Source organism: Mytilus galloprovincialis, chromosome 13 (assembly GCF_965363235.1).
Source record: "Mytilus galloprovincialis chromosome 13, xbMytGall1.hap1.1, whole genome shotgun sequence".
NCBI classification, from domain to species: domain Eukaryota; kingdom Metazoa; phylum Mollusca; class Bivalvia; order Mytilida; family Mytilidae; genus Mytilus; species Mytilus galloprovincialis.
This window is the reverse complement of record NC_134850.1, coordinates 17,812,923-17,885,011: the sequence shown is the minus strand read 5'-3', so window position 1 is coordinate 17,885,011 and position 72,089 is coordinate 17,812,923. Positions and strand designations below refer to the sequence as shown.

The 72,089-nt window shown below is 32.3% G+C and overlaps 2 protein-coding genes and 1 long non-coding RNA gene across 3 annotated transcripts in view; all 3 read left to right on the top strand.

Moving 5' to 3' along the window:
- LOC143056301 (hepatic lectin-like) overlaps positions 1–900 on the top strand; it is a 7,764-nt gene extending 6,864 nt beyond the window's left edge. The window contains exons 4-5 of the mRNA XM_076229387.1: positions 1–124; positions 478–900. The exon at positions 1–124 is cut by the window's left edge and continues 59 nt beyond it. Coding sequence (XP_076085502.1) covers positions 1–124; positions 478–488 — 135 coding nt within the window. The 3' untranslated portion in view covers positions 489–900. The remainder of the gene's footprint in view (positions 125–477) is intronic.
- Positions 901–19,045: 18,145 nt separating this feature from the next.
- Positions 19,046–27,676, top strand: LOC143056299 (C-type lectin domain family 10 member A-like). Its single transcript, XM_076229386.1, has 4 exons — positions 19,046–19,515; positions 22,233–22,330; positions 23,875–23,965; positions 27,384–27,676. Exons 1-4 carry the CDS (start codon positions 19,077–19,079, stop codon positions 27,608–27,610), a joined length of 855 nt encoding a protein of 284 aa, XP_076085501.1. The 5' UTR covers positions 19,046–19,076; the 3' UTR covers positions 27,611–27,676.
- Positions 27,677–50,372: 22,696 nt separating this feature from the next.
- Positions 50,373–65,401, top strand: LOC143057251 (uncharacterized). The gene is made up of 3 exons (XR_012972685.1): positions 50,373–51,123; positions 54,491–54,597; positions 65,277–65,401. It is a non-coding gene; the product is annotated as an uncharacterized LOC143057251 (long non-coding RNA).
- The last annotated feature ends 6,688 nt before the right edge of the window (positions 65,402–72,089 follow it).

The following is a 72,089-nucleotide window of genomic DNA, read 5'->3' as shown; positions in this document are numbered from 1 at the left end:
CTGCAGTTAGCAAAGGGGTATATTGAAGACTGTGCTCAAATCCGTGTTGTTGATTCCTACAAATGGCATGATAAACCATGCAGTTTTGGACCTGCTTATCAATATTCCAGTATTTGTGAATATAGTGAGTAATACTTAGATATCAATAAGATAATAAATGCCTATATGCAAGTGTTGATATACTGAAACCAACCTTTGATGAAGGACAACTGTGTGTTTTGACACGTCATAAAGTCTTCAATACATGTACCTTTGAAGTTTTGAGAACTTTTTTAAACGAATAAATGCTTATATATGCATGATATGTTTGCAAGAGAGAATGAATACCATAAATGCAAGATTGTTTGAATCATATTTTGACACCTTGCAATTAATATTAATGTAAAAACATAATAAATGTGTTTCAATACAGTGTTTATAGACAACTTTCATTAGGTGCATAATATATAATTGTGTAAACCAACGTATTTATTTCAGACATGCTTTAAATTTTGACATCTTCTACTACTATTACGAATGTTGAAACGCCTGTGCCAACAACTATGCCTAAGATAGAAATATCAACTGTAACCACATTAGCAAATATTGAAACACCAGCTCCGACAGTTTTGCCAAACGTTGAAACACCGGCCCCTACTTTACCAAATGTTGAAACAACCGCGCTTAATAAAGATACACCAACATTGACAACCAGGATGAAATCAAACCTTCGAGGTGCTGGTATAGTAAATAAAGAAACCTTCGTTCTTTTCTAAGGAAAAGGATATGAGTTTAGTGGTTTAAGATTCAATAACTGTTTGGATAAACTATGCATAATATATATAAAGTGAATAATAGTTACGCCTATTCTATATGGTTATTTGTTATATTGTTATTATTTGTAAATAAAAGTTTGTTTTATCAATATTATTTGTTTGCCTTACACATGTCTTTGTGCTACTCTTTTCTCTTTATACGACCCACTCACAATTATATAATATATTTTGCCTAGTAGATTAAGTTAGCTTAAGTATTTCATTTGAATTGCAGGCGTGTCTACATGGCCTTCTCTTGAGATGTGTCATATTTTGGCACATTTGTTATATGGGATGATCGATATGAATAAATGAGATCTGAAGTGGACCTATGTCTTTCATTCGTCCAATAACAAAAAAATGATAATAAAAAAAGACGTGTATAGGTCAGTCAGCACAGAGACACAACTTTCTATAACGATATAGTCCATATCTAGCTGTAGTCTAGACAATTTTGTTTTTACATCAAACAGAGTCCAAGAATTATGATGCATTTTTTTTTATGTAATAATCTTTTTCATTGGCTAAAAGTTACCGTCAAATCACAAGTTGACCAGTCTTAGGAGGGAATCGCCATTTTGAATTCATTGGATCAATAAATGCCAAATACTACTGTAACAATATTATCGAAAATAAAACGACATCTACCTAATAACCGCCGTTTTAATGTGATTTTATCCACATTTGATCGTAAAAACAACTCTTCAACTACAGTAGTGCTTTTCTTTAATTTTACTTCGTCAAAACCAGAGATCAGCACGATTATCAGTGGAACAAAGAACACAACAAAAAGGGCTTGACGCACAAGTGTTCTCTTTTAAAAATGAATATAACTTAAAAGATATAATCGGGCATGTACTCGCACTACTTGGGTCAACAGTTTAGAAAAAAGAAAATTACAAACACAATATATTCGAACTTAACACCCTGCACATGGTTACAACTGATTAAATGGAAAACAATTACGATTTATCTAAGAGGAACACAAAACAATTAACAGTAATGAACACTTATGTCGACGCATATATTTCGAAAATTATAATAAAAACTATAGCGGGTATTTAATCACTGAAAATCAATTGATAGAGTATCGTTTATATTACAGACAACTTCAAGTTAATACACTTTATTTCATTTTATATACAATCAATCCTGCTTAAGAGAACATCTGTATAAAGCAAAAACATGTAAGTTAAGACCATTAATTTTTGATCCCTCTGTAGAACATTTCACTTGGCACAACCTTTTGGAATTTTGGATCCTCAATGCTCTTCAACTTTGTACTTGTTTAGGTTTATAAATATTTTTGATTTGAGCGTCACTGATGAGTCTTATGTAGACGAAACGCGCGTCTGGCGTACTAAATTATAACCCTGGTACCTTTGATAACTAATCATACAGATTCAACCTGTGTTAAAAGACCACCTGTCTTCAGAGACAACTTTTTTTGCTCTCACTTAACTGGTCTCTTAATACAGGTTTGACTGTATTTCTTATTTAGCAAGAAAATCTTGTACATAATAACGCAAACAACATTACACTTATATCAAAATGACAATGTCATAAATTTCATCGCTAAAATTACATTTCGAGTATGTGTGTCACGTACTATCTACTATGTAAAACAATTGCATTATAAGTTTTATCTTTCACTGTTCAATTATTAAAACGAAGACTGTATTGTAATGCTCAAATATATATAAGGTATCTAAGGGAGCAATCATTAAACTTCAAGGGGATGGGGGTATTGATTTTTTTTACTGAGTCAGAAAATGTATTTAGTTTTTCGACGCAGCGCTATCAATCGTATTAATTTATTTTTTCAACAAAATTTAACACTATAAGGTATGTGGGAGATCTGCAATTAGTACATTTTTTTGGAGGGGGATCAGAATATTTGTTTAAGGAAAAAAAACAATTACCCCCCCCCCTAATTGAAGTTAATTAGTAGTTCCTTAATAGGTTCAATGATTCAATTGTCTATTAATTAGTTGATACATATCAGAAATCTTCTACAAATATAATCACTGAGCTCTCGATTATCCTATCTACTCGGATGAATTTAAAACAGTTTTCCAATTCGGAAGTGCCACCGGGGAAGAGCTACATTATTTTGAACAATGTTTATTTAGAAATCGAAGTCATTTATCGAAAAAAGAGGGGCGAAAGATACCAGAGGGACAGTCAAACTCATAGATCAAAAAGGAACTGACAACGACAAGGCTAAAAAAAAATGAGAAACAGAAAAATTATAGTACACAAGACACAACATAGAAAACTAAAGACAACACGAACCCCACCAACAACTGGGGGTGATCTCAGGTGCACCGGAAGGATTAGAAGATCCTGCTCCAGATGTGGCACCTGTCGGGTTGTTCGTGTTATTACAAGTGCCACCGGGGAAAGCTACATAAACTCAAACAATGTATATTAAGAAATCGAAGTCTTTTGTCGAAGCATTTACACATCTGTTGAGAAACAATGATCTCTGTCAAGTTAAAGATAATTCTAGCTGCGATTCATATTTTCTGATAAGCCATTGGACCTAGTGTGTCTCATACATGTAAGAGAATAATAATCCCTTTCTTCATGATTAAAGTAAGGGTTTATCATTCTCTTACAAACTTAGAATATTGTGCTTAAGGCTCATGTGATCTAATGATTGAATATATTCAAGCATAAGTTTCATTGGTTTGTAGTAGATGATTTCCAATGCTTGGAATAACAACTAAGGAGAGATAAGGGTTCTGATGTTTTATTAGACCAGTAGATAAACAAGTCTGAAATAGCAATACAACATCTATAAATAACAAGCTATTTCTTATAACATAAATATATATACTTTTACGAAATATCACAGAATATACTATTCAAAAATATAATGACAAATATTACATTTAACAGTAATAAACTTTAGTAGAGTGTTACCTGTATTGCGGTTAAACAACGTTCAAGGTTTTTATTTACGAATTGAATGCTTCTTTTTGTAACTTCATTGGGGTGTAAAAGCGTTGACCGAAGTACATTTTGTATGAAGCGCGGAACTTCCTTCTAAAAATTTGCGCGCGGTCAACGCTTTTACAACCCTATGAATTTACAAAAAGAAGCATTCAAACTTATAACTACATTTTTTGCTATGATCATGCAAACCCGATTTTTTATCAAGAGGTTATTTAATTTACCTGTGTACTTTATTGTGGGACCTCGTGTTCTCATGAATGATAAATTTTATTGTGTAATGAAGTTAAGTAAGGAATAACGCGAGATGTACAGTTAGCCAATCAGAATAACACATTATAATGAAACATACAGTCATCTAATGTTATTATTCATAGTAATTGTGTGTCACGTATACTAATTACATTTCATTGGAACGTAAAGTATGATAGTTTTGTGTATCTGTGTATATGTATTCACCACTGGTTTACCTTACAAACGTTATATACTGAATGTTACACCTACATTTATTAATAATAACTTCATTAAAATATATAATACGTACAATAATTTCCTACATAATATCATAAAACAATCATAAAGTAATTAGTTGCAAAGACTTATGATGCCAATATTATTGATTTGTTAAAAGCTCCAATAATATTTTAGCGAGGAATTATCCTTTTCAATTACAGTTTCAATCAATAAATACATTTCATTTACAGATTTCATTCCTCAGTCAATATTTCGGTCCAGTTTTTCAATATTATTTTATTATGTCGAGGAAATGTTATAATAAAATACGGAAGCGTACGTATTAGCGCCACACTCCTTTTTTTAATATTTCTTACTATATTTGGGTTACAACGCAAACATTTGCGATATAACGCAAACCTTTTGCGTAATAAAGCAATTTTTTGCGATATAACGCAGACATTTCCATTACAACGCAAACATTTGCGAAATAACGCAAAGGTTTTAAAGAATAGAATTAACAAAAAATAGATATGTTTAGGCATATTTAAATTGAAAGGCTATCATTTAGTAAATTTTGATGTAGTAGATAAGAGCAAAAATATGTCATACAATTGTGAAACTGTAGAGTCAAATAGTCAAAAGGATCTTTCTGCTGTACAATAAAATATAAAGAAAGAAACAGTTTTTTTTTTTAATTTTGATGTAAGCAATTGTTTTGTTTAAATCTCAGAATAGGATAAAGATTCATGATAAAAAATCATGAAATTTTCATTTCAATCTAGTTAGACTAATTTAAGATGCTTGGGTAGTAATTAGAATAGAGATAATACAATTGTATTGATAAAATATCTTCATTCTGTACATTTATTACCAAATGATAGCTTGTTTTAATCTAGCAGCCTTACACAGTCCTCAAACGAGAGCTTTCTTTGGAAGTACATTTATATTCGGCTATAGCTATATTACCCGGTTGGATTTCTTTTTTAAATTTCCTTCGATATAACATAAATTTCTTTTCGTTATAAGGCTTAACGAATACCGTTATGCGTAGTAATTTGCACGGGTGGATTCACCCGTGCATTTCTTAGCGGGAATTAAATCATTCGACGGTTTGCATTCAATCAGTCTACACGTTTATTTCAATTGCTGTTAAGGTCTGTTTGACTTTTCTCCTTCATGTCTGACGAGGAAATCCTAAGTTCTCCTGAATGTACATCTTCAAGAGTCATCATAGGTGTGAAGTTGAGAATCCCACAAGCAACTCTACAGCTGATGCTTCCTCATTGTTTTCCACAGGACATTGGTCGTCTAACTGTTCAGAAAAAGCCAACAAGTCTAATAACATCAGCAGTCAATAAATGAGGTATTGTCTTTGATTGACTTTAATTTATGTTTAGACACATATGAGAATGAGAATGAGATAGTACAAGTTTAAAATGTAAAAGGTCTATTATACAATAACTTACAAATTTGGAAAGAAAAACTTTTATTGGCCGATTTAAATTAAAATAGTTTAACCTATACTTAATCTGGCTAATTTTTGAAAATTACCGATGCACCTACTTCTGTATTTTTAAATAACAATACATCTGCTTTCGAACATAAAGATTTTGTTAAACATGCAATTGCAGATTTTGTATGCACGGGAGTAAGCGCTCCCCCTTTTGTTGTTAATCATTTATCGGTGTAGGTCAACTCGATTGGCAAGGAATGGTTGATTGTTGACCTGAGACACGTACATCAATACGAAATGATATTTAAATTTAAATACAAGGTTGTAAAAGAGGCCAAAATGTATGCAGCAAATAAACATTTTGCATTTAACTTTGATTTAAGACATCATTGGGGTGTTATCATATGCATGTTGAATCACAAAAGTTTCTTGAGTTTTGATAGAAAAGTGACACTTAAGCTAAATATAACACATCAGTTTTATCTTTTGTGCTGAGCTCAGCTTCCAATTTTTTCACTAAAATGGTATGCCCTCTAGTAAAATGTTGGCATAGTAAAAGATGCAAAATAATGGTTTATCTAGATTATGGACTTGGATTTGAACATACTGAAAAAATTATGTTTAACAGTGTCAAAAGAAGTATTGTCTGATTTATTGTCAGCTGGGTTTTTGCCAAATTAAGGGAAAAGTGTGTAGAAGCCATACAAACGTTAAGACTGGCTTGGTTTGTATGGGATTTACATAGGGGTACTTTAAGTTTACCCGAACAGAAAATGTTTGAATATTTTGATTTGATTTTTTTTTTTTTTTGCTTTAGCACTTATATATCCTTGTAATACGACTGCAAGGAAAGTTGCAGCGGATATTGGTAAAATAATTGCATTATCACCCGCATTAGGTAATACATGTAGAATTATGACAGGACACTTACATCACTTGGTAAACGAGCGATCCCCTTGTGACTCTAGAGTTGAGTTAGATACTTTGTCTATTTAAGAGTTAGATTTTTTGTTTTATCCTTTAACAAAAGGTATATCATTTGATGCATTTGACTGGTCAAACGATAATAATTGGCTCTTTTCACATGTATTTTTAATAGCTTACACTGTAAAATATATTCAATTATGTAAAGCTAACGGTACATTGGTTGTCCCTAACTTGAAATCAGCAGTTTTCTGGCCGATGCTGGAGTCTGTTGACACCGGCAAGTTTGTTGGTTTAATGCAAGACTTTGTTGAGTATGAAACCCCTTCCATTTTTTTTTTCAACAGGGGATTTGCTGAAAATTCGGTTTACAATGAATGCAGGTTTATTTCAAATGTGCTTGTATTGAAACTTGATGCTAAAATGAATAAATGAATTTGAGTAAAAGATTCTGTATGCAGACCTTGTCGCTTTTTGTTTTTTGATATTGTATGTAGATTGTACAGTGTACATGTGTTTAATATGCGGACCTGGCCGCTTGTATCACGGACCTGGCCGTGATTATCTGTCCTTGAAGGATAGGATATTGCATATCTTTCCATGTCTTGTATTGAAACTTGATGCTAAAATTAATGAATGAATTTGAGTAAAAATTTCTTTATGCAGACCTTGCCGCCTTTTGTTTTCTGATATTGTATGTAGATTGTTCAGTGTACATGTGTTTAATATGCGGACCGGGCCGTGATTTTCTATCCTTGAAGGATATGATATTGCATATCTTTCCATGTCTTGTATTGAAACTTGATGCTAAAATGAATAAATGAATTTGAGTAAAAGATTCTGTATGCGGACCTTGTCGCTTTTTGTTTTTTGATATTGTATGTAGATTGTACAGTGTACATGTGTTTAATATGCGGACCTGGCCGCTTGGATCACGGACCTGGCCGTGATTTTCTATCCTTGAAGGATAGGATATTGCATATCTTTCCATGTCTTGTATTGAAACTTGATGCTATAATTAATGAATGAATTTGAGTAAAAATTTCTTTATGCGGACCTTGCCGCCTTTTGTTTTCTGATATTGTATGTAGATTGTTCAGTGTACATGTGTTTAATATGCGGACCTGGCCGCTTATATCACGGACCTGGCCGTGATTTTCTATCCTTGAAGGATATGATATTGAATATCTTTCCATGTCTTGTGTTGAAACTTGATGCTAAAAAATGTCTTTTGTAGATCTCTGTTAGAAAGGAATGGAAGGATATCTACAAACTCTTGCTCAAACTTGGGTTACTTAATACAGCTTTTGCAGTTATGGACGTAGCTAAAAAGAGTAAATCATATTCCACAAACAAGATATACGATTTATATTTTAATAAATTCAATATTTGGTGCAGGAAGTACAATTTTAAGTTTTTGACAGTGAATATATCTACGGTTTCCTTGTATCTCACAGAATTAATACAGTCAGCTTGTTCAGTGTCCATACTTAATTCTAACTTTTACGCAATTAAGTGGTATCGCGAACTGTTTTTATATCCAAACCGTGGTTGCACTTCACTGTCAAACATTGTCTCAGAAAGAGAAAAATAATTTTGGCCACAGCGGATATGATTGTTTAAACTATTTAACCTGTATTATGATATTTCCCACCTGTCCAACTGTACGTCACTTTGTATGTGGTAATTGGCTTATGCTTGATTTTTTTTTAAGATACAAAGAACTCTCGCTTATAAGAATGAGTGATATCAGTTTTCATAAAACATGCACGTTGAAATTATAGACCGAAATTTAGAGACAAGGTAGTATAGTTATGATAGCAAGTACGGATATACCGACTTATCCTGTTAATTTTTTAAAACATTATTATGACTTATCAAGTCTTAAGATTGATTCTTCGGAGTACAATTTTGTTCTTTGCAGTCCAAAAAAGATACCTTAGTATTGAGTAATATAAATAAGCCTTTATCTTATACTAGAGCCAGAGAAGCTTTCAGCGCAATAGGGTTAGACTAATAACAATTTGGTTTGCATAGTTTACGAAACGGAGGCGCTACTTAAGCCGCAAGCACCGGTGTTTCAGATACGATTTTCAAAGTTCATTATATACAGTCTTTCGCCTTTTGTCTCGACTGGATGCTGCAAACCTACATCCCATAGTATATTTGTGTTTTGTGTTATTAAGCCTTGTATAGAAAAGAAATGCTTTATGTTCGGTTGAACCCGTGAAAAAGAACATAAATAAATTTCTTTTCGTTATAAGGCTTAACGAATACCGTTATGCGTAGTAATTTGCACGGGTGGATTCACCCGTGCATATCTTAGCGGGAATTAAATCATTCGACGGTTTGCATTCAATCAGTCTACACGTTTATTTCAATTGCTGTTAAGGTCTGTTTGACTTTTATTTTTTGTTTTTGTTTCAAAAAACAATTTTTGTTCTATAAGTACTGTCTTTCACACGTATAAGATTTTTCTTATAAAATTGTTCAATTCAATAGCTGTCCAAAGTTACAGTATTCATTCATTTACATGTAGTTGTGAATTGTTTCTAATTTTTGTAATTATATTTTGTAGATTGTTCAGGCTGTTGATCATACTTCTAGTGAAGAGAATGTGATAAGGACTGCCATTCTAATTTTTTGTTCACATGTTGTTATTATGTTCCGAATGTATTATTAAAAGACTGGATGCTGCAAACCTACATCCCATAGTATATTTGTGTTTTGTGTTATTAAGCCTTGTATAGAAAAGAAATGCTTTATGTTCGGTTGAACCCGTGAAAAAGAACATAATTCAATTTACGTAATTTTCTTTGTAATATATATAACATACATGTATTATTATGGATATTATTTTGAGTAGCCTTTATAGTTTGCTTTTCGGTTTGAACATATGCTCCGTGTTGAAGACCGTACTTTGACCTATAATGGTTTACTTTTACGAATTGTAATTTAGATGGAGAGTTTTCGCATTTGCACTCATACCACATCGTCTTATATCTATTACACAGCTCATGATTAGTCAATGATAGTATGTTCTAAATATTCAAGCATTTTTCTTTGCAATGAGTAGAATGTTGTTTATTTTTAATATAAGCGGCCTCCTTTAATAATTACTGCTGATTCCTTTTAATCTGAAATAATAAATTAAATAAAACAAAACAAATGTTTGCGTTATTTCGCAATGGTTTGCGTTGTAACGCAAACATAGTAAGAAATTTAAAAAATAAATAGTGTGGCGCTATTACGCCCTAACTTAAATTTAATTCCTGTTTTGTTTATTTTATCGGCATATTGGAAATAATTATTCTCTATTGTTTATTTTTTTTTTATTAGATTGAAGTTATTTATTTTCATAATAACATTAGAAGTACACATTTTACTGCAATTTACAGTAAACTTCAACTTATTTAGATTTTTTTTTAGTTTCACAATTCAACTTTGAGTCAGTTCCAATCACTGTGATAAATCCTTTCAATCTGGTAATTGTGCTTCGGGGCAGTGGTAACTAATTTATAGAAACTTTTTGTTTTGAACTGTAAATAGAACAACATGGTAGGATTATCCTTTACTAAGAATATGATTACATTCATTCGTCACAATTAAGAGACACCAAATCCTACAATTGCATCGGTCGAGATCACTTTGCAATATTCTAAATATCAATATGTCTGATAGTTTGACCATGGATAAACATTTTGATCTCTTAAAAAAGTGAACTGTCTATTGAACAACACGTCAATCAAACCAAAAAACACATTAGTACATGTAGTATGTCACTTAAACGATCAGGTATCTTTATTTTAAAATATATAAAAATAAAAAGACTTGGTATTATTGTCAATGAGACAACTCTTTATCAGAGATTAAATGACAAAGAGGTTAATAACGGAAAGTCACCGCACGGCCTTTCATAATGAAATAACAATCCGTACTTCATAGTCCGTTTAAAAGACCCCAAAATGAAAAAAAAAGAAAAAGAAACGAGAAAACTTTAGGCCTGATTAACCATTGTCACAGTAGAGCAATTATCCAATTAAGATAATCATTTCTAATTAAGCTAAATACTGTACACCAAAAAACACACAAAAGAAGAACAATGTTTTCGTCTAAAACCAAATAGTATAACGGATTAAACCGATTAGAATCAATCGTATCCATTATGATTATCTTGAAGCAATTGGTTATAACGTTTATCCATGGATACTGGTTTGCCTTAACATAATATTTATAATTTTGACCAAATATTGCACTCATAACCAGCGGCTATTGTAACCGAATGGTCTACGTAGTCGAACTATACTGTTCAAAAGCCTGTCAGCACGCAGGTTACAAGTGGCAGGTGCGCTCTTCTGCAAACTTAATTTACTTCATACTGAAACTCGTTGTTTCTCTCTGGGCACACTCGCTTCCTCCACACAAAAAAAAACCCACAAAACTGAACACACAATAAAGCACAAAAGTGAAGAAAGTGGCGTTAAAACACAACATCAATCAATCCATCATGTTTTACCAACAATAATAAGTAAATGTTCTATCAATGAGTTTGAATGTCCTTCCCGTATCTTTCGCCACTCTTCAATGAGACACCAACGAAACGACTAAAAAAATGCATTTCGAGCTTTTAAACATCCCGACCCTATATAAACTGGTGAATGTTGCAAGAAGATGTGAACTTTTGGGTCATCTGTTTACGTTCATATTGCTACTTTGGGATGAAAAAGGGGCGAAAGATATCAAAGGAACCGTCAAACTCATAAATCGAAAATAAACTGACAACGCAATGGCTAAAAATGAAAAAAGACAAACAGACAAATAATAGTACACAAGAAACAACATAGAAAACTAAAGACTGAGCAACACGAACCCCATCAAAAACTGGGGTGATCTCAGGTGCTCTGGAAGGGTAAGCAGATGGGTTAAGATCGGCGATATGCCAGCTCTAGTCTTAAAAGCAAAGATGTTGTATGATCTCCATTCATAGCAAATAATTACATATACCCTTAACCCAGTGGAACGAGCTGTCTTAGAATCGAAATGAGTTATTACTAAAAAGAGACCACTAAACATTTGTTCAAAGATACTTCAGGCTTAAAAACACGTATGTATAACTTCAGTTATTTCATTACTAGTATCAAAATTGCAATGCTGTAGAAACACTTGGTTGAATATTTTGGAATTTTTATAATTCTGTATTATTTTCAAATTGAAGAGGCCCCCATATTGTTTTATGCAGCATTATTTTTCTCTAGAAATTAAGTTTCATGATTGTCAATTGATTCATAACTTTATAAAAAAAATGTTTGTAAATTGATAATTATAGATGAAATAAACAGTTTTCAACAGCGCCTCATGCGCCCAATTATATCCGTTGATATAGGAAGTGTAGAGAAAGAGGTTTCTTTGTTTTGCTGATGTGTTGTAGGTGCTGGCGTTTCAATCTTAGGTTGATTTGTTGTTGTTGCTGGGGTTTCAGCTTTTGGCATTGTTGTTGGTGCTGGGGTTTCCATATTTGTCATGGTTGTTGTTGTTGCTGGTGTTTCAGCTTTCGGCACTGTTGTTGGCGCTGGAGTTTCAACATTAGCCATGGTTGTCGTTGGCGCTGGTATTTCAGCTTTCGCATTGTTGTTGGCGCTGGAGTTTTTACATTAGCCATGGTTGTTGTTGGTACTGGCGTTTCAGCCTTTGACATTGTTGTCGGCGCAGGAGTTTCAACATTAGCCATGTTAGTCGTTGGTGGTGGTGTTTCAGCTTTCGGCATTGTTGTCGGCGCAGGAGTATCAACATTAACCATGGCTTTCGTTGGTGTTGGAGTCTCAACATAAGACCACGTAGTTGTTGGCACAATTTTGAATGACGACATCATCATCGTCGTTGGTGTAGATGATGAAATGGTGGTCATAGGAGCAAGCGTTGTAGCCATTTTTATTTTTGCTAAAAAAAATAAAAATAAAAATTCGTCTGTTGGAATATATCTTTTAAACATTGATAGTGATATGACAGTGAAAACAAATATTAAGTATTGTTATTAATGTCAATAACTATGGATATTCTGTATCACACTTTACTGTTGCAGCACTATGTGAAATAAAAACACTATGTGTCATGAAATTTACAAGTTAAAGCACAGTCACGCTTAGAGTATAATCATGTTTATTACACATATAGTCGATGTTGTCAATCTATCTATGATTAAAAAACTGTTATGTGCTTTAATTATTACATATTGTGTATGCACTATACATAGTACACATAGTGTATGCGCTGCAAGTATAACAAATAGTGTTATGCGCTTTAAGTATTACACATAGTGTATACGCTATAAGTATTATTCATAGTGTATACGCTATAAGTACTATTCATAGTGTATGCGCTATAAGTTTTTGCATGATGTCATCAACTTTTGACGTTATGCTATATAGCTTCATTTTTTTTAAAGTAGTTCTATTCGTTTACGCAGTTATTACCATAAGAAAAACTAGAAAATAGTTTTTTTTGCCAGAGTAAAAATGCTATTATATTTATATCTAATGGAATTCACAGGCATACGATAAGTTATAGCCAAAGGCTCCAAATATTGGTTGACATGGATAAACGTGCCAGTGACCGCCATCATCACGTCGTATCAGTGCGCAATCTTCGTTGCCGCCATTTGCAAACAGAAATCCTGAGTTGTGATTATTGCCTTGTCCATCTGCGAATCGGCTGTAAGAAAGCTTGCTTCCTACATAATACAAAGATGTTTTTGTTAGATAACAAATCAAGTCGTCTGCATCGGTCAAAGGAAAATATGGAAAATGATTACAGTTCTGGGGATAAAACCAATTGCGACTGACCTTCTTTATTTAAAGCATGTTTTAATATATATTTTTACTATAAATTTCCTGATGTATAATTAATAATTGAATACTTAATAATTAAGTATAAATATCTTGATGGAAAGCTTAGTCGATTCTCAAATATAAGGGGTTTAATGTTTCGAATCATCTGCTGCAGGTAACGGAAAATTTCGAAAATTTGACCTATTTGGTCAAATGAATATTTCTTTTCTCTATAATTTTGTAAAATAGCAATGAGTCAGTTGTGTGTTTTTATTTTCTTGTGGGAAATAGTGATGAGTCAGGTGTGTATATTTATTTTCTTGTGGAAATAGCAATGAGTCAGGTTTGTATAATTATTTTCTTGTTATATAAGTATTACTGTTATCGATGTGTAATATTCCTTTGAAAGCTAGGTAAACCGCTATAATATTACGAACGATACGCAACCAATTGTAGTGCATCATTAGATTATATTAAATAAATATACTTCAGTGATGCCCATTGCCAGAGCGTTCAAACCTAAGTATAAATGATGCAGAGATGGTGATAGAAAATCTGGACATAGGAGTAGGCAAAAATCCGGTCATTAACTTAAACTACATGGTAGTCATTTTTCTTTTAAATAGGTCAATGTACATCAATATCAAAGCATTGATTACTGGTTGGATAGTATCCTGGAAATATCACACAGCTGACTATGCGGTATGGGCTTTGCTCATTGTTGAATGTCGTACGGTGACTTGTAGTTGTTAATTTCTGTATCGTTTTGGTCTCTTGTGGAGAGTTGTCTCATTGGTAATCAAACCACATGTTCTTTTTTTTATATGTACTTGCTTACTATTGGTATGGTTCTATTTATATAACTTTGTGGTGAATCGTCAGTTTTATAAGTAAAAGATTTTGTTAAATGTCGAAATTGTTTCTCAGATCAGAAGACTTTTATTGGTTTTAAGTAATGACAATGCCTGACATGATATAGAGCTAGATGAGCTAGAAAGTAAGCTCTTGTGTTATTTTTTTTATCAATTCTTTGGATAATATCTCCTCCAAAGCTGATCAAAGCAAAAAAAGTTTTGACCAGTATGAAAATGATATCAACAAAAGAACCTTTGTGAGCATGCTTCAAAGACTCAAAACTGCTCCAGAAGTCATCTGATAGAATTTCAAGCATGTCTACATGTGGTTGATATTAAAAACATCTACTTAATATGTCTAAATATCTAAAAAGTTGTAGTATTCAATATGACAAGGGTATTGCAAAGTTATTCTTTTTTATTTTTTGTTTGTTATATAGATACAAATATAAGTGATACCAATACAGTATTTGTTGTGGTATGAAAGTGTAGTAATTAACATTTACTGTAACAACAAATGAATGATAAATGTTGAATATGTACAATGAAATATAGTTTTAGAAATCAATTAGGCCATGTTTGTGAGATATGGTTTCGGTGGATAGGATGTTCATGAAGGACCTGTAGTACAAAGTATATCACTGGATTGAGCTCTTTGTCTAAGTGTATTATTAAAGTGCTTAGCTTTGAGCTCAGTTCATTGTTATGCAATTAATTCTTTGTGAAATAAAGATTTGACACTCTCATGTACAAGGAATTGTCAAAGTAGTATCCATTCTATGTTCAATGTAAGTAATATGGAGATAAAAGCATTTTAATTTAGATTTAAACCAAACATTTTTGTCCATTAACCAAATTAAAAAGAAAATGAACAAAGGAGTAGGTTCAGTAAGACCCCCTTTTGGCCCCAAAATATAGCAGTTTTACTAAACTGTGAAAATGTAATCTTTAAGCTATATTTTGGAAAGTAAAATGCTTCTGCTACATAAATATGGGCTGTTTTTGACAATACAATGCACACATATCGCGTACTACTATCATTAAGTCATGCTAAATTACGGAAATCTTCAAAATTTTAGCATCTTGGTTAATTTTTAGACGGTTTCCATCTAAAATGAAAGTGGCCGCATTCGTGTTCATTCATAATATTGAAATTTAAGTTGTATTTGATAATAATACAAAACATATATCAAGGTTGAGGATGAACACGGATGCGGCCACTTTCATTTTTGACAAAAACCATCTGAAAAGTGACGTTTTTTGGCATATTTGATAGATTTTTCATATTTAAGCTTGAATCAGAGCGTTTTTATTTCCTAAATCAGTTAAAATCGCTCACATAAACTAATCGAATCAATTGAAATAGACACTTAAGTGTTTAAAAAGTGTCCAAAAACCTTCGTTAGATGAACCTGAAATTTGAGGCCATAATCGGCCCTTACCGGACCTACTCCTTTACAATATAATGCTTCTCTCGCTATTATATATATACATATGTACTGCCTACTGACAACTCAATCGATACTCTGGATGGGAGGGTGGCTTTATTCTTCATCTTTTAAATTTTTAGATATTTTTCTCTTTAATCTTATCTATTTTGTCAATTAATTGTTCTCTAATCTCTATATTTTAGCTCCCAATAATTCTATGTTTTCCACTTTTATCCCTGTTTCTTTTTTTTTTTGCATTTTGCCCTTTCATTGTGCATTCTTCTGTCCATTATTCTCTTTTCATATTGACCATGGTGTTGTCTGTTTTCCCATACGAATTGTGTTTAATTGTCAACTTGGCGTCGATCATCTCTGAATTTTCAGAAATGTTATTGAGATTTATTAAATTTAATCTCCTGAAAATGTTTGTAAAAATATTATTTTTAATTAATTATAATTAGTACATAACATTAAATAATTTTTTTTAATGCTATGAAAAGTCAAAGAACATAATTTCTTGTGCAATGCCAAAATAAAAGTATCGACATGAAGCAGGATAGTTTGGAGTAAACATTGAAATAAATCAGTATCATGTTACATATATAATGCAAATTATAAATAGAAAAATAAACGTGAATGTGAATTTATACATCAAACAAGAATATTTGAAAAAAGATAAAATTAAGTTTTGTTTTAATTTGTTGATGGAAACTTCGATGTTAGTTACAATGTAAACAATATGCAGAGATCTTATTGCAACATTAATAAGATAACATTAAAAATATGTTTGTTTCAAGGTTCGATGAGTTAACACGGATCACAAAGTGATTTCCGAGCTTTTGTTATGGAATGTATAAAGATCGTACGATGGAGCCAAAGGATCGTCGCCATCTAAAAAAGGAAACCTTATTATAAGGAAAGAAGAATCGTCTCCTTTGTTGTGAACTTTATTATTGAGTTTCCCTTTAGAAATTGAAATGTCTAAATTTAGAAATTAAAGGAAAACAACTGTTGTTCATGTTAGATTTATTTAAAGTTAGTTTATTCATCGAACAAATATCATCAATATAATCATGATAATGGTAGGTTTTGTTGAATGTGTCAACCAAATGTAACAATCACGTGGCTTACTGAGTTTGGCCACAAATTTTGATTCATAGTAAATCGGCTGACAAAGTAATAAATGTCCATAGGAATACCTACTACCTGTCCATACACTTTATCTCCGAATCGTACATAATGTTGTCCAGGAAATATTTTTAAACTTCAATTACATCTTCACTTTACTCTTGATGTGTTTGAACTTTTGATTACGGACTTTCCGTTTGTAAATTCGGTATTTTGTTATTTCCAGAAAGTATATGTATGTTAAAAGGTTGATGTTGCCATATGGAATAAAAAATGCACTAAGCACTATTAGAAGATACTTCTGATCATGGTATTGAAAAATATATATATTGTTATGACAAAAATGCTTTCCGCATGTAGAAGCAGAGGTTTCCAAAAAGCACGCACGTCACACCCTGTTGTCAAAATCCATTGTTATTCGTAACAATATACTGTATCTATAAATCTATTCAATTCTAACTTTTTATCAAAAATAGAAACAATGAAGTATAACAATAGAACTGTGGTGTACAAATATAACTGTAACTGCTTGAAACTTGACACAAATGAATTATTACGGTGAATGAAAAATACAAGTGAATATGTAAGTAAATAATTTTATCAACTTAGTTTATGTTTTTTTCCTTCTTTTTCCCATGAAACAGTTTTTGTGAAAAGTTGTTGTATATTTTCAACAACTTTTATCGCACTACTCAGAATAATTTTCTCTGTTTTTTCTAGGTATACATTTTTTATATTAAGAATCAGGATTAAATATAATACTAAACCTCATTATGATATACGAGACAACTATTGTATCGAAAATAAGAATATTTGGTCATTAAATAGAGTCAACACGTAACAAGTTAGGATCTGGCACGAAAAGGATGAAATCTTGATACAAGTGCAGGTATATAATACAAAAAACGAATATCTGTAGGTAGAAGTATGTGTTCCATTAGCATGATTAGATTGAGTGTGAATCTATAAGATAGTCAAAATCCTACACACGATTGTTTTTAACCTGGTTTGTTTAAAAGCAGTATGAATATGTCCCATTATAGAATTCATCTCGCATGATGTTCTTGTATTTTGGGGATAACTTAACAAAAGTTTGAAGAGTAAAACCTCAATTGGCAACAAAACACTATCAAATGAGTTGAATGTTTACCTAAAATATTATTTGCACTTTAATCAAGCAAAATAATGACATGTGTCACATTTTTTTATGCCTTAAGTAAATTTTATTTAAACTTGGTATCATCCAGGTTAGTTCTTTAAAAGGATGGCTTATACATATCCTTCTGAAAGAAAATAACCCCATATACATGTAGGTATATAAAGGCAACCAAGTTATATTTCATTTTAAAAGGGCGTTCTTTTATCTACTCATCATGTTTCAGAATATTCCTGATATAACAATGAAAAAGAGAGACATTTAGCAAGACATAAGTCGGAAATATTACAGGTTTTAAGCTTCAGTTAAAAGATATTTGTAACACAAAATTTATAATTATACAAGTTATTGAAATTAAAACATGTATTTACAAGTATTGATAAACGACTGTTGCCATAATCTATTCTAGAGTCACTTATGAGTCTTATGTAGACGCAAAGTACATGCAGCGTACTAAACAATAAACCTAGTATCTGATTTTTTTCAACAATTTGGTCGTTGCCAAACCTCATGAACGTTTCTTCTAGCTGGTATCATTAGACAAGTGTTTACCAATTTTGTGTTTAAATTAATTTGCATTAATATTTTGTTTCTTAAGATTAGTTGTTCAGAATTAAATGTTGATCAATTCAAATTGATAATGTTTTTATAACCAAGGTTAATATCGCTTTTAAGTTGTATTTTGCACAATTTTCGGAATTCCTGCTTTTCAATGCTCCGTAATTTAGTTTGCCTTCCGAGTGTTTTGATTTCAGCAACACCAATGAGTCTGATGTTGACAAATCGTTCGTGTGCATTTTAAACTATTTCCTTGTATCTTTTATGATTTAATAAAAAAAAAACATGTATAATTACTGGATAATATGGATGTTTATTATGATATCTTCATGGTCCACCTTTACCCGTAAAATCGTAAAAGATAAGGAAGTAATTAATAGCATTAACTCTACACTTTTATTCTGGGCCAATATGTTATTACGAAATTGAATAGTTATTCTTTTTTGGCTGTTGTGTTCATAAGGATTGTTTCAAAGAAGGAATTTGTTTTAATTTGTTTTATAGAATTTACAATTTAAGAAGACACGTGAAATTTGATGAAATGAACATTGGTTTGTTAATGGTATTCTCTTTCCTGTTATATTCATGCAATGGAAGTTTGGTTGATCAAAACACTCAAAGTTATACAGTTGCGGCAGTTGATGGGAAAGACATAACGAATATCAAAACGGAATTTGACGTTATGAAAGGAAATTACCATGCTCTACTTATGAGAGTAGTTAATAATGAACATGAAATCGCTTTCCTAAAAGGTCAAACACAACAGTTGGAACATACACTTGAAAACACTAAGCGTACATTTTCATGTGAAATTGAAGGTTTGCGAGATGGCACCATACAACTCGAACAAGAACTAAAGGAAACAACAAATGCATGGAAAACAATTAATGACACAATACAAGATTTAAGTCCGATGGTCAATGTGTTAGATAGCAAATACTCACCTTTGGAGATACCGGGAAAGCAAAGCAATGAGTCAGGTGTGTATATTTATTTCTTGTGGGAAATAGCAATGAGTCAGGTGTGTGTTTTATTTTCTTTTCTTTTTTTTTTTTTTTTTAACAACATTATATATTTATTCATCAAATATGCTTGTTACATTGTTACACCAAGAAACCAAGCTTTTCTTGATGCATCCTGTAATATTCCACCGATTGCCCAGGTTAGCAATCAGCTGCTAGTATATATGTATATATTATAATAATATGTATAAATTTCTTGAAATACAATTATACAACATTTTAATACATTATGTTTTATTCTATCAATCGTCTAAACTTCTTTTTAGTGACGTTAGTAATGGATTAAGTTTCATTGTTCTGTTTTCGTTGTATCTTTTTATGTATTCTCGAACAAAAATTTGATAAACATTTACCTTTGTCAATTTCTGATTAGATACATAATATGATTTGTATATGGAAAAACCTAAGATTGTTAGGAAATAATTCAGACCAAAAAAATTTTTGTCAAAAATTTTATATCCAAAGACTAATTGCTTTAATGATACTCTAACATTTAAATTTGATTTTATCATTAACTCATGAATACTTTTCCAAAAATTTTCTAAAAATCGACAAGAAATAAAAAAGTGGTTATAATCTTCTTCTTCGTTACATACATTACATAGATTGTCATTCGTCTGTTTCCATTTAAACAATAATTGTTTTGTTGGTAATATGAATTGTAAAAGTTTCCATCTATATATTTTTAACTTATTTTCTTCTAAATAATGAAACATGAAAACATATAGTTGGTTAATACTAAGGTTTTCATTAATTTGTAAAATACGCATCCATTTGCTAACACCAATTGAAGGTTCAGTTTTATCTTTACAAATTGACTTATATAATATATTTGTTGAAAAATTTGAAGCCTCAATGTAATTACCTTTCCAGATTAGTTTCTGTCTAGGAATATTTACAGTACTTTTAATAGAACTTTCAGACTGTAACATCTGAAGCCAGTCTTTTGGAATGGCTTTTTTTAACATATTTATTTCTGCAATCCAATTAATCTTGCATTCTAATTTATCCAAAATAAAATGTTGAGATATATTACCAGTGTCGTCTATAATATCATTGACAAATATCAAGTTACTCTTAATCCAATTTTCAAAAATAATAGTTTTATTTTTAAAATTAATCTGTTTGTTTCCCCAAATTACCTGTTTCCTTACTTCTGTGAAGTTGGTAGGTTTTTTTGTTTGTCCACCGCCTGATATTACCCAACATTTAAATACTTCTCTATAAAATTCAGGGATATGTTTGATATAATCCAGAATTTTCTTCTTTTCAAAATTCATCTTAAAAATTAACCAATTAATACCAACCACGCTGAGATATTTTAATGGAATCAACTTCCAGTTTGAAATATCATTACTAATGAGTGTTTTTATTTTCTTGTGGGAAATAGTAATGGGTCAGGTGTGTCTATTCATTTTCTTGTGGGAAATAGCAATGAGTCAGGTGTGTGTATTTATTTTCTTGTGGGAAATAGTAATGGGTCAGATTTGTATATTCATTTTCTTTTGGGAAATAGCAATGAGTCAGGTGTGTGTATTTATTTTCTTGTGGGAATTAGTAAAGGGTCAGGTGTGTATATGTATTTTCTTGTGTAAAATAGAAATGAGCCCAGTGTGTATACATTTTCTTGTTGGAAATATCAATGATCTAGGTGTGTATCTTTGTTTTCTTGTGGGAAATAGCAACGAGTAAGGTGTATACATTGTATATCTATGTTCTTGTAACATGAGTATTACTGTTATCGATGTGAAAAATTCCTTTGAAAGCTAGGTAAACCGCCATAATAATACGAACGGTACGCAACCAATTGTACTGCATCATAAGATTATATTTAATAAATATACCTAAGAGATGTCCATTGCCAAAGCACTCAAAACTGAGTATAAATGATGCAGACATGGTAATAGGCAAACAGGACCCAGGAATGGCAAAAATTCCGGTCATGGAATAACACTGTATGGTAGTCATCTTTCTTTAACATAAGTCAAGGTAAATCAATATGAAAGCATCAATTACTGGTTGGATGGTATCCTAGACATATTATGAAGCTGTGCCGCCCATTATTGAGCATGAAGATTATCAATGGATAAGAAACATTTTCTGGAAAGGTTTCCATTAAGGAAGCGTCCAGATTGTAAAGTTTTGTTAACAAAAATATGCTGAAAATGTTTGTAAGCATGAGAGCTAAATGTATCCAAACAATGCTGCCAAAACTTTATTAAGGAACATATCATAATAGAGGTACAGACGCCGATGATATCCGACGGGCATGGTATCTTCATGCTTGATATAAATAATAAAGTTAAGAAATATTCACAAATCTTAATTAATTTTATATGTTTGTCTTCGATCTTCTATAAACGCAAGGTCAACAAATATATCTACAAAATTCTCAAAAGAATATATTTCTGATCAGCCAGTTTTTTTGGTAATTTGTTACAATAGCCTCACCGCCTTGAACTCATAATACACAGTTATCTTTAAATGTATTATCCATTGCCTTTTTTATTTGAGATATTTTCAATTTTTGGTCAAAGTACAAAAAATAATGAGTTTTGATCGAAAAATTTAATCTAAGCAAAGGCTAGTCTGTTGATTTAATATTGCATACAAACATAAAATGCAGAAACCATATATATTTCTGATTAAAAAAGTTTTGTTTATTTTAAATACAGGTGACGGATCAGAATGCCCTTTAGATTGGGTTAGACGTGTTGACTTTGGTGCCTGCTATTTTGTTAGTTATTCACAAAAGTCCTGGAACGATGCACAGGTAATTGGGGAAAAATGTTAAGTATTTTCAATGTACCATTCCTATACTATTCTAGCTTTGAATCGAATAGGAGGAGCTCTAATGTCCGTCCTTTCTTCTGTCATAAATACTTAAGGTATAGGTCTTTCACAGCATTCCACGCTGCATACTTAAGGTTGGCATCTAAAATTATATCGGTATCCACGGATTTCTTGAATACCATATGTAGCTGCATAGTATTATTTCACTAGAAGGAGCAGCCATTAACGTCACTGTCACAGTACTGTTATATTCTTTAAAAATGCTATAAATTTAAGTTTTATGATGACAAAAAGAAAGAAAAAATAGATTGCCATTGTTGTCTGTGTGAACAATTTATTCCGTTTATTGTGAGTACCTCTTGACGTAATATGATCAGATTATGTTATTCACAGCATCTTTATCTTTATCTTGAACTGCAAAATCGGAGGCTGTTTTCGATGGTTCGCATTTGAATGTTCTACTCCTTCTGTTCTTATAAAAGTGGTATATGCCCGTTTTTGTTTTCTAAAGATAACATTCTTTTCAAAACTCAAGTAGACGAAGGTAACACGTTGAAAGGCAAAAGTTCCTATGAAAGCCTTACTCCAAATTCATAAGAACTCCAGACGCTCTTTTCGTCTAGAAGAGACTTATCGGTGGTGTTCCATTTGAAAAGGTTGAAAGGTCGAATCAGTAAAGAGGTTAAAAATCAGACACAATAGGACTTTGAAAAAATTGTGCCTAATTAACTATGCTCAATGATATTTCATGTCAGAAAAATGCCCTCCAGCGGAAATATATTTGAACGACTTTCAAACCTTACTCAATAACTGACAATTATTATATTAGTACCTAATATTCTTTGATCAATTTGTCGCGAATAATATAGAATTAAAAGCTGTAATGAGGCAAACTAACGTGGATATCCGCGAATATAGATAACTGTATTATCTTGATTAATAGGCTGCTGACCTGTCTTTTTGACTTTTAAATGAAATATTTACTTAAAAAAGAAGATTTGGTATGATTGCCAATGATACAAACTCTCAACGAGAGACCAAATGACACAGAAATTAACAATTTTAGGTTGTCATACTGCCTTATACAATGAGCAAAGCCCATTTCGCATAGTCAGCTATAAAAGGCCCCGAAATGACAAACGTAAAACAATTCGAACCAGAAAACTAATGGTTTAATTAATGAACAAAATACATGAACGAAAAACAAAGATGTAACATATCAACAAACGACAACCACTGAATTGCAGGCTTCTGACTTGGGACAGACACACACATAAAAAATGTGCGGAATACCCAAACTCTCCCTAACCTTGGACAGTGGTGTAACAGTACAGCATAAGAACGAACTATCATATTCAATTGAAAAAGGCTTAACTCATCAGATGGATACAATTAGAAAAACATCTTACAAACACACAGAGTTGACGTGGACGGGTACTTGTATATCACATATTTTAGGCCAAAAAATGATGTAATCCTTTTCAAATAGAGAATCTCAAAATTCAAAATATCAATGTTTTGAAGGAGCAATGCAGACGACATAACGGATCACTTACAGATATCAATTCTGAAAATGAAGCCGTGTTTCTGGCTGAATATAGTCGTAATCATAAAGGTTTGTACTTATTTAGCACTATTTCTCCTAATATAAATGCATTCAAAACCGACTTTATTTTCCGTTGAAAAGTTTCTAGCTAGGTTAAGGGTATCATATTATTTGGTATTCTTCTACACATCTACTTTTGCATAGGTACTATTTTTGAACCAAAAATCTGTAGTACCGAAAATCTACTTTTAATATTCAGTACTATTTTGTTACTTTAAAATTATTCTTATGTTTAGGTACCTGTATTTTACACTACTTGATTTGTACTTGAAATTTAAGTACGACAGAATTTTGGTTGCACGGTTACGTTTTCAGCATTTTGAAAGTTTGTCTTTTTGAAATCTCATTAGTCATGTGTTGTTAGTTAGGATGTCCAAACATGGAATATTGTGATCATTGTTGGTATTTTTTTTTGTACCAATATTTTAAGTACAAATCAAGTACTGGAAAATACAAGTACCTAAATATTACAATAATTTTAAAGTAAAGAAATAGTACTAAATAGTAAAAGTAAATTTCTTGTACTACAGATTTTAGCTGTGTAACAATTTATAATTTAATTGTTTAGATAACGGAATATCATTCGTCTCAACTCGGCCGATTCCGTACCCTCAAGAGTAGCGGATTCTACCGAGGATTGCCGAATGAACGGAATATATGATTGCAACATGTGCCAGTGGTTCCTGGACTTTGAGATTTGAATAATTGTTTAATGATCTGATAAACTCACCCTTTTAGCTAGTCAAAGTCAAATATATTTGAACTAATCGAAATTCATTTCTTGCTAGATGTCAGTTTAATGTATCGCCTTAAGATTAATCCATTTGTAAAAAAGTAATTGATACAGTTTTTTTTCAAATTTAAGATAACACGTAAAATATATTCAACTTATATTTAGATTTCGAACCTTCATGCAATCTTGTAGCATGTTAACAACATACATTGTACCGATTAATTAATTATATATGAACTCTAATAATTACATATTTGTAATGGAATCGATTCCACATAAGCTATCTTACGTCACGACTATGTTTAGATATCCTCAAAGATTTAAATTTGATTTGCGTTCCACTATGTAAATGGTAGTCACCACCATTTAGATGAAAAGTCATATAGGTGTAAATATTAGCCCGGACGGAAAAACAACATGTAAATAACACATGTCTTTCTGTTTATGTTAAAAAAAAAAGTGGAAATAGTGGTCAAGTCATGTAATGTACTCCAGTATGTATCATTAGACATGGTATTCTAAAACATGCACCATATTTCTTACATATTCACAGTGAGACATTTTTCCTGAGCTCGGAATTTAAATGAGATCCGAAAGTATTTTTTCTAAGTTTAAAACGCATAAAATACTTAAAAGCATACATAATAAAGTGCATAAAATAATAAAATCGCATGAACTCCAGAGGAACAATAAATGGCGAGTTTATAGTGTAAGCGTTTACTGCTTCTCGTGTATCTCTCGTTATTCGAATCTGCACTCAAAATGTCATAACAATAAATGGATTACAATCGATGAACGCAAATCAAAGTGAGTTGATGCAAGGGAATTAGAAGTTGACGATTTGAAATATGACAACACGTGTGTTAGAGATTCTAGTTCGTGATTATCTAGGGAAACGACCGCGATATGAAGTGTACAAGTGTATCCTTTTTTTTTTTTAAAGTAAAACTTATTATAAGTTCCTTTGGACACTTTTGATATATTAAATACAAGAACTCATTACAAAGTGGGAAATTTTGAATTGCTAGAGAAAGAGTATTAAATGATAGGACACGTCAGTATATCAGGAAGTTAAATTGTAACAACTTGATAGCATGCTAGTTTTATCTTTAGTTTTCAGAAGAAACTTAATTGATAATAGATCTAGATGATCACGATAAGTTGGTGTGTATTGGGATAAGCAATGTGACAGGTACAAAATAAAGAATTGTTGGTATTTCTCCAGCTCCTGGTTAAGCATACGTCATCATACTAATTTAGCATGTCGTCTTTTACTGTACAATATATACTGAGTGCCAATGAAAACGTAACACTTGGTTTTTCAAAAATAAAATTTATATTAGCAATGACAATCTTTCAAAATTAATTGATCTTGAAAATTAACAATTTTAACAATAGATCGATATCAAACAAAAATGTTTCATTGTAATCTTCCGGGCGCAATAGGTAAACGAAACATCCAATGTCGAATCATCAACTCACAGTCCTTACAAAAAATGTTACAACCCCGTGGTGCAGCGCAATCTCGACAGCGCCGTGGAATTGATCATCCTGGACGTTTAATGTGATCCCGAGGAATGTTATTCCACTTGTCCCGCAAAGCAAACTCAAGTTGACTTTATGATATTGGTGGCTGTTTTCATCGTCTAAACCATGTCAAATCTGATGCAACATTGGCTCGATCGGACCAAAATCCGACGAAAAGCATGACTTTTGTTCAAGGCGGGTGCATTATGCCTATGTAACTGTTCCGGACCATATGAGTATTTTGACCATACGCGTATGGTCATGACCATATACGTATACGCATATGGTCCGACCGCACACGTATGGTCGGACCATATCAGGATATATACTCGTTTGGTTATTAACAGGCCGGACCATATGAGTATTTGGACCATATAGTTTTTTTTCAAATATGCATTAGAAACGTTTCAATTATAAAATAACTTTATCTTAAAAAAAAATGATGGTTACTTAGAAATGTATTAATTTTCTAATTCAAAAGCTATTAAAAAATAAAATATATATGCCACAATCAGTTGACCTTAGTTTTCATCGCTTATTGTATTCTTGCATGTATGCTTAGGGTGACGTTATACTTCCACATGGTACCAAAGACTTTCTGCATTTGCATGTCTTTGTTGTGCACGTTTCTTTTTAGTTACACCTTTTGCTTGTGAATGACAAGACAGCCTTCTTTGCAACTGCGTGCAGTAATACCGAGGTCTCGGGCCATTCCGATGTGTCTACGGTGTTTTTGAAAAAGCTCTGGATCTGTAATATCTTAACATGACTGCACTACACCATATTCACAGGACTACATAAATAAAATATACCACGGTCCTTTACACAATAAACGTGGCAGACGCCCTGTCAACCACCGGTATACGTAAAGTAACAAAACTTCCTTTTACAATATGTGCATTTGATTTTGACATCTGCATATTGTAAAAAAAGAAGTACTTTAAATAAGGGAGTAAAATAACTGTGGGAAACTGCTTAATTTTTATTAAGTTTTTTTTTTTTTTTTATTATCAAAATATAATATATGTTGCGTTTTCATTGGCATTCAGTATATGATAGTTAGAATTTTAGAAAAATGTCAATTATTTTAACGAGCGTTGTTTTTGGATTCAGAAAAATCAGTACAAAAGTTATTCTTTAAAATGCTTTGCTCAATTTTTATTGCAGCACGTTCTGTCTGGATTGGTGGGAAGAATGACCATGGCGTGTACAAATGGTTTACATCCGATGGAAAAACCAAACATATGAATTACACTCGATGGACGAATACACAAACACAGTACAATACAAGAAATCGTTCGCTGTGTGCTCAGTTGTATGACGATGTGGAGTATAAATGGTTAAAATGGAATTGTGATGTGGCAGAAAATTTTATCTGCAAAACCTATATTTGACATTTCATTCGCCAATTTTTGTTGATCACTTGATGTAACATTATCTAACAAGAGTAAACAACTGAAAAATATCTCGCTGGCTTAACTATCCATTGATTTTATGTCAAAAGTATCTAGAATAAAGGTATTACAAAAAGCATTACACATGACAATGAGATCAAAGTATGATATTTTGTGTCGAACAGACATATCCACCTTACAGATTATAATACATCAGTAGTTGACCTGTTGCGTATGATAATTGAAAAACAGACCAAGACAACAAAAAACACTTTACATTGAAGTATGAATATGAGATCAAAGTCAAATAATACTTAACAGACAGACATTTGATCTTACAATAATCCCATACACCAAATATAAATGACCTAATGTAATTAGTTTTTTGAGACATTTGCGAAACAGACATAATCACGTAACTTTCACCTTGATCACTGATCCATTAAATGACGTCAATGTAAAGTGCACACCCAGACTGTCTTACGGATATATGTACGTTGCAACGAACCCATATACCAACAAATATATAGACTTTGCAACGAACTCATATACCAAAAACAGTTATCTTATTTCTCGTATTAAGTGAGAAATATTCAGGACAGTGTGTTTTCAAGCCGTCGCTGAAACCATGAAAATGAAGCCAAGGACAATTGAAATACGATTGACTGAACATTTCTTGTATAAGATTTTTTGCAAACAAGATATGAAGCATCCAGTTTTTCTACTTTCTGAAATAAAAAGCTTTACACAAATAGTTTACGCGGCCGCATCAGAATTATGCCTCTGTCACGTGCACTGCAACGAAAAACGATTAGTAGGGAAAAGGGAGGTGGAAAGGATGAGAAAATGACAATTGTTTACACACGATGGGCAAGAGGAGGTCCAAAAAATATCAACATTAACTTAAAATAATCGCTCAGTGTGTGTGGAATTATGAGTTTATTTCAAGTTTAAATGGTTTTCTTAGTATTGTCATGTGGAATTCAATTGTATATCCAAAAATGATATACAACATTAAATAAGCCTTTGTTGTTGATAACACTTACACAAAAAAAATAATTGCATTTGGGATAGGGGACATAAAACTGCATGAAACAGAATAAAGGAAGAAACAAAGCACTAAAGAAATACCAAAAACGTCTGTGATTTTTGTACTTAGATCATTTGATGATAACCAATTATCAAATATACAAAATTGAACCATTGTGTATATTATTCCGGGTTTATACAAGATTCAAGGTATATCATCGTGAGTTTTCCACTAACTGTAGAACGTCGTGTATCTATGTATAATAATGCAACTACGTGTATATATATAAAAAAAAGGAAGATGGTGTATGATTGTCAATGAGACAACTCTCCACAATAGACCAGCATGACACAGAAATCAACAACTATAGGTCACTGTAAGGCCTTCAACAATGAACAAAGCCCAAACCGTTTAGTCACCTATAAAATCCTAATGATTATAGATCGCTTATGTATGACTCGGACTTATCGTAAAAAGCTCACAAACTCTCTAAACGCTCATCAGGTTAAATGTTATCTCATGTATGCATTGATAATCTTGTGAATTTGACCATCACGATAATTTTGACTTGAGGTTGATCTTGTATGATAAAACTTCCGACTAGAATGCGTAAATGGAATGTGGTATACACTCTGGGGCGTTGGTATCTGGTACAGATGATATGGTGGTGATGACGGGTTTCAAGATTTTATTTTATATTTTCTAACTTTGCTTTCTTATTCTAGATAATTTTCATCTGTCTCTCTTATCTCATCCGTTATTTGTTCGGAATCCACTGTGTTTAGTTTAATATCTGTTCATCAAATTTGGCTAGAGTTTTTTATTCTAACAACTGCTTCAAGCAATTTTGAGTTTTCCTCCGGGTCGAAAGTTTTATCACCAAAGGCGTCAAATTAATTCAAAGTTGAAGATAATTAAGTAAAGACAAAAGTATTATACCAATCTTCAATAGTCTTAAATCGACTGAAACAAATCCGGGTCATTAACAAAAACTGAAGGAAACACATCAAATAAATAAGAACCGAATATTGCAAAAATGTTTGCAAAATAAATCTAAATCGACAAATTATTAAGAATTCTCTTCTTTGAAAACGTCAATACATAAGTAAGTGATTTGTATAATTCAGCAGACTAAAAACGGTATTTCTACAGGAAAAAATTAACACATACATTATATTCCATGTCAACATAAAAGTGACGAAAGAGACGATTCAACTTTTGTTTACGTTTTTTTTTTTTTTTGTGATATTTTGTTGCACATGTTGTAAATACCTTAGCTAGCTTGCTGTAGTATCGAACACATATTAAGGCTGCTCTCAAAATAATTAGCTTTTTGTTAGTTCCTTTAAACCAGTGGTCATCCATGAAGTTGGATTCTGTATTGTGCTGGATTTTACTTCAATACGACTAAATTGGATAATGCTGAGGTTTGTGACAGCGTGAAATTGGCTTAACTCCACAACAATTTGTGCCCAATACCAAGTCAGGCTATCTGTACCATGTGTTGTTCTATTTCTTGGTTATTTGTCTTCCTCTTTATAACGACGTTGTTTTCATTTCGGTAAAAAGTAAAATTAGTAGAGTACCGAGCTACGTGGAAAATTCAAAACGATAAGTCCATAATCAAATTGCAAAATCAAAAGCTCAAAACACGTCAAACAAAAAGATAACAAATTTCATATGACAGACTTGGTACATGCCTTTTCTTTTGGTATGTCAATTTAATAAAAATGCCATTATATTGACAATTTACGTATGTGAACGAAACAGCAGACATATTAGGTAAAAATTTCAAAAAATAGGAAAACAGCAGTCAACATTGTGCTATAAAGATATAAGAAGATGGGGTATGAGTGCCAATAGGACAACTCTCCATCCAAGTCATAATTTTGTAAAAATAAAACTATTATAGGTCAACGGACGGTCTTCAACACGGAGCCTTGGCTCACATCGAATGGCAAGCTAAAAAGGAACCCAAAAGTTACTAGTGTAAAACCATTCAAACGGGAAAACTAAAGGTCTAATCTGTATAAAAAAAAAAAACGAAAAACGAGAAACACTTATGAACCACATCAACAAACGACAACTACTGAACATCAGATTTTTGACTTTGTGTTACTGAGATGATCGCTTATGCATATGTCAAATTCGATGTTTAGGTCTAAAAAATGAGACAAAGTCGTGTCTGTTAATTTCTTTAATTTCTAGATCTGGATGATATAATAATAGAAACTAATTAGAAAAGTTCGAATTTTTAATGGAAAGCAACATCACTAATACATCTGAATATGAAATAAATGATCTGGCGTCTTTGATAAAATTATTTTTGACACTTGTCTAAAAACATAAGAAGAGGTGCACAGATTGTGTCCGACAATGCTTTTTCTATAAATATGCCAAAAAATCATGTATGTAATCTTTTTCTTTATATTTTGAAAAAAAATACGATTTATGTGCTGTTTTCATATCTACTAACTGGTGGTTTTTTGCGACTATAACTGACTGGTAAGCTCCCGTGCGGTCGACTCGGTGCTCGAATGCGTTTGTTGAGCATTATATATTTTGCATATCTATTTTGTTTTGAATATAAATATGGAAAAAATTGTAAATATATTTTGTAAGTTTTAAACATGATTTTTTTTAATCAATATACTATCTTTTTTTTGGGGATATTGAAACATTTGACGTGCCATAGTCAAAAGAGATGTACATAATGTTTCCATAATTTATTGTAAAGGTTAACTGATTGGTTGAGTTGCATATATTCAGAAATAATCTATGGAGCTATTTCGTTTCAATGCCGATTCCATTCCTTGTTCTTTATCTCTTTTTGCACATGGCGTGTATATTTATTCTTTTTAGGTAAAAGTTTCTTTCATTAGGATGCTTTTTCGATATTCGGCTTATGAACATAGAACATAAATTGATAAAAAGACCTAGCTAACAAATGTTAAAGATATAAGAATAATAAGATGTGGTATTATTGCCATTAACACAACGCTCCGTTTAAGACCAGATGACAAAGAAATTACCAAGTGTAGGTCAAATTACGGTTTTCAAGATTAACCAAACCCATACTACATAGTAAGCTATAAAAGGCTCCGACATGAAAAATGGGAAACAGTTCAAAGGCCCCATTTATAACAAAACAATTTATTTCACATGATATTTAAGATTTAATTTAGCTCTTCATGAATGGGTATAATGTTTCTTTTTCTTTTCCTTTTTTTGGGGGGGGGATTAGGTTTTTTTTTCCATTTCCTGCTGATGGACCTAGGACCCAAAGTTAGAAATAAAATTGAGAAAGGAAATGATGAATATGTCAAAGCGACAACCACCCGACCATAGAGCAAACAACAGCCGAAGGCAACCAATGGGTCTTCAATGTAGCGAGAATTCCCGCACCCGTAGGTGTCCTTCAGCTGGCCCCTAAAATATGCATAATAGTACAGTGATAATGGACGTCATACTAAACTCCGAATTATACACAAGAAACTAAAATTTAAAATCATACAAGACTAACAAAGGCCAGAGGCTCCTGACTTGGGACAGGCGCAAAATTGCGGCGGGGTTAAACATGTTTATGAGATCTCAACCCTCCCCCTATACCTCTAGCCAATGTAGAAAAGTAAAAGAATAACAATACGCACATTAAAATTCAGTTCAAGAGAAGTCCGAGTCCGATGTCAAAAGATGTAACAAAAGAAAATAAATAAAATGACAATAATACATAAATAACAACAGACTACTAGCAGTTAACTGACATGCCAGCTCCAGACCTCAATTAAACTGATTGAAAGATTATGTCTTCATCATATGAATATCAGGTACAATCCCTCCCTTTAGGGGTTTAGTATCATACTATCATAAAATATATGAGAAGAACATAACCCGTGTCATGCCAACAACTGTTTTTTTTTTTAGAAATAAATGTGTTTAGTTCTGATGCAAAGACCCTATCAGTGAATCAATGTTAAAGCCAAAATATGCAATCTTTAATGACCTGACAACAGTATCGTAACTATATCCCCTTTTAATAAGTCTATTTAAAGGTTTTGTTAGTTTCTGAGGAGAATACTGACATTTTTGTGCTTTATAAAGAATATTTCCATAAAATTTTGGATGTGAAATACCTGAACGTATAAGATGTCTGCATGTTGAGTTATATTTACGAATTATTTCCTTATACCGGTGATAAAATTTAGTAAATGTTTTGACCAGTTTGTGATATCGAAAACCCTGGTGTAATAATTTTTCAGTAATACATAAATTTCTCTCGCTAAAATCTAATACATTGTTACATACACGAGCGAATCGTACAAGTTGAGATATATAAACACCATAAGATGGTGACAAGGGAACGTCACCATCTAAAAATGGATAATTAACAATAGGAAATGAAAAATCATACCTAGTTCTGTAACTAAAGTTTATTAGTACACCGGCATTCTGTTAAGTACAATAATACTTATTTATTCAAGTAGGGAAATTTATAGATGAAGCGTTGATATAAATTTCAGCCACTTATTTTCTATTTTCAAATGCTTAATAAATGTTTTAAAAATTATTAAATTGTAATAAAAAACTTCTTCCTTATTACTTTGGTTCCTCATTAGAAGAGGAAAGTATTGGAGATGTAATCTACGACAAGTGGTGATTATTTTTTAAACTTGACGTAAAGGAGGAAGAAGAGTCAAATAATTTCTGGTTTGAAGTAAATATTTTTCAGAGATTTTTGGATATTCCTCGTTAATATCATTATTTACTCTATTACACATTCACGTTATTTATATTTTTTGATTACTATTATGTTATATAAAAGATAATTCGGTGACCTTTAATTGGAATATCGTCATTAACATGCAGGAAATATTTTTCACTGGACATTTAGCAAACCAACAATCAATCTGATTGGAATAAAAATAAAATAATGGAGATACTAAGGGCAATAAAAAATCCCCCAAAAAATTAAATTAAAAAACATACAACATTCCATACACGAATTTACATAAAGGTTTGACCAGCTGCGGCCAAAGAAAGTTATTAAAAACCATTCACTAAGTTATGTTCATTGGAATAAGATTGAGGGACTTCTTGCATTTAATAATGATTCAGAATATCATAACTATATAAACTATAAACTGAATTTGGATTCAACCGCATTGTGTTTACAACTGAAGGTATCTTCTATAACCGAGAAACTCGAAGATTAAGCGGTCCTAAATATATACATCTAACCATCACATTGTCTAAACAGTAGTATAACAAAAGGAATAAAAGCATATTCAGTCTTCTTTCGTTGTTGAATATTTCATAAGCCCAGGGCATAGATGGGTCTGATTACTTTCAATGTAGTGGATTAAATTATAATTACTTTGTCAATTGTAGGATTAAATTAAATTAATGATTACACTATTTCTCAAAGTAACTGATATCATCCAGACGTTATATGTTCTTCAGGGTGCAGTCTTTTGAAGTTAAAATATAGATGAAATAATGTTACCGGTTAAAAATACATCTAAAACTGTAATAGAATTATTAAAAAAAAAAAACATAAGTATTAAAAGCTATTGCAATTCACATGTCAGTTTATACATCTACATTTGTTACTATACTATATATAAAAATATTAATTTTCGCGAACCATTTAGGTCACGGAAATTCCAAAATATGGCATCAGTAAGGAGAGTTGTACAAACAATGTAAATACACAGAACCCCATCCAAACTTGCTTTAGCTAATTGTATTCATCTTTTTCTATTTTATATGTACAAACAACATTCCATTTTTCTATAATTTCGATTAAAAAATTCCAAAATCCGAGTTAAAATAGGTCGAATGCCCCAAATAAACGTTGTCTGATTGGTTGAAGTACTGTGGCGTCGATGATAAGCATAGAAAGCCTCGATGTAAAGCACACGCTTCACAGGAATAAGGAGAGTTTTACAAATAATGTGAATACACAGATCCTCCATCCTATTTATGTTTTGCTGAAAATGTTGCAGTGTTCATCATTTCTGTTTTGATTCTGCTAACAACATTCCATTTTTTCTATAATTCCGATTTAAAGATGTGGAAACCCGTAATAAAAATAGATGGCCTCAATGATTTAACAGCAACGCAAAAAATTCCGTTAATACGACCCTGAGTTCAACCGGGGTTATATAAACCGATTCACAAATAGATCTCCTTGCGCTCAAATGTAATTCTTAGTGAAGTATACGGGTAAATTCGTTTACGGAAATTTATACACACTTTATCATTAATATATTACCAGGCTTTTGCATATTCACGTTTTATTTATGCTCAACTTTAGTCAAATTCAATTCTATACATTTTTTTACGTAAAGCAATAGGAGTAAGAATATTATTTCGCGCCAATTTAACCAGCATCACCACCACCATCAAAATTATTTACCGTTATCTTTGTGAAATTTCAGTTATATAGTTTATTAATTAGAGAAATTTTGGTAAGTATTACTTATTAATGTTAAGGTTCTACTGATGTGCTTCTCTAGACCTTTTTGACGGTCAGTTTTATCCCATTTATCTCAATATTATCCACGATGACAAAAATGTCAACCCGACCTATTCGTGTCAAAAGTGAAAATCGATCTATTTGATTAACTAATTTCTTCATAAACTGTACATGCATTATTTCTGTATTATTTGATAACCAATCACATTCACGTTGCATGTTTGCATGATAATGGGTTATGTATTAGGGTATTGTAAGGGCGATGCAACATGTGAGGTCTGCGCGATCACGTGACATTATTATTTGTAAACAAACATGCTCCCCGTGTAACACGTGTCTGAATTAGCCTTTCAAAGTGTTATGAATCTTTCAATCACTATTTCATGATATTTTTTTTCTGTTTTTAGGTTGCATATCAGTAGTCAAAGTGAATTAGACATAGTTCTGAGTATTGTGGGTTTTTTTTTTTTTTTTTAAATTAGAAGGTAAGTCTACATAACTTCATAAGTCATTATTTAACTCTGAGACTACTATAACACATTATAGTAGTCTCAGTTTAACTGAAGTCTAAAAAGATGACTCAACTTTCCCTCTTATTCTCCCTCTATTTTTGAAACCTGTATACCAAATGAAAGGACATTTGCTCCCCTTCCCTGTCATTTCCCTTTAAATTTGCTCAAAAGTCATGATAGTCCATTTACAGTAACGGCTGATTTGTGATTTAACCATCTTAACTGCAATTTTCATATTGAACACATTTGACCATTCAGTATGAGTTCCCATGTATTTTTGTCTTATATGAAGGAGGTTTTAGGTCATGTTTTCTTAAACACCTTATTGATATTTGTCTGTCTGGATTGTTAAAACCACAAATTCAAATATCAATGAATATGCAAGTTTTCAACAATCCAGGAGAATTGACATCCACGAAAAATATAGGAATCCACAGTAAGATTTAGGTTTTGGTAAATTTTGGAAATGACATTAGGAAGTTATAAAACTTTATTTGAATATGTTTCAAGCAAATTACATGCATGCTCGGCACCGCTTTTTATCAGGAATTTTTTAATTTATGTCTTAAAATTCGGGTTTTTTCCATTATAATAGGTGGATTTTCAAGTTAATGAGAAAAATGCTTTGTTCACTAATTCAGCAATGCTTTAACTGTTGTGAATGTGAGCTCCCTTCGGCTATTATTAGAATCTAGATTTACATCATTCATTTTCAATGTAAGAGTTCTCCTTTCATTCAAAAGGTAGATTTCCATGTTTGCTGGTCACTTGACTAGAAACTGCATTCAGTGATATTGTTTGTCTCAATTTACGCCTGAATTTCAGATTTTTCCTAATTACCAATCACTAAAATTAATGTCATTTAATACGTATTAAATACATGTAGCATTGTATGTAACTATCATATTCATATTTTTATTTGACATTATGAAATTACTATTGAGATCCAGGATTCTGACTTGAATAAACAGTGTTTGTAACACACATGGTTTTATCCGTTTCTTTCCCTTCCCTAAAAAGTATCTTTCAGTTTGAAACTACCTGACAATCATACTGAGTTCACACCTAATTTGAATTGGATTGCATTGACATTAACTAATTTGAATTAGTTTAATTCACAAACACATAGTTCAAATGCGAATCGAATGCAAGTGAATTGTGTGTCTATCTGTGGTCAACATGTTGGGGTATGACTATACCACTTTTACCAATTTTAAGAAACATTGTTGAATTTTATTTATGGAAGCTTACTTTTCATTTATATAAATTTAAGATTAATATTTCTGAGGTTATGGATTGTCTCTACTTATAAAGGGGGAGGATTCCCAGTTATTTAATATATTTAATTAAATTGTATTCAGGCGCGTAGCTCCCTATATGCCAACATGCAACTGCGTGCATATCAATTCAGCATGCAAAAAAAATATCAAAATAAAAATTTATAGCATTCGGCATGCAAAAAAAAATGTCAAAATTAACATTTATTGTAAATAAAAGATTTTTTGGCTGGAATTTCCGATAATATTGATTTTATTAATGCCATGTGTGTAGAAGGCATTTCTTTGTTTAAGTATATCAACATGAGGTCAAGGACTACATCATGTTCAATGCATGATCATCTAATTACATTATCTGATTGGTCAGTTCTTAAAATCGGTAATTAATATCAAATTTCTACATGTGCTTGGACATGCGGTCATTCGCCTTTGTTTTGGGAGAAAGAAAAGATCGTTTTGAATTTATCTGAAAAACCGAATAAACTGTAGAAAGGCATTCATCGAAGAATCCACAGATTAGAAGGTAAAAGCGAACCTTAACTATTATTTTATATATTTTTAATTACTTAATTTTTAATTTATTATTATTTATTTTTGAATTGTTTGTTGCTTTTGAACCATGGTCCGGCCGGTGCCTTAATTTTTGGTAATTCTTATATTCGTCGTTTAGAAACTTTTACTCATAAAAACTGTGATCGAGGTTGGTTAAATTTAGGTTTAGACGGAACCGACATCCAGGTGGAATTTTTTGGTTTGGGGGGAGGGACTCTTCGCCCCGGTAATAAATGTGTTCAAAAGCAACAATATATGCATATAATTGAAGAATATATGCCACATTCGGTTTTTCTTCAGGTTGGAGGCAACGATTTGTCCTCTGAAAATGAGCCCGTGAAAACAGCAAGAGATATCAGTGTTTTTGCCGATTACATAATAAATTGCTATTATGTTAACCACGTGGTTATTGGTCAACTTCTCCCGAGGTATTCCGAAAGACCGGAAGCTTATTATAACAACAAGGTTTACATTGTAAACAAAGAACTTAGTCATTTAGTAAAAGAAAGAGACAATGCGACTTTCTGGCATCATAGGGGGTTGTGGAAGAACACCCCAGATTTATTATTAAAAGACAAAGTTCATCTTAATGATGAAGGTATGGAAATATACGCTAGAAGTGTCCGTGCTGCTGTTGGTAGCCTTTCACGAACATGTAATGTCGAGCAAACATGCGTTGCAAATTACCGTTTATGATTGTTATAAACTTATTGTCCCTATTTGGACATATGAAGAAAAGAAGCATACACTACAATTATGTAGTTATCTATGAATTATTTGCATATTATTACTCCATCACCTTTTGTAACGATTTATAATCTAAATTATCTCTGAGTGGTTGTGCTTAGTATGCACGTGGTTGTGCTTATATGCACATGGTTGTGCTTATACGCACATGGTTGTGACACTGGTGAAATGAAAGATGTCTTATTTGTAAATAATTATGGTTGGTTACATCATTTATATCAGAGTTATATAATATAATATGTCTCTTTTTATATTTAAATATTGATTATCCATAATCATGGTTTATATACTTTTATTTTAGTATATTATTAGGTTAATTATTTAATCAGAGAATAAATCATGTCTTTCCCTATAATGGTTGTGTCACAATAGGGATCGATTTTGGTACTATTAAAGAATTTTATTCATATTGGTTGGTTTTATAAAATTGGTTTTGGAGTAATAATTAGCATACATGTATCATAGTCAAACTTAACTTTTAACATGAGTACATTTTGCTAGATATATCATCATATCAACTATGTTAATTTTATTGACAAGCATTTTGGTTTAAAAATTATACTTATTTACATTTGTAGTAACATTCTTAAAGTTCTGTGATATACAGGATCTCTATTTTTATTATCTTTTTTGTTTTTTTGTTTTATGTTTTTATAGCAAAATGCCAAAGCAGAAGAGCCGAACAAGAAGAAAGGCTGCTACTCAAAGCATTGAAGAAGATGTTCCAAATTTAGTGGAGGAACAAAGTGAGATACCACCACTATACAGGCCACCAGTGCGGAGACGCAAGACCAGACGAGCTGTTCCTGAAACAATTACTGAACAGCCGTCTGTTCCAACAGCAAATGACATTGCTGATGCTTTATTCCGAAAGTTTGAAAGTTCCGGCGTGCAACTGGTAAAAGACAATACAGCAGTTCCAATTAATGACTTAACTGGTATGTTGTCGTCATCATCCACACAACCAGAAAATTCATCAAATAATGACTCTCAGGGACAAATGTTAGCTGTCTTCCAACCACCATTGTCTTCAGATCCTAATATTAACACGTCTTCTGATGGTGAGCTGTTAAACTCTAACTCGTATGTCGAGAATCCTTATGCTTGTGACATGTTGAGACATTCTATACCTTTAGACTATCATGTCAGCAGTAAGGTTAAATCTGATGTTTGGTGTGATAATTATGTAAATTTTGCTTTATTATTATCTTCTAACATTGATGATACATGTAATGAATCAACATTATTTGAGAATTTGAATATAACAATTTCAAATAGGAAGTCTAACAAAGAGCTTTTGTACATTCACCAATGGACAAATGCTTTTGACATATTTATGTCTATATATCTTGAAAAGAATTTGAGGTCGGCTAGAGCATTGATTAAATATGGTTTTAATGTACGGTCATTATGCAAGTCCTTAGGTTTCCAAGCCGCTAAAGTATATGATGAGAAATTTAGAAAGATAAGAAAAATTTTAGGGTTACAATGGGATCAAATCAATGATGAACTTTGGCGATCTGCTGCTTTATATGAAAGACAATCTGATTTTTCAGGTCAAAATAAGAAGTCGTATGCTAAAACGTAATTTTCAATAAAACTGTACCATAACTTAAGATCTAATCTTGCATCAGAATTCAGATTGATTCTATAATGAGGAGATGTATGACCTATAGTCAGATCAAAATGCCTACGTAAAAAGGCTCTCCCAGGTATGATAACTCCACATGCAAAATTTAAAAAACCCAATAAGGATTGCAATTCTCTGAGTGAGATACTGCGTTTACATTTGTATTTACTTAATAATTGCAAATTTTTTTCTATTTTCTCCATAGGTAATCGAGCTACCATCTGAGTAGAATCAATTTCAATACCGTAGATAGTAATGCAAGTAGTAGGGAGTTGTGTTTTTTCTGATTTGATGGGTACCCCCAATTTATCAGCAAGACAAAGAAAAGTTTGTAATGCACTATAACATTCATTTAAGCCAGCTTTTCCGACAAAGAAAAAATCATCTAACAGGTGTGATACCCCATATATTTGAAATTTAGCATTTAAATTGGTTAAGGCTTTACCAAAAGTAATAGTAGGCATTTATATTCAAGTTTTGTTAAAAGCTATGATGTCTACAGCTTATTTTTGTTTCTTAAGGATTGGAGAAATTGCAGTTAAAACTGAGTCTGAAATCTATAGAGTAATTCAAAGGGAAGATATAAAGTTTGAAAGAGTAAATGGTCATGTGAGCAATATGACAATTACTATGAAGTTCTACAAACATAGTAATCTACAGAGTAAGACATTATCAATAGCTAGACGTCCTGAAAATTATTTATGTCCTGTTAAAGCTATTGAGGAATATCTAAGGTTACAAAATTGTCCACATGGTCCTTTATTTCGATTTAAATGTGGAAAACCTGTTTCGGGTTTTTCTTTCAATTCTTCACTAAAAAGTTTGCTTAATTTCGTAGGATTAGACACTAATTTTTATAAAGGCCACAGTTTTCGAATTGGAGCTGCGACATCTGCAGCTGCCAGAGGTGTGCCGTTAGCCTTGATCCAAAGCATGGGTAGATGGAAGTCGAACGCTTTTCAACATTATATTCGACTTGATAATTTTCACACTTAGATTTAATATAATCTCAGTCGCTTATTAAGTACTTTGGTAGAGGTCAACATGGCTTGCTTTACCTTATTGTGATTTTTTGTATTTACTTTTAGAGAGGTCAACATGGTTTGCTCTGCAAATTTAAGTTTTTTTATTTTTTATTTCAGTCATTTACTATATGTAATGGTATTTATTGGGTTGGTAGAGGTCAACATGGCTTGCTTTACCTTTCCTTACAAGTTTAATTATCAATGATTATTTTGTATACTTATATATCATATCATTTCTTTTTTGTTTTGTTTTGTTTATAATATGTGTTATTATTTTTGTAGAGGTCAACATGGTTTGCTCTACACTTTTACTGAAATGGTAAAGTTAAAAAGAGTATATTTTATTCAATTTTGGGTGTTTTTTATTGAGGTCAACATGGCTTGCTCAATTTTCTAATTCTGGAGTTCCTAAGTTGAATACAGAGTCCTCGGTTGGGGATCCCTCTTGGGATTTGTGGCACCTTTTCAACCCCACCTTTGCTTATTAAAGTCATTGTCATTTATGCAGTACTATTATAATTGTTAAGATGTAAGTTGCATTTTAAATTAATTTCTGAATAAATGACATTTTACTCAACTTGTATTTTATTAACAGCAAACATAGCTCAGACTCTTTGATCTTGGTCATTTATACAAGGTTTTCTCGTTGTTATCTGTGTCAAGGAACATTAGCTGACAAAATAACATTTATTGTAAATAAAAGATTTTTTGGCTGGAATTTCCGATAATATTGATTTTATTAATGCCATGTGTGTAGAAGGCATTTCTTTGTTTAAGTATATCAACATGAGGTCAAGGACTACATCATGTTCAATGCATGATCATCTAATTACATTATCTGATTGGTCAGTTCTTAAAATCGGTAATTAATATCAAATTTCTACATGTGCTTGGACATGCGGTCATTCGCCTTTGTTTTGGGAGAAAGAAAAGATCGTTTTGAATTTATCTGAAAACCCTCCCATTTCCCTCCCTTTTAAGTGTTATTATATAGGACATTTATTTTTTTCTTTAAACATGAATTAATTACAATATTCATGTATACTTGTTTATATAATTTGTATATACATATGTTGGTGAGTTAATTTTTCAACTCACTTTTATTTTTGTCATTTTTATGATGTTTATTTTGTTACGGTGTGGCACCTTTTCAACCCCACCTTTGCTTATTAAAGTCATTGTCATTTATGCAGTACTATTATAATTGTTAAGATGTAAGTTGCATTTTAAATTAATTTCTGAATAAATGACATTTTACTCAACTTGTATTTTATTAACAGCAAACATAGCTCAGACTCTTTGATCTTGGTCATTTATACAAGGTTTTCTCGTTGTTATCTGTGTCAAGGAACATTAGCTGACAAAAAAAAAATTTATAGCATTCGGTACGCAGAAAAAAATAATGTCAAATTTTTTTTTTAAAGGAAACACAAATATGTTGTTTATAATAAACAAATCATTTAAAAATTGTATGTTTTTCGAATATCATAAATACAGTTGTGAAAATGAATAATCAGTCCCTTGCTTTAATGAAAATGAAAAATCTTGCTTCACTAGTGCAGAAAATGAATAATTTGTCCTCTTAGATTACAAAAATAAATAACCGATCAAAAACAAATCCTCCTGCCCCTCCCCCAGAATATCAAATGGTCGACCCCTAAGTCTATATATAGGATTTTTTTCTGCGACAAGTGCCTCAAACCATGTATTAAGATTTTTGGATAAAGGACCACAATAGGTAAAAGTCCAATTTAATATTAAGTGTTTTAAGTTCTTAGACTACATTGTACATTCATTCTGTGTCAGGAACCCATTCTGTTTTGACTATTTGATCACAGTCCAAATTCAGAGCTGAATCAGGCTTTAATGTTGTTTTACTTGCCCCAACTGTTCAGGGTTCGGCCTCTGCTGTAGTATCAAGCTGCGCCCTGTGGAGCATCTGGTTTATTTGAAGGGTAGATGTTCCCGACCTGTTTATTAGTGGAATTGTGAATCAGGCCATTACTCTTCTCAATTGTATTAATGCATACTTTTCATGTTGGGACCGTTTCCCTCATTTTTGAAGGCTGTATGGTTGCCTATAATTGCTTTGTCATTTGAACATTTGTGGGTAGTTGTCTTATTGGCAATCTTATTATATATTTTAATTGTTATACGTATCCATCCTTCAGAAAAGTTGTTCCAATTGTAATGAATCCCCTTCAGGCTTGCCTTTATCTTCATTGGAACAATTTTTGGGATACGATTGCTTTCAAGAAATCTGTAGACTTATACTGGTGACTCAGAGCTCTGCCCTCACGTCAATCGTTTTATTCTAAACATTAAGGAACATCTCAGATTCTTATGATTGTCTTGCTTTAAAAGGTAAAAACAAACAAAGGGATTGAACTTTAACAACTTTCCTATAATGTTCTTTTCATAATCTTCATGTTTGATAATTCCCTTGACTTATATGCGTGATTTTAACAACACGGAAAATCAGAATTAAGCAGTATTTATATTTAGTGTTTTTATAAATTTAGAAACACGTTAGAGGGAATTCCCAGTTTTGATAACATGCGAGAGTTCTCTGAATTCCGATAAATCTATTTCTGTTATATAAGAACTGAAGTGGAGTTTTTCTTATATTTTACCTTTATGAAGGTACCTTTTGAGATTGTACTTCCATAAAGAAATAGAGAACTATCTAGGTCGTTTAATAAACATTTAATATACATTCTTGCTCCAGGTTTGTTTTTGGAAATTATGCACATGGATATAGTTTTCTTGACTTCAAGGGGTTTTCGATTGAATGGTTGCTCTGGATTCCCCACTCAATTAATTAATTAATCTTTAACTCGTGGGATCTTTTCTATGTATGTCTGCTATTGAAGGTTATTATTGTTGCATAATTTTAAATCATATGCATCATTTAAATTAAAATAAATATAGTCCACATCGTAGAACACCCCTTCAGGCAAAATGGAGTCTTCCATATTATTGTTTCGAGTTGTCTCCCTTCCGGAAGTAACTTCCGTGACTTCTGAATCAAAACAATACGTCGAGTATTAGCTCGTTCTGTCAATAAAGTGTATTATATTTAAAACGATCGCAATTTAAACCGATAAATGTGTACGGAAAGGAGTTATGATCACTGACCGAAAGGAAATTAAATATTTAAAGAGTTAGGAATTGGGTTCCTCCTAGAATTATCGTAGGAAAATAGGTGATAAGATAAGAAGTGAAATACCTTCTCTCACTCTGAGTCTCAGTGACTGCTGTGGAAAGTAAACTTGGAATTGATAGTACAAAAATAAAACACAATAGGCCTAATTGCATTATTCATACACTTTTATCCGGGATTGGCTATTTTGTAACTATTCTACATGTGCAGTTGAATTAGTTTTGAAAATAATATTATCCAGCTACATGTATACATGTACATGTGTCAACGAAACAACGGCAATCGTATCCCTCAGAGCAATCTGCTCTTTGATTTTTTTTTTGGGGGGAGGGTTCCAAACCAGTTGTTTATAAGTTACAAATCAGGCCATTACTTTTCTTAATCTAATTGTTGCTTACTTAACATGTCTAGACTGTTTTTTCCTCACTTTTTAAGGCTGTATGGTTGCCTATAATTACTTTGTTATTTTAACCTGTGGAAAGCTGTCTCATTGGAAATTATACCACATATATTCAGATTTTTATATGGATTGTAGACCTGAAAAAGATTTTCAAAGTTGAATATGCTGCAAACTTCAAACAACCTACTGCTTATTTACCATGCATGTATACATGTACATGTGTCAACGAAACAACGGCAATCGTATCCCTCAGAGCAATCTGCTCTTTGATTTTTTTTTGGGGGGAGGGTTCCAAACCAGTTGTTTATAAGTTACAAATCAGGCCATTACTTTTCTTAATCTAATTGTTGCTTACTTAACATGTCTAGACTGTTTTTTCCTCACTTTTTAAGGCTGTATGGTTGCCTATAATTACTTTGTTATTTTAACCTGTGGAAAGCTGTCTCATTGGAAATTATACCACATATATTCAGATTTTTATATGGATTGTAGACCTGAAAAAGATTTTCAAAGTTGAATATGCTGCAAACTTCAAACAACCTACTGCTTATTTACCATGCATGTCTATCATGAAACTTTTGATCAGAACTATATATAAGTGATTTCACCATTTCTTCATATGTGTACCACTATCAATCAACAGAACAAATGCAAATTATTTTTTTAATATTTGCATATGGTTTCCTTTAATTTCTCACATCTATTTTATTTGAATTTAGGGAAATAAGTATTATGTATATAAACAAATCTCATGTCGATATATAACATGCACAACAATCAAACATCAACCCACACCAAACTGGCTGTAGTTGAAAAACACCAAAAGGGAAAATACAGTGAAATTTGGAGAATTTATATTATCACATGTACATGCATTTGAAAGATATTTAAAATATTTTTTTCAAATTTTTTAGTTTTAGGTTCCACCTAGCTACCATATTAGAAAACTGGGATTTAAACGCTAGTCTATTAGAGGGATATTTCCAGTGGCGAATCCAGAAATTTTCATAAGTGGGGGGCCCACTGACTGCCTAAGAGAGGGCCCACTCTGATCATGCTCCAGTGGTTCTTTAAATAATCAACCATTTTTTTTCCAGACAAGGGAGGGGGGGTGTCTCATCATTCGCCTTTGATTTCATTGGTTGTAATTTTTATTTTATCATGAATCAGATTTGAACAGGACTTGGGGAATGAAGGTAAAGACAGAATGTCAGTTTTAGTCTTATATATGTACTTTAATTTTAGTCTTACATGTATTTATGTGTACATATATCACTGATTCAGTGGCGATGGTGAATAGCTATATATAGACACTGACAAGTCTTAGATAACATTTTAGAGTTTTGAATGTTTCTTCATCAGTTGACTAAAATTAGGTGGAGGTATGTTTTTATTTCCAACAGAGGGGCACTCATGCTCAACCTATATCAGTTTCTGCATGAAGCGATTGATAGTTGCCAGACACTGAATGATTATACCACAAATTTGTGAAAGTTTTAACCTATGCATATATACTTTAAATACTTTCAGGACTTCTGATCCAACCATGTAGAATGACATGTTATTGAGATATGGTTCTGGTTGATGGATGTTCATGAAGGACCTGTAGTACAAAGAATATCACTGGATTAAGCTCTCTGTCAAAGTGTATTATTAAAGTGCTTTGCTTTGAGCTCGGTTCATTGTTATGCAATTCAATCTTTGTGAAATAAAGATTTTACAGACAACTCTCATGTACAAGGATGTCTCCAAGTATTATCATTTCTATGTACAATGCAAGTAACAGGGAGATAAAAGCATTTTTTTTGTTTGAACCAAACATTATTTGTCCATTGACCAAATTTATTTTGCTTTCACCAGCTTTGAAGGAGATATTATCAAAGAATTGATAGAAAACAGCACAGAAGCTTACTTTCTAGCTCATTAGGCCCAAGCATCATGTTAGGCATTGTCATTACTAAAAACCAATAAATGTCTTCTAATCTGAGGATCAATTCAACATTTTAAAGTGTTTTACTAATGATACTGACAAGCCACCACAAAGATATACTGAGTGCCAATGAAAACGCAACACTTTTGTGTTTCATAAAAGTCTGATAATTTTTATTTATTTTATATTAGAACTTTGTAAAGTTGGTTGAACATGACTTTAAAGACAATTGTCGACAACTTTACGGTTGGGTGATTTTTGGAACAAATGCGAAGTAAGGGTTATTTTGAACGGACATAAACCGAGTATACTGCTTTTCAACATACGCACCATTTTCACGATTTTGTCATTTAAAGCTTGGCTAATGTAATGAATTTTCCCGCCCTTATTGTAAGGAAACTGCAATAAACATCTGAGTAAATGCCAGGACTTTCTGACAACCAGCGACATGCAGTTTCGGGCATGATCCAATGAAGCCTTTCACAGCATACAATAACCCAAATCATCCACAAATTCAACAAAAATGGATCAGTTAATGATAAGCCACATCCCGGGGTTCAAAAAGCAAGAAACGCTCAGCAAAACCGATACATTTGGTCTTTAACATATCCGATATCGACTCTGATGGATGTCCAAAGGTCACGTGAGTTCAATGGTGGTCACGGTAGATCCTATGGAGCAATTTCAGTAAAGCACCATTTGCGCAGAAGTTCAACGGTTAAAGAGGACCACAGCCGACATCTAAACGGCCGTCTGGTGTAAACATCGAATTCTGTAGACCAAAAACATTCATTATGTACCAAAAATCATTCATTATGTACCAAAAATCGTCAGTGGTGGTTACATAGACGTTTGGCACCCGCCTTGGCCAAAAGTCGTGCGTTTCGCCAGATTTAGGTCCGATAGAGCAAATTTTGCATCAGATTTGACATGATTTAGACAATGAAAACCACCACCAATATCATAAAGTTAGCTTGAGTTTGCTTTACAGGACAAGTGGAATAACATTCCTCGAGATCACATTAAACGTCCGGGATGATCAATTCCACGGCGCTGTCGAGATTGCGCTGCACAACGGGGTTGTAACATTTTTTGTTAGGACTGTGATTTGATGATTCGACATTGGATGTTTCGTTTATCTATTGCGCTCGAACGATGACAATGAAACATTTTTGTTTGATATCGATCTATTGTTAGAATTGTTAATATTCAAGAACAATTCATTTTGAAATATTATGATTTCTAATATAAATTTTATTTTTGAAAAACCAAGTGTTGCGTTTTCATTGGCACCCAGTATATATAAATAGAACCATACAAATAGTTAGCAAATACATATAAAAAAAGATGTGATATGATTGCCAATGAGACAATTCTCCACAACAGACCAAAATGACATAGAAATTAACAATTACATGTCGCCGCACAACCTTCAACAATGAGCAAAGCTAATGCAGCATAGTCAGCTATAAAAGGTCTCGAAATGACAATGTGAAACAATTCAAAGGAGAAAAATAACAGGCTTATTTATGTACAAAAAATAAAGAAAAAACGAATATGTAACACATAAACAAACGACAACCACTGAATTACAGGCTCCTAATATCATGTTCTCAGATATCATCTCCCAATTTAAAAAAATCACGAAAAATTGAACCTATTATGTGTTGCTCTCCTAGCTATAAAATGTATCCAAAATCAAAGATGTGGAACATATTCTATCATAATCATTTGGTAACTAATGCAATTAGTGTCTCTTCCATGCCTGTCTTGAACATAAAAACTAAACTAAATATAAAATAAACAATACTCCTAATGCTCCGGTTGGTTGTCATCGAGCAACACAGTTAATAACACATATAGGAAAATCATAGAACTGCATTTATCATAAAACACTGTCAAACATCCAAACATACTATCCACACTCATCTGTGTCCACACTTGTTTATTTTTAACAAAATATTTGTCAACCTTTTTAAATTGTTTATGCTAATTAGTTAAAATAAATTATATTGCCCTACAGCTACATACACAATTGGAAATTGCAAAAAAAAAAAAACTTAATTAAGTCTCATCGCTATTGATTCAATGGTGACAATAATCACAAAATTATTTCAGGATTATAATTCAGGGATTAAAGAAAAGTATATCTTGAATATAACAGTCGTCATCAAATATACATATTTAAATTGTAAATACATGTATAATACCCTTTACTTGGCCTAATGATGACTTTCAATACTGTAACTGTTTATGTTTATGTTTTACTGAAGTAAATACATCAATTAACATTTGTCTTAAGTAAACAAAATATTTTAACAAGTTAAATATTAATTAAAAGAAACATGTAAGACATGACATATTGACCATACACACAATATTATATACTTTTTTCATTGTAATCAAAATGTCATCAAAAAGTAATCAGGATTACAAGCTGTTTTAAAAAGTAATTGATTAAATTCAATTCAAATTTAATCAGATGTTTGGCTGATAAATGATTTCAATGATTACTTGGAATCGAAATTGTAATCAATTACAGCTGATTAATGATAACATTTACAATTACCAAAAGAATGGTCCAGGATATACGCGATAGATAGTTCTTCCAACATTTTTTTTATAAGCGACAATTTTGGTTTTGTTAAACAGTAAATAGACAAAAATCATCAGCGAATACTTTTAAACAAACTTACGCTCGTGAGTACAGAAATAAAGCCAATATAAACTGTCGCGAATGTATCAAACTGTTATCTCGCTTCAATGAATTTATAAACAAATAAAAATATCTTTTCAAATCATTGGGGAGGGGGAAGGCGATTAGTTGGACAGAGAGATAAATCGTGGAGGAAGAGTGTTTTGTTTTGTTGCTCTATTTTTAACGAGTCTTTTTTTTTCTTCAATTTAAGCATTCTGACAGAATAAAGAAATTCCTTGTTGGTAAGATAGAGATTTATATGTAACAAAAAAGATGTAGTATGATTGCCATTGAAACAATTCTCCACCAGAGGCCAAATGACACAGAAATCAACAACAATAATTCACCCTGTTGACTTAAAAAATAAGTAAGGCTATTCCGCACAGTCAGCTACTTTTTGTATGAAAGGCCCCGAAATGGCAATGTAAAACAATTAAAACGAGAAAACTCACGGCCTAAGTTCTGTACAAAAAATGAATGAAAAACAAACATGTAACACATAAACAAACGACGATCACCAAAATATGCTAATTTGGTAGGTTCACGAACGAGGGTCATATATAATGATATATAGTGTTTTCGGTAAATTTAGATTAAAGAGATATTTTTTACGAAGACTATTAAGGAAACAAAAAATATAAATGAGTATGAGAACATGTGTGTGCAGAGCAAAGTTAGTGTAGTTATTGCTGTAAATATACCACAGTAATAAGCATGCAATTGACCATTTTAAATAATTTGACTAAAACAGATCGAAAGATTATATTTTCTACAGAGATAAATTTGTTTTAAAATGCCATCATATTGTAATATATTGTATTTACTTGTCATTGTCTTTGCACAAATAAAAACAAAAATGATTTGTTTTGACAATACATGTATTTATATATATATATGTCATTAAACATGAAATACCAAACTCCAAAGTATATTGGTTGCATGAAGTTTATCGTTTATTCATGGTTCACATAAAACCACAATATAGTAAAAGATACTTTATGAGTTTGCCTGTCCCTTTGGTATCTTTCGTCCCTCTTTTAATTCTGATTTGTTTTCTGTTACAAAATAGTTATTCTGTCATCTCTAACAGTGTCTAAGAAAATGAAACTTGTGAAATAGTGTTCTTATTTTCACCTTAATATGCATTACGTTTAAAAAAAGAAAATAGTTAAACTTCCGTATATACATGCATTTAACCTCAAAATAAGTATGTTTTCGATTACAAGTACATGAAGTATTCAATTCAAGTGATATGATATGATCCCCTTAAATATGCACATTATGCGCAGTGATATTGATGAAATTTGAAGTTAACTATATTTTTTTCCAATTCAAGAAGATAATGAAGACTCTTGTTAGTGAAACGTTTTGGAGAACCTTATACCGTCCGTGCTAAGTAGGATGATATGTCCAATCCAACAAGTTGTATGCAACATATTGATTGATACCGTGATAGGACAACATTATTTCGTTTAAGTTCATCATGCAGACAATATAAAATTTTCGTCTGTGCTATTTTCATCGGAAAATTTTTCATATAAGTGACATTTGTTTTATTAACTTTGTTATATAAATTTCTATTTTAGAAAACGTTCGAAATTTTATGAAATCAACATGTGGTTTGTAGTGATATTGTCTTTCTTGTCATATTCCTGCAATGGAAGTTTGGTTGATCAAAGTACTCAAAGCTCTGTGAATACCACATGTACGGGGACAGATATCACAGATATCAAAATGGAAGTTGAGGTTATGAAAGGAAATTACCATGATCTACTTCTTATAGTAATTAATAACGAACATGAAATCGTCACCTTGAAAGGTCAAACACAACAGTTGGTAAATGAACTTGAAAACACTAAGCGGACATTTTCATGTGAAATTGAAGGTTTACGAGACACTACTATACAGTATGAACAAGAAATAAACGAAACAATAAATTCATGGAATACATTAAATAAAACAATACAAGATTTAAGTCAGAGCGTCGGTGTGTTAGAAAACAAATTCTCAATTCTGGAGACACTTGATATGCATAGCAATGAGCATGATGAGGGAAAGAGTAACGAATCAGGTGTGTATATTTATTTTCCTGTGGGAAATAGCAATTAGCAAGGCGTGCACATTTATTTTCTTGTGGGAAATAGCAATGAGTGGTGTGTATATATTTATTTTCTTGTGGGAAATAACACAATGAGTCAGTTGTGTATATTCATTTTCTTGTTAGAAATAGATATGAGTCATGTGTGTACCAGGCATGGGGTAATCGTAATTAGTAATCGTAATCAGCTGTAATCGATTACATTTTGCAGTGTAATCCTATGTAATCAGTAATCATGCCATTTCTTATTACAAGTAATCGTAATATAATCGATTACATTGCAAAAAACAGGTGTAATCATGATTACTTTTAGATTACTTTAAGATTACTTTCATATGATTACTTGCTGATTACAAATCTTGTATATATATAAAAATAGTTTTTGATAGACAAGATGAAAATAAGAAAATGTAAAGCTTGAATGAAAAATCATGAAACTAGTATTCACAATGATGGGACCTTGGTAAATTGTATCATCTATATAACAAATTTGTATAACCAAGTGTTTTATTTTGTTAACAGTTTACTATAAACGGAAATTGCCTCTCCAATATTTCGTTGTGAGATTGAGCTTTTATGATACAAGAATATGCCTTGAAAGCATTTTTTTCCCTTGATTGAAAACTTCTAACATTAACTCCAATTTCATATAAGTTTACCCAATATTTTTTACATAGGTACATTGAAATTCAAATGCAGAAAACATTTAGTTCCTATTTGACTTTGATGTACGGCATAAATATATGAGCCCACCTAATTCATAATGGAAGTTAAAACCAGATTTCATTTAATGACAAATTGAATAAATTTTGTTTTCCATAAATTTGTGTATAATAAGTGCTTTCTAATTTTTATTCGTTATTAACTTTGAGCCTTACAGTATAAACAAGTACATGTACAGTGTATACATGCATATGGCATAAAATTACAAACAATATGCATAGTAAACAATAGGTGACGTCAGAAGTTTCATCAATACAAATTTATTTTATTGCAATAAACTGTTTCTTAATTTAAAGAGAAATGTATATACTTTCCTAAGTTACAAAGCTGTTTTGTGTTTTCACCTGACAAAAACTATTAATTATCAATTAGATCAAGTATTAAAAATTTTCAAACAAATTATGACAATCAACCACTTTTAACTTTATTGATATTGTTATTAAAGCCTCGGTCACACCTTACCAGATAGCACGATCGAACGCCTAACGGATGAAAATAAAAGTTGTCCGTTGACGTACCGGACAGAACGGATGTCGAACCTACATCCAACGGACGAGTACCGCATAAAACGGACACCTAACGGAAATGCTCAAAATTTTCCACTGGACAGAACGGACGTCGACGGATAAAACGTACGCTTAATGGACATGCAACGGATATGGACGGACGTCTAACGGATAAGAACGGACGTCTAACGGACATGAACGGATTGAAAAAAAGTTATCCGTTGGGCGTCCGTTCGAGCTATCTGGTAAGGTGTGACCGAGGCTTAAGACAATAAATTTTTTATACCCAAGCTCACCTATTGTTTGTTAAAAAAATGCAAGTAGTGATTAACACCTGTAAAAGCATTAATGGATGTGTCAATTGTGTCCCAACAGACAATAAAACTATACTTAATTAATTTTTCATTATTTGTTCAGGTGTTTTTGTTAATGAGGCAGATGGTTAAAATTTGTAGAAAAAAATAAAGTTATATCTTTTACATAGCGAAAGAACACTTTTTTATAGCTACTTATTACACATGTTACACTGTACTTGTTTATAATTTTTTTTAAATAAGATGAATAAATTCAGGCTTTTAAAAAAATCACCAAAATTAGCTTTTTTGTGAGGATAAAAAGTTATAAAAAGAACTTTGATATTGCAATATACAATGTAATCATAAGTAATCTAAAGTAATCATGATTACTTTAAAGAAAAGTAATCCAATGTAATTGATTACATATGAAATAGGGTGTAATTGTAATGTAATCAATTACATTTTATTAGCAAAGTAATTGTAATTTAATCGATTACATTTTAAAGTAATCGACCCCATCCCTGGTGTGTACATGTATATGTGTTTTCTTGTTGTAAATAGCTATGAGTCATGTTTGTATATTTATGTTCTTGTTGGAAATAGCTATGAGTCATTTGTGTTTATTTAACTTCTTGTGAGAAAATAGCAATGAGCTAGGTGTGAATATGTGTTTTCTTGTGGAATAATTAGCAATGAATCAGGTGTATATATTAATTTTGTTGTGGGAAATAGCATCGAGTAAACTGTGTATATTTATTTTCTTGTTTAAAATAGCAATGAGTCAGGTGTGCCTCTAGACGCTCGAATGAAAAAAATGTTAAAAAGGCCAAATCAAGTAGGAATTAAAGAGCATTGGAAACAACAACAAAAATCCTAATGTTTTTGCCAAACACAACTAAGGTAGTCTATTCCTGAGGTAGAAAAGTCTTAGTATTTAAAAAATTCAAAGTTTTGTAAACAGCTAATTTATAATTATGATCATACCAACGCTAATTCATGTGAACACAGAAGTGGTGACTACTGGACTGGCGAATAGAAAAATGTCCTATAAAAGCAGTTATTATAAGTTGGATGGTATCCAGGAGATACCACTGAGCTGTCACATGAAATTTTTAGTTCAAATACACATCGAAAACACATTGCACGAAAAGTTTACTTAATGTATTTGAACAGAATTATAGGCTCTGAAGAATACTGTTGCTCTGTGTATAATTTCATCATAGATAACAGTTGTAACATTGTATATGCCAAACGATTTTGTAAAAAAAAATCTCATCAAGGACGCTTGAATTAAAAAACACAAAAAACAAGATGTAATACGAAGTTCCAGAACATTGGAGACCATGTGGAAAAGGATTTTGAACCAAATATTCCGAAAGGCTTTGCTAAATACAGCTAAATTAATCTACTCCTAGAATAAAAATTCTTGATATATATAACAATATCAAGCAACACTCATAAAAAATTACCTCCAAATACAAAATTAATGTAATTAAATGTATCTATAAAAATTGTTTCTGATCAACCAGTACTGAGGTAATCTGCTTCCATAATCTTACGGAATTTGAACTTGTAAAACACAGTTGTAAATTATTTTGTTATCCGTTGACACTTTAATTTGAGATTTTCCAACTCACCGTAACGGTTTATCAAAGACAAAAATAAAAACGAAAAAAATTGCAGTGTGTAATGAACGACAAAATAAATTTTCAGCAATGATTAATTTCATGATTAAGAATACAATTAAAAACATATCAAGCAGACGTTTTAAAATTGAACACATATAATTTTGTTTTTCATTGTACATACATGCAGGTTCGACAAGTGATAAAGTTAAATGCCCTTTAGATTGGATTAGACGTGTCGACTTTGGAGCATGTTATTTCTTTAGTAATGAATCAAGGTCGTGGAATGATGCACAGGTACTTATAAAGACACTTATGTTTTGAGATTTCATTATATGTTACATGTGTTAATAGGGTTTTTAATCGAATAGTAGAATACATGAAATCATGAAGGTTTATGTCATTCCGTAAATTTCACACTGCACAGTTAAAATATTTAGAAACGTATCTATATTAGCTCAGATTGTTTATGTGAGTTCATCTGCCATATGCTAACACCCTAGATTTGTCTTTTTCTCAACGAATACTGAAATCGGGTTATTTATAACTAATTGGTAACTGTTTTTATACTTTTAATTCCAAAATGTAAAAAGAAATATGACCAATATATCCCGCTTAATTGATCGTCGAACAACGTACATTAACTGACGTTGCACATAGGAAATTGTGCTCTATCGAAATTTGAACGTTGTTTTTTTATCCGCTGTGCTTATGGTTAAGATGTCAAAGAACAATTTTTGTATGAAATATTGAATCGCCGTAAATCTCTAAATACAAGTCGTTTGCATTTATTTCCTAAATAGCAAAATGCGTAGGAATATGGTTTGGTGGTAACACGGAATTGCAGTAGTTTAAAATGGCGGTAATTTTAACTTAGAAGGCGAAGCGTACCTTTTAAGTTTGGAGAATTCTGATGAGAATTTTAATAATGGCATGCTTTCTGTTTGAGTTGATTGTAATTTGATTATATATAGATATAGGATAGAGTGGTGTGAGTGCCAATGAGACAACTCTCCATCCAAATAACAATTTATAAAAGTAAACCATTATAGGTCAATATACGGCCTTCAACACGGAGCCTTGGCTCACACCGAACAAAAAGCTATAAAGGGCCCCTAAATTACTAGTGTAAAACCATTCAAATGGGAAAATCAACGGCCTAATCCATATAAAAAAACGAGAAACAAGAAACACGTATAAATTACATAAACAAACGACAACTACTGTACATCAGATTCCTGACTTATGCACATTTGAATGACTTTCTTTTATATCATTCCGTTTATCACACAACACATAAACGACCTTGTCAAATAATTAACCAGCAGGTGGTGTTTATATTGTTGTTTGAATGACATAGAACCGGAAATCGACGTCGGTTGGACTCACTGATAAGCAACAAGACGATTGTAGACTCAAGAAGCGACGAGAAGAAAAAAGTGACAGGAAAAAATAAAAATGCGACAAGAAAAATTAAGAGACAAGAAAGTTTATTTAATGTTAGAAATATTAATTTTTAGAAAAGTGAATTAATTACAGTTGATAATTTCCTGGACTGTAAAGTTTAAAAAAAATTACATTTAGTAGCACTACATACTTCTTTGCGTTTCTTGTCGCTTTTTAACGCTTCATGTGTCTACTTACTGAAATGTCGACAATGCCGAGAATGAAAGTAGAGTGGATTTTATACTCAGAAAATTCGTTGATCATAGTAAGGCACACGATAATGTAGAAAATCCGTTTGTATGTTACTGTATCATACAGGTACGGTTGTCTGAGAAATGATAAAATCAGCGAAAATCAAAGCAAATGTAAATTGGGAAATTAGTTAGTAACAAGACATTTTGCACTCAGACAAATCGGCACCTAGGTCCAAAGACATTTCGGGACCAAGACAATTCGGTACCTCATTTTTTAGCTCACCTGGCCCGAAGGGCCAAGTGAGCTTTTCTCATCACTTGGCGTCCGGCGTCCGTCGTCGTCCGGCGTCCGTCGTCGTCCGGCGTCGTCCGTCGTCCGTCTTCCGTAGTCCGTCGTCGTTAACTTTTACAAAAATCTTCTCCTCTGAAACTACTGGGCCAAATTTAACCAAACTTGGCCACAATCATCATTGGGGTATCTAGTTTAAAAAATGTGTTCGGTTACCCGGCCAACCAACCAAGATGGCCGCCATGGCTAAAAATAGAACATAGGGGTCAAATGCAGTTTTGGCTTATAACTCTGAAACCGAAGCATTTAGAGCAAATCTGACATGGGGTTAAATTGTTTATTAAGTCAAGATCTATCTGCCCTAAAATTTTCAGACGAATCGGACAACCGGTTGTTGGGTTGCTGCCCCTGAATTGGCAATTTTAAGGAAATTTTGCCGTTATATGGTTATTATCTTGAATATTATTATAGATAGAGATAAACTGTAAACAGCAATAATGTTCAGCAAAGTAAGATCTACAAATAAGTCAACATGACCGAAATGGTCAGTTGACCCATATAGGAGTTATTGCCCTTTATAGTCAATTTTTAACCATTTTTAGCTCACCTGGCCTAAAAGGCCAAGTGAGCTTTTCTCATCACTTGGCGTCCGGCGTCCGTCGTCGTCCGTCGTCGTCCGTCGTCCGTCGTCCGTCGTCGTCGTTAACTTTTACAAAAATCTTCTTCTCTGAAACTACTGGGCCAAATTAAACCAAACTTGGCCACAATCATCATTGGGGTATCTAGTTTAAAAAATGTGTCCGGTGACCCGGCCAACCATCCAAGATGGCCGCCATGGCTAAAAATAGAACATAGGGGTAAAATGCAGTTTTTGCCTTATAACTAAAAAACCAAAGCATTTAGAGCAAATCTGACATGGGGTAGAATTGTTAAACAGGTGAAGATCTATCTGCCCTGAAATTTTCAGATGAATCAGATAACCCGTTGTTGGGTTGCTGCCCCTGAATAAGTAATTTTAAGGAAATTTTGCTGTTTTTGGTTATTATCTTGAATATTATTATAGATAGAGATAAACAGTAAACAGCAATAATGTTCAGCAAAGTAAGATTTACAAATAAGTCAACATGACTGAAATGGTCAGTTGACCCCTTTAGGAGTTACTGCCCTTTATAGTCAATTTTTAACCATTTTTCGTAAATCTTATTAAAATTTTACAAAAATCTTCTCCTCTGAAACTACTGGGCCAAATTAATCCAAACTTGGCCACAATCATCTTTTGGGTTAGTAGTTTGAAAAATGTGTCCGGTGACCCGGCCATCAATCTAAGACGGCCGCCATGGCTAAAAATAGAACATGGGGTAAAATGCAGTTTTTGACTTATAACTCAAAACCCAAAGCATTTAGAGCAAATCTGACATGAGGTAAAATTGTTTATCAGTTCAAGATCTGTCTGCCCTGAAATTTTCAGATGAATCAGACAACCCGTTGTTGGGTTGCTGGCCCTGAACTAGTAATTTTAAGGAAATTTTGCTCTTTTTGGTTATTATCTTGAATATTATTATAGATAGAGATAAACTATAAACAGCAATAATGTTCACCAGAGTAAGATTTACAAATAAGTCAACATGACTGAAATGGTCAGTTGACCCCTTTAGGAGTTATTGCCCTTTATAGTCAATTTTTAACCATTTTTCGTAAATTTTAGTAATCTTTTACAAAAATCTTCTCCTCTGAAACTACTTGGCCAAATTAATCCAAACTTGGCCACAATCATCTTTTGGGTTAGTAGTTTGAAAAATGTGTCCGGTGACCCGGCCATCTAACCAAAATGGCCGCCATGGCTAAAAATAGAACATGGGGTAAAATGCAGTTTTTGGCTTATAACTCAAAACCCAAAGCATTTAGAGCAAATCTGACATGGGATAAAATTGTTTATCAGGTCAACATTTATCTGCTCTGAAATTTTTAGATGAATCGGACAACCCGTTGTTGCGTTGCTGACCCTGAATTGTTAGTTTTAAGGAAATTTTGCTGTTTTTGGTCATTATCTTGAATATTATTATTGATAGAGATAAACTGTAAACAACAATAATGTTCAGCGAGTAAGATTTACAAATAAGTCGACATGACCGAAATGGTCAATTGACCCCCTTAGGAGTTATTGTTCTTTATAGTCAATTTTTAACAATTTTCATAAAATTTGTAAATTTTTACTAACATTTTCCACTGAAACTACTGGGCCAACTTCATTATAGATAGAGATAATTTTAAGCAGTAAGAATGTTCAGTAAAGTAAGATGTACAAACACATCACCATCACCAAAACACAATTTTGTCATGAATCCATCTGCTTCCTTTAATATTCACATAGACCAAGGTGAGCGACACAGGCTCTTTAGAGCCTCTAGTTCGTAAATCTTAGTAATCTTTTACAAAAATTTTCTCCTCTGAAACCACTGGGCCAAACTTATCCAAACTTGGCCACAATTATCTTTGGGGTATCTAATTTAAAAAATGTGTCCAGGGACCCGGCCAACCAACCAAGATGGCCGCCATGGCTAAAAATAGAACATAGGGGTAAAATGCAGTTTTTGGCTTATAACTTAAAAACCAAAGCATTAAGAGCAAATCTGACTATTAGAAAATTGTTTATCAGGTCAAGATCTATCTACCCTGAAATTTTCAGATAAATCTGACAACCTGTTGTTGGGTTGCTGCCCCTGAATTGGTAATTTTAAGGAAATTTTACTGTTTTTGGTTATTATCTTGAAAATTATTAAAGATAGAAATAAACTGTAAACAGCAATAATGTTCAGCAAAGTAAGATTTAGAAATAAGTCAACATGACCGAAATGGTCAGTTGACCCATATAGGAGTTATTGCCCTTTATAGTCAATTTTTAACCATTTTTCGCAAATCTTAGTAATCTTTTACAAAAATCTTCTCCTCTGAAACTACTGGGCCAAATTAATCCAAACTTATCCACAATCATCTTTTGGGTATCTAGTTTAAAAAATGTGTCCGATGATCCGGCCATCCAACCAAGATGGCCGCCATGGCTAAAAATAGAAGATAGGGGTAAAATGCAGTTTTTGGCTTATAACTCAAAAACCAAAGCCTTTAGAGCAAATCTGACAGGGGGATAAATTGTTTATCAGGTCAAGATCTATCTGCCCTGAAATTTTCAGATAAATCGGACAACCCGTTGTTGGGTTCCTGCCCCTGAATTGGTAATTTTAAGGAAATTTTACTGTTTTTGGTTATTATCTTGAAAATTATTATAGATAGAAATAAACTGTAAACAGCAATAATGTTCAGCAAAGTAAGATTTACAAATAAGTCAACATGACCGAAATGGTCAATTGACCCCCTAAGGAGTTATTGTCCTTTATAGTTAATTTTCAACAATTTTTATAAAATTTGTAAATTTTTACTAACATTTTCCACTGAAACTACTGGGCCAACTTCATTATAGATAGAGATAATTGTAAGCTGCAAGGATGTTCAGTAAAGTAAGATGTACAAACACATCACCATCACCAAAATACAATTTTGTCATGAATCCATCTGCTTCCTTTAATATTCACATAGACCAAGGTGAGCGACACAGGCTCTTTAGAGCCTCTAGTTCGTAAATCTTAGTAATCTTTTACAAAAATTTTCTCCTCTGAAACCACTGGGCCAAACTTATCCAAACTTGGCCACAATTATCTTTGGGGTATCTAGTTTAAAAAATGTGTCCAGGGACCCGGCCAACCAACCAAGATGGCCGCCATGGCTAAAAATAGAACATAGGGGTAAAATGCAGTTTTTGGCTTATAACTTAAAAACCAAAGCATTAAGAGCAAATCTGACTATTAGAAAATTGTTTATCAGGTCAAGATCTATCTACCCTGAAATTTTCAGATAAATCTGACAACCTGTTGTTGGGTTGCTGCCCCTGAATTGGTAATTTTAAGGAAATTTTACTGTTTTTGGTTATTATCTTGAAAATTATTAAAGATAGAAATAAACTGTAAACAGCAATAATGTTCAGCAAAGTAAGATTTAGAAATAAGTCAACATGACCGAAATGGTCAGTTGACCCATATAGGAGTTATTGCCCTTTATAGTCAATTTTTAACCATTTTTCGCAAATCTTAGTAATCTTTTACAAAAATCTTCTCCTCTGAAACTACTGGGCCAAATTAATCCAAACTTATCCACAATCATCTTTTGGGTATCTAGTTTAAAAAAAGTGTCCGATGACCCGGCCATCCAACCAAGATGGCCGCCATGGCTAAAAATAGAAGATAGGGGTAAAATGCAGTTTTTGGCTTATAACTCAAAAACCAAAGCCTTTAGAGCAAATCTGACAGGGGGATAAATTGTTTATCAGGTCAAGATCTATCTGCCCTGAAATTTTTAGATGAATCGGACAACCCGTTGTTGCGTTGCTGACCCTGAATTGTTAGTTTTAAGGAAATTTTGCTGTTTTTGGTCATTATCTTGAATATTATTATTGATAGAGATAAACTGTAAACAACAATAATGTTCAGCTAAGTAAGATTTACAAATAAGTCAACATGACCGAAATGGTCAATTGACCCCCTTAGGAGTTATTGTTCTTTATAGTCAATTTTTAACAATTTTCATAAAATTTGTAAATTTTTACTAACATTTTCCACTGAAACTACTGGGCCAACTTCATTATAGATAGAGATAATTTTAAGCAGTAAGAATGTTCAGTAAAGTAAGATGTACAAACACATCACCATCACCAAAACACAATTTTGTCATGAATCCATCTGCTTCCTTTAATATTCACATAGACCAAGGTGAGCGACACAGGCTCTTTAGAGCCTCTAGTTCGTAAATCTTAGTAATCTTTTACAAAAATTTTCTCCTCTGAAACCACTGGGCCAAACTTATCCAAACTTGGCCACAATTATCTTTGGGGTATCTAGTTTAAAAAATGTGTCCAGGGACCCGGCCAACCAACCAAGATGGCCGCCATGGCTAAAAATAGAACATAGGGGTAAAATGCAGTTTTTGGCTTATAACTTAAAAACCAAAGCATTAAGAGCAAATCTGACTATTAGAAAATTGTTTATCAGGTCAAGATCTATCTACCCTGAAATTTTCAGATAAATCTGACAACCTGTTGTTGGGTTGCTGCCCCTGAATTGGTAATTTTAAGGAAATTTTACTGTTTTTGGTTATTATCTTGAAAATTATTAAAGATAGAAATAAACTGTAAACAGCAATAATGTTCAGCAAAGTAAGATTTAGAAATAAGTCAACATGACCGAAATGGTCAGTTGACCCATATAGGAGTTATTGCCCTTTATAGTCAATTTTTAACCATTTTTCGCAAATCTTAGTAATCTTTTACAAAAATCTTCTCCTCTGAAACTACTAGGCCAAATTAATCCAAACTTATCCACAATCATCTTTTGGGTATCTAGTTTAAAAAATGTGTCCGATGACCCGGCCATCCAACCAAGATGGCCGCCATGGCTAAAAATAGAAGATAGGGGTAAAATGCAGTTTTTGGCTTATAACTCAAAAACCAAAGCCTTTAGAGCAAATCTGACAGGGGGATAAATTGTTTATCAGGTCAAGATCTATCTGCCCTGAAATGTTCAGATAAATCGGACAACCCGTTGTTGGGTTCCTGCCCCTGAATTGGTAATTTTAAGGAAATTTTACTGTTTTTGGTTATTATCTTGAAAATTATTATAGATAGAAATAAACTGTAAACAGCAATAATGTTCAGCAAAGTAAGATTTACAAATAAGTCAACATGACCGAAATGGTCAATTGACCCCCTAAGGAGTTATTGTCCTTTATAGTTAATTTTCAACAATTTTTATAAAATTTGTAAATTTTTACTAACATTTTCCACTGAAACTACTGGGCCAACTTCATTATAGATAGAGATAATTGTAAGCTGCAAGGATGTTCAGTAAAGTAAGATGTACAAACACATCACCATCACCAAAATACAATTTTGTCATGAATCCATCTGCTTCCTTTAATATTCACATAGACCAAGGTGAGCGACACAGGCTCTTTAGAGCCTCTAGTTCGTAAATCTTAGTAATCTTTTACAAAAATTTTCTCCTCTGAAACCACTGGGCCAAACTTATCCAAACTTGGCCACAATTATCTTTGGGGTATCTAGTTTAAAAAATGTGTCCAGGGACCCGGCCAACCAACCAAGATGGCCGCCATGGCTAAAAATAGAACATAGGGGTAAAATGCAGTTTTTGGCTTATAACTTAAAAACCAAAGCATTAAGAGCAAATCTGACTATTAGAAAATTGTTTATCAGGTCAAGATCTATCTACCCTGAAATTTTCAGATAAATCTGACAACCTGTTGTTGGGTTGCTGCCCCTGAATTGGTAATTTTAAGGAAATTTTACTGTTTTTGGTTATTATCTTGAAAATTATTAAAGATAGAAATAAACTGTAAACAGCAATAATGTTCAGCAAAGTAAGATTTAGAAATAAGTCAACATGACCGAAATGGTCAGTTGACCCATATAGGAGTTATTGCCCTTTATAGTCAATTTTTAACCATTTTTCGCAAATCTTAGTAATCTTTTACAAAAATCTTCTCCTCTGAAACTACTGGGCCAAATTAATCCAAACTTATCCACAATCATCTTTTGGGTATCTAGTTTAAAAAATGTGTCCGATGACCCGGCCATCCAACCAAGATGGCCGCCATGGCTAAAAATAGAAGATAGGGGTAAAATGCAGTTTTTGGCTTATAACTCAAAAACCAAAGCCTTTAGAGCAAATCTGACGGGGGGATAAATTGTTTATCAGGTCAAGATCTATCTGCCCTGAAATTTTCAGATAAATCGGACAACCCGTTGTTGGGTTCCTGCCCCTGAATTGGTAATTTTAAGGAAATTTTACTGTTTTTGGTTATTATCTTGAAAATTATTATAGATAGAAATAAACTGTAAACAGCAATAATGTTCAGCAAAGTAAGATTTACAAATAAGTCAACATGACCGAAATGGTCAATTGACCCCCTAAGGAGTTATTGTCCTTTATAGTTAATTTTCAACAATTTTTATAAAATTTGTAAATTTTTACTAACATTTTCCACTGAAACTACTGGGCCAACTTCATTATAGATAGAGATAGTTGTAAGCTGCAAGGACGTTCAGTAAAGTAAGATGTACAAACACATCACCATCACCAAAATACAATTTTGTCATGAATCCATCTGCTTCCTTTGTTTAATAGTCACATAGACCAAGGTGAGCGACACAGGCTCTTTAGAGCCTCTAGTTTCTCTATATATTTATATATAAAAAAACAAAAGAATTGATTCAGCAGTGTGGAATATTATCATCTGTAGACCTAGACCACTAAAGGAATTTGCTAGTGTGAACGGACACCAAGCAAATTGACTTTGTTCGATTTAATAGTGCTTCCTGTACATGAATATTTGTTGAATGTTATTTTTACAGTATTTTATTTATTTAAATATTTTAAGACTACCGTATAGCGGATTATTTTCGCGGGGTGTAAATTTTCGTTTATATTCGCAGATAGAACAAAATCGCCAAAATAAATTCCAAAAATTTAAAAGTGTACATGCAAAAGTACTGATAAAAGTTTTAAATCCGTCAAAATAATTACCGTTAAAATACTTCGTATACCTTATTCAATATAAATCGCTAAATTTTACACCCGCGAAAATAACCCGCTATATTGTATCACATGTTCACTTTTACTGCAAATCTAGTGCTGTAAATGTATCTATAAACTGTTGAATATATATAAAATAAATTAAATGAATAATCTTGAGAGCTTTTAATATATACGTCGATTGTGGATCTTCCCGTGAATAGAAAAAAGAACCTGTGGTTCGACTTTAACATATCAATTTTTATGATGTTTTTTCTCAACCAGAACTTTTTTTTATTTTTGGGCCTATAATTTTTTTCCATTATGACTCATTTAAAAAAAAATTTCATTCAAGCAGTGTTAAGACTAAGAATGTCTGACCAACCGTTTATCACCTGTAATGTTATTCCAAACTTTGTATAGAGTGAAATCATGGACTCGGAGAGGGTCATTTACATTTAGTAAAGGCAGGTCAATCAAATCTCGTTTTTGAACACCTATATAATAAACTTTTGTCTGATTTGTGTCAGAACTGTTTTACTGTAGAACTAAAATTGACCAAACTCAATGTTCTCCACAGGGGAGCGAGTCAGCTCATACTTTTGCAAACTCGTACCACGTCGAGTTGGTAGAGGTTATCGTCTATATTTCACCTACAGCCTGTAACAATTAGCAAAACCCATACTCCATAGTATAAAGCTATACATTGCCTTGAAATAACAAAAAAAAACCAATTCCAACAACAACAAAAAAACAGTGGCCTGAGTAATGTACAAATCAATAATAAAAATGAATATGATATACAGCAATAAATGACAACCACTGAATGACTTAGGACAGGCACACACATAATCTGACAGGGTTGAACATGTTTACTGGCGCCAAACGACCCCCTAACCCAAGACAGTGTACAAACATCTTCTCAGACTTCAATCATTGAAAGGATACATATTTAAAGTAATTGAAAGATAAATGATAAACATTTGAAAACAAATGGTATGTTATTAGAGAAAAGTGTCTAGGATAGCGGATTTCAGTCCATCTAATGTATAAGACCAAATCTGATAAATTAGATATAACTAGCTGTGATAAACAGTTAAAGCAATACTGCCACAGTGTTCATCATTATTTTTGCTTTGGTTTTTGATTAACTGCCTATAGCGCTTACAGTAATTGGATTCAATAACGGACATGCAGTCAAAAAAAATATCATCTTTCTCGCTAACCAACCTTGCGAAAACTTTAAGTTATTAATGTTAGTTTCCTTTGTAAAACATTATAATTTGATATATTCAGCAGCTCTATTGAGTTAAATAGTGTTTCTTTATTCTAATCATTAGTAATGTCATTATGACAAGAGATTGTAATTTCATAATAAATAGTTTTGAAATCAAAAGTATCTCTGTTTTGTAGGAGCAATGCAGAAAACAGAACGGATCGCTTGCAGATATTCATTCTGAAAATGAAGCTGTATGGATGGCTGACGCTGCTCGTAATAATGGAGGTATGGATTATGTAAGCATGCTTTGTCATTTTCCTTAGTTTCTTTTGTTACCTATTCTGAAATCGGACTCGGACTTCTTTTAAACGGAGTGTTACTGTGTGTATTACTTCTGTTTCTAATATTCTACATTGGCTATATAGAGGTATAGGGGAGGTTTGAAATTGCACAAAACATGTTTAACCCTGCCGCATTTTTTCGCCTGTGGTCTTTGTTAGTCTTGTGTGTTTTTTTAATTTTAATTCATTTATATATTTTGAAGTTTAGGGAGCGTGATTTTCTCGTTGAATTGAAGACCCATTGTTGGCTGTTATCTGTTCTTTGGTCGGGTTGCTGTCTCTTTGACAAACCCCCTTTCCATTGAATTTCTTAATTGTATTTTCAATTTACGAAGAAAAACATACTGCTTTCATTACCGACTATTATAGTATACCTTGCCAATATGTAATTAGGGGAAGGGTTTCATATCATTTTAAATATTTTGAACAATTCATAGATAATTACAATTTGTTAAAAGTTCTCTTCTATAACACTTAAACTCGAGGTTTGAATAATTCTATAATGATCTGATAAATGCATTTTATCACTAGTCTATGCCAAATGCCTTTTGACAAAAAGCTTGTATGTCTAGCTATTTGTCGGTTCAATACAACAGCTATAATCTTAAACCATCGTAAAAAAATTAACCAAGCAATATTTTTGACACAATACACTGCTTAGTAAGAAAAAGTCAAATTACCTGTACAGTACGAACCTTTATACAATCGAATAGTATATTAAATAGAATATCAATAATGTGGTCATTTTTATAAATTTCCTGTTAACAAAACTTTGAATCTTTGGAAAAACTACGGATTTTCTTATCCCATGCATAGATTACCTTAGCATTATTTGGCACAACTTTTTGGTATTTTGGATCCTAATGCTCTTCAACTTTGTACTTGTTTGGCTTCATAAATATTTTGATATGAGCGTCACTGGTGAGTCTTATGTAGACGAAACGCGCGTCTGGCGTACTAAATTATAATCCTGGTACCTTTGATAACTATTAAAAACCTACCACTGCAACCTACCGATCGATCAGTTGATTTTCTATCTATTTAAAGGGGCACTAGCTGTCAAATTGATGTTCACCGATTTGACTCATATTCTTATATTAGATTTATATTAATGTAAAACATTTATCCAAATTCTAAAAAGTCTGAAATAAACAATTTATAGGGCATGGGCGCGATAATATGAAGCTTTGTTTCGTTTTTTATATAGTCGTCTAGAAGCCATTTATTTTATTATCAAGATGACCTCGAAATTTAACTACTCTCGCAAAACACGATATGATTACATTATATGTATGTTTCATTATAGTACGTTATTCTGATTGACTAACTGCAATCTCGCGTTATTCCTTAATCAACTTCATTACACAATAAAATGTATCATTCATGATGACACGAGGTCACACAATAAGGTGCACAGTTAAATTGAAAAAAAACTTGATAAAAATCATGTTTTCATGATCCTAGCTAAAAAAGTAATTATAAGTAGTGAAGGCTTCTTTTTGTAACCTCATAGGGTTGTAAAAGTGTTGAACGTGCGCTCATTTTAGAATGAACTTCGGTCTACGCTTTTACACCCCAACATTGCCCAATGAAGTTACATGAAAAGATGCATTCAATTCTTAAATAAACATAAAAATAAATATAAAGAGATATTTGGACCTCGAGCAAATGGATTTTTCTAAGTTTGTTTGATTTCAAATTTAAGGTTAAATAAATTAGTTAATTTTCCATTTTACATGTATAAGAATGATTTTTTTTGTAGATCGAATCAGTCAATCAAATGATTTAAGTTTGTTTCACTTTCAATGTCCAAATTCTTTTCTTTTAACTAGTGCCCCTTTAAATAATGCCGTATTTATCATATTATAGTTAGAATGTATGTTAAGCAATCATAACATCACGGACTCTATTTGGAAATCAAAAAACATTTTTTTTTCATACATGATTTGAATTCTACTATGCGAGTGCAGTCTGGATTTTTTTTTAAACAAAGATTAACGGACGTCGAAATAACATGTAAGTAGAACATGCCACTCTATTTTAGAATAGGCGACAGCATTGATAAAGTAGCTTCGTTTGTAGACAATGTATGATTCTAAACGATTAACCTTTAACTAGTTTTCTTTTATATTCATATGGTGTATAAAAATGTGTATGTATCAGTACCACGATCCCATTTTTTAAATGGTCTGATGTTAACACATTACAATGAGACAGCGGGTATGTATGGAAAGAGGAAGTTGACGATTGGACAGTGGAAAATACTCATTTCATAGATTCTTGTTTGCAGCCATCAAAACGGAAATGACCAAGATATGTATAGTCGACTTTTCTTTTTGGATTCATAAGCTTTTAAGGTTAACTGTCCTCACTGTAAGTCAACCATGAAAATCAATAAACAAAACTGTAACTTATCAACGTTATTGATAAAATGTCTTGCTTTTTTGTTGCAGCACTTTTTTTCTGGATTGGTGGGAAAAAAGACCATGGCGAATATAAATGGTTTACTTCCGATGGAAACAAAAAAGATATGAATTACACACAGTGGAAAGGAGAAGGTCAACCGACATTATCAAGTAATCGTTCGGTGTGTATCATGTTATGGTACCTTTATCAGTATAAATGGTTCCATTATTATTGTGATGAGAGTTTTATCAATTTTATCTGCAAAACTTACATCTGACATTATATTTGCAAGTCTTGTTGATCACCTGATCCTGAAAAATCAAACACGACAAACAATTAATTGGAATATGGCGCAGTTACAAAAAAATGAAGTACGTGAAATTAATCATTAAATTGATACCAACACTTCTGTGAATTTTGTAATCATATTTTTGTTTATGATAAGCTGATTATTTCATACACACACTGGAGCCACGGTGTATATATCTCACGAGTAAAGCGTTATTCAAGAGATTGTTTTTCTTGTCATGATGATACGATTTATGCTTCAGGAAATTATAGACTTAATTGAAAAAATCAAAGTTATCCCTTCGGAAGTGTTACATGTCGAAATGTACTATTATATTATTTGTTTGTGTTTTTTCTCTGTCTTTGGTGTTTTTGCATTTATTTGTACTCTGTTCCCGTCATGTTATGTAGTCATTTTAGCGGTAAGCTTAACTTTGCCATATAGCGCAGAGGTTAGGCTAGCCATAAAACATGTAAACCAAGGTTCAACTCTCCAAATTGTCTTAAAATGTCCTGTGCCAAGTAAAGGACTATGACAGTTTTTATGGAAAAACTCTCACAGGAAAAAATATACATAAATCGACAGTTAAAACATTTATATCAAATACATTCTTGATGCACTTACTTTTAATTATCTGTTGTTCATTAAACATACAAAACTGATTTTGCAGAGCATGATGAGATAACACGCCTTCACCTTTATCATGAACTCCCAAAGCCAAATATTTGAAAACCAAGAATGTATAGGCACCGAAACAAAATTAAGAGTTATATAAAAACTTCAGTGTTATACGACTATTGATAACCCATCAACTATACTAGATTTGAAATTATGTACGCCAGACACATGATTCATTTAGACAAGACTAATCAGTGGCACTCGAATCAAAACAGTTAAAAGTCAAAAATAAATTCATAGTTGGAGATTTAAAAACCGAAAATGGCAAAAAGTTGTGCAAAATACATCTGAGTCATTCTTTTGGCAAGAAAAAACCTAATTATTTTGAATAATTCAACATATTCTTATTTTGGTTGTGTGATACACGAATATGGGGAACAATGCCTTGCTACTGAAGTCTATGAAAGGCCATTGAAGTTAGAATATTGTAGAGTACGACGACTAGGGTACATGTATTTTCATGTATTTTATTGTGACGTGTGATAGACATGTAAGTCTATAGTACATAGAGTAGACATGCAAGATACTTTTGATGTATGTTTTAAATTGGTATTAATATAGCATACTGTTTAATATTCTGTATTTTTTATGAAAGTTATTATGTAGGAAACAGTAACTGTGTGAAATAACTTGTATTATACTACTTGTAATGCTTGTAGTCTGGAACATATGATAATTGAAGCAAATAAGTTTTATTTAACATTTAATAAAGTTAAGTTAGAACAATTACAATATTATGATTTTTCTAGAAATATTGAATTACTGTCCTTTGTATATTTGATAAACCAGTTGAAGTTCATGTAATAATTTACCAGTTCATAGTAATAATCCACTGAATAATCCAACTGTATGTCTTGTATTCTTGTAAAGATCCAATTGTAGAAACTGTAGTAAATCGTAGTAAATTCTACGCACCTGTGCTTGAATTTTATGAATGAAATGTATTGCCATTCGCAGTAGAACCCATGTGTCACTTGGGACGATTGTTCAATAAAAACACTATTTTTACGTGTTGGCAACTGTTTTCACATACTTCTTGTAATTCCTTTTAGTATTTGTAGTCAACGTCTTCAATGTTTTGCAGATGTTAATGCTCACTTTCCTTGATATTTATCATTTTGGTCCGCCGGTGACACACATAACTTTTTGCAATATTGTTTACGTATTGTGACTTCCGGTGGCGCTGTATATATTGTTCTTCTTCTTCTTTTGTTACAGAAAACCGTCAACGTACTGATGTTTACTTTCCGGCGCATGCCTGGTAAATGTTTTTTAAGAAATTTATGTTGATAATTTTTGTCAAAATATAAATTAACAAAATATTTCTTATTTAAAGTTGTTTTTGGATATATATTTTCGTATTTTCAAATTTTTCAAATTTTTCTTTGTTTTTAATTTATACAATTTTTTATTTAGTTTTTAAATATTACATTTTTTATTTTTATTTTTATTTTTTTTGTATAAGATAAAAACAAGAGTATCTGTTTATTTCAGATGAGGGTAAGTATCAAGGAGCACGTCGTGTGTGAGTGCATCCTTGAAGTTTTCTGTAGTACTGTTTTTTGGTAATTTCAGGGGTTAGTTTATTCCAGTCTTTGATGGTTTGACAGAAAAAAGAAAATTTATAGCTGTCTTTATTGCAATGAAATTGTCTGTAGGATTCTTTATTGGTGGATCTTGCAGTAGACTGACTCTGTTGTAATACATTTTGCGATGGAATGGCTATATTTTCATTTACAATTTTGTGGAACATTATAAGCCTTGTTCGTAGTCGGCGTTCTTGTAATGTTTGCCATTTCATGGTATCTAGCATCTCAGACACACTACTGGTGTTGTGATGTCTATTGCACACATACCTTGCTGCCCGTCTTTGTACTTTTTCCAGTGATTTTATATTTTCGTTTGTAAATGGGTCCCATACAGTACAACAGTATTCCAACTTTGGTCTTATGAGTGTTTGGTACGCTCTTTCTTTAATTGTTTGCGATTGGACTTTAAGGTTTCTTCTGATGAAACCTAAGGATTTATTTGCTTTTGCAGCAGTTTGTTGGATGTGGGTGTTCCATTTTAGGTCTGCTGAGATGGTGACACCTAAGTATTTTGCATGTTTTACAGATTCTAAGATGTGTCCATACATGTTATAATAAAAGTGGATGGGATTTCTTTTTGTTGTTATATTCATGATGTTACACTTGTCTGGATGGAAAGACATAAGCCAATCTTTTTCCCATTGTATGGCAGCTTCTAGGTCTTCTTGAAGCTTGAGGCAGTCGTTTTGAGTTTTAATTTGTCGGTAGATTATACTGTCATCTGCAAAGAGTCTGAATTTGCTATGTTGGATGTAATCTGGGAGGTCATTTATGTAAATTAAGAATAGTATCGGTCCTAGCACTGTACCCTGTGGGACTCCTGATGAGACTGGTATTTTTGAAGATGACATGTTTTCTAAAAGTATACTGTTTGTATTCTGTTTGAAAGAAAGGAGTCTACCCAGTTAATGATTTGATCTGATATGCCAAAGTATTTCATTTTGTATAGTAATCTTTTGTGTGGTACCTTGTCGAAAGCTTTAGCAAAATCCATGATTATAAGATCTGTTTGTATGTTCTTGTCATTGTTTTGGAATAATTCATGTATCAGTGAGATGACTTGGGATTCACATGATCGTTTTGCCCTAAATCCATGTTGTAATTCATATAGAGTGTTGTTTGTTTTTTGGTGATTCATCATGCTGCTTGCAAAGATAGGTTCGAGTAGTTTGGTCGGATTTCAAATGTTTGGCTTTGAGCGTTCCTGATGAAGGTAAATCCAGAAAAGCGCTTCGGACGCAAGAAATTAATAACGTGTTGTTTTCAATATTGGAAGCTATGCATGTTAAGGATATAGGCCTATAGTTGCATGGGTTGTGTTTATCCCCTTTTTTGAATACAGGTGTGACATTTGCGTGGTTCCAGTCAGATGGTACTTTGCCTGTTTGTAGTGATCTTGTAAATATTAAAGTGAGGATATCTGTACATATTTCGATGTTTTGTTTTAGTACTTTGCTTGCGATGGTGTCAGGACCAGTTGCTTTATTCTGGTTTATGTTTTTGATTAGTTTGTAAACACCATCCCTAGATATTCTAATGGGTTCCATTATAGGGTGTTTACTAGGACCTTTGTCTGGAATGTTAGTGTTTGCTTCAGATGTAAAAGCAGATTTTAAAAATTGTTTGTTAAGTATATTTGCTTTCTCAGATAGACTTGAGTGCAGTGTACCTTCACTTCGCAGAGGAGCTATGTCGGTGTTTTCG

Coding starts and splice junctions, on each gene's coding strand:
- LOC143056299 (XM_076229386.1), top strand. CDS start 19,077: ATGAACATTGGTTTGTTAATGGTATTCTCTTTCCTGTTATATTCATGC. Junction 22,331..23,874: donor AGTCCTGGAACGATGCACAG/GTAATTGGGGAA, acceptor AATGTTTTGAAG/GAGCAATGCAGACGACATAA. Junction 23,966..27,383: donor ATATAGTCGTAATCATAAAG/GTTTGTACTTAT, acceptor TTTTTATTGCAG/CACGTTCTGTCTGGATTGGT.